Source organism: Caretta caretta, chromosome 9 (assembly GCF_965140235.1).
Source record: "Caretta caretta isolate rCarCar2 chromosome 9, rCarCar1.hap1, whole genome shotgun sequence".
NCBI lineage: Eukaryota > Metazoa > Chordata > Testudines > Cheloniidae > Caretta > Caretta caretta.
In genome coordinates this window covers 68,315,412-68,387,500 of record NC_134214.1, presented here as the reverse complement: position 1 = coordinate 68,387,500, position 72,089 = coordinate 68,315,412, and positions in this window count along the sequence as shown.

Sequence of the window (72,089 nt, the reverse complement as noted above, 5' to 3'; positions counted from 1 at the left end):
CACTCCCAGTGTTTATTTAGGCCTAATTTGGTGGTGTCCAGTTTGCAAATTAATTCCAATTCTGCAGTTTCTCATTGGAGTCTGTTTTTGAAGGGTGTTTTTTTTTTTTTTGGAAAAAGTGGCACTTTTAAGTCTGTTATTGAGTGTCCAGGGAGATTGAAGTGTTCTTCATAAAAACTGGTTTTTGAATGTTATATTTCTTGATGTCTGATTTGTGTCCATTTATTCTTTTGCATAGAGTCTGTCTGGTTTGGCCAATGTACATGGCAGAGGGACATTGCTGGCACATGATGGCATATATCACATGGTAGATGTGCAGGTGAACGAGCCCCTGATGGTGAGGCTGATGTGGTTAGGTCCTATGATGGTGTCCCTTGAATAGATACGCAGACAGAGTTGGCAACAGGTTTTGTTGCCGGGATTGGTTCCTGGATTAGTGTTTTTGTTTTGTGGTGAGTAGTTGCTGGTGAATATTTGCTTCCGGTTCAGGGCCTGTCTGTAAGTGAGGACTGGCCTGTCGCCCAAGGCCTGTGAGAGTGAGGGATCGTTTTTCAGGATAGGTTATAGATCCTTGATGATGCGCTGGAGAGGTTTTAGTTGGGGGCTGTAGGTGATCGCTAGTGGCATTCTGTTACTTTCTTTGTTGGTCCTGTCCTGTAGTAGGTGACTTCTGGGTACTCTTCTGGCTCGGTCAAGCTGACTCGTCACTTCACCAGGTGGGTACTGTAGTTTTAAGAATGCTTGATAGAGATCCTGTAGATATTTGTCTCTGTCTGAGGGATTGGAGCAAATGCGGTTGTATCTTAGAGCTTGGCTGCAGACAATGGATCGTGTGATGTGGTCTGGATGAAAGTTGGAGGCATGTAGGTAAGTATTGCAGTCAGTAGGTTTCTGGTATAGGGTGCTGTTTATGTGACCATCGCTTATTTTCACTGTAGTGTCCAGGAAGTGGATCTCTTGTGTGGACTGGTCCAGGCTGAGGTTGATGGTGGAGTGGAAATTGTTGAAATCCTGGTGGAATTCCTCAAGGGCCTCCTTCCCATAGGTCCAGACGATGAAGATGTCATCAATGTAGTGCAAGTGGAGTAGGGATGTTACAGGACGAGAGCTGAGGAAGCGTTGTTCTAAGTCAGCCATAAAAATGTTGGCATGCTGTGGGGCCATGTGGATACCCATAGCAGTCCCACTGACTTGAAGGTATAAATTGTCTCCAAATCTGAAATAGTTGTGGGTGAGGACAAAGTCTTCATTATCTGGACCCATGGGAAGGAGGCCCTTGAGGAATTCCACCAGGATTTCAACAATTTCCACCCCACCATCAACCTCAGCCTGGACCTTCTGACTGCTATACTTACCTACATGCCTCCAGTCCACATCACACAATCCATTGTCTATGGCCAAGCTCATTAGCACTGACACCCTCCCCCCCCACTTGGTAAGGCAACTTCCATCTTTTCATGTGCTCTGTATTTATACCTGCCTACTGTATTTTCTACTCCATGCATCTGATGAAGTGGGTTTTAGCCCACGAAAGCTTATTCCCAAATAAATTTCTCTAAGGTGCCACAAGGACTCCTCACTGTTATCATTGTAGTGTAAGCTCTCAGCGCCTTTCTCAGAGACAGTATAAAACTCATTAAGGATTCATTGCTTGACTAGATTGAGTTTGTGCTTCAAACATTAAATTGGCCTCAAAGTAATCTGGATAAGTTTACAGAAAGCACGTATGAGATCTGACCTGCAGAAAACAGAACTTACATCATTAGGCAGATCACCTATATAAATTCATCTTAGCGTACATCTACACTGCAAATGAAGGTCTGATTGTACTGTGGGTAGATATACCAAGGCTAGTTTTAGTCTAGCTACCCTGGGTAACAATAGTAGTAGACTTGGCAGTATGATTTCAACACAGGCTAGTTGACCCAGTACAAGGCTGCCAGGGACCCTGGGTACATTTTCAGGTTGCTAGCCTGTGTTCAAGTCTGTGCCATGAAGTCTTTATTACTTTTGTTACCACTGCTAATTAGATTAAAGCTAGCACAGGTATTTCTATCCATGCTACAATCACACCTTCATTTGTGGTTTAGGCATACCTTTGGGTTTGGTGCACTTTGAAGCAAGCATTTCCACCTCAATCAATCAATCCCAGTATATGGACATGAAAGTAGGAAACAACAAGATCACATGGACTCTCTTACGTTCAAGTGTGGTTATTCGGAACACTATACCAATGTTGACATAGTTCATCCTTAGTCATATGTGCAGGATCAAAGAAATTTCTCAGCTCAAAGTTAGGTTTAACTTCGGAAATATTTATAAAGTCATTCCTCCCCCTCCTCTTCCCCCAGGTTGGCGTATGTTCAATTCTAGTGAAGTAGTAACTGTTTTCCATGGGTCCTATAAAGACTGTTGTTGTAATTAAGTTATTACTGCCTTTATGGACATGTTTGTGGTAGGTATCACAAGACTGTTGTTCTGATTAAGTCACAATGGTGCAGAACTCGTCTTGAAAAACATGCACAGGATTCCTTGTCATTATATCCACAATTCCCTGTAAATCTGTCCAATTGCCTTCAGCTTAACAACTTTAAAGAATAATAAAAAACTTTGTCCACTTACTGGGTGCTATACTTATTTTCCTTACAAAGCACCAAAACATATTTGCTTGGTGGGGGAGGGCGGGGGAAGAAAACTAAGATGTTGGCATACAGATTCTGAGCTTTTATATCTCTGGAGTTCTGATTAGCTGTTTAGCAATTATCCTCCTGTCCTCCAGGCTTGTCTTTACAAATCGGAACTGGAATTTATGCTCTCAGCAAATAACTGAGTGTCATTTTGAAAGTCTCATGATGCGTAAGAGAAAACATGTTGAGTACAGACATTTGTTGTGATCTGCCTTTCTAGAAAGATAATACCAGGATAAAACTGTTTGTGACTAATAAATAATAACCATAATAAACCATTTTTCTTGGTTAGAGGATTCTGCCTTCAGAACCACATCCTATGGCTAAGGAAATAGAGGCCATTTCAATTAGTTGAATGTAAATATAACTGTAATGTTATTTTAACTTTGTCGTCTTTAGTCTACAAAGTTTGAAGAGACAGGAAAGATACTCAAGGAAATGAGACTCCTCCTCAGGCTGTTTCTCATCTCTATATATGGCCACACTGCATATTACTTGCTTAGCAAGAATCCTGTGCCTGGCTAAGCATAAAATCCAAAATAACCTTATTCTGCCATTCAGTAGTATGGTTCCAATAAGCAAGTAGGCAAAGCACATTTAGCAGTCAATGCAAGTTTGGATTGACCTCCTATTCAATGCTCTGATTTCAAAATCCATCAACATCCTCACATATTGGAAGCTGTAATATAACTTAAAAAAACCCCACCCACCCAAAGCAATAATTAACAAGAGGGAGGTGGCTTCCAGTCTGCTTCAGATACTTTTCTATGCAATTCTGACTTTATTTTTTCTTAGTCTGGAGCATTTCTAATGTTCCCTGTGGAAACCATTTATCAGTTTAATGAACAAATTCAAGGAAGACTAACCATAGGGGTGGAGGAGGGATGATATGATTCCTTTGTTGCTCACATAGTATAACTATCCAGCTTTCAGTAAATCTGACACCAAACATTACATTCACTGAAATGAAAATCTCATTTTGAACTGTGCTTTCCCATACATACCAAACAGCCTGTGAAATGCCTTAGATTTTTATGTCCAAATCCATTAAACATACTGCAGAATAAAGGAAAGCAAACGCATGGTTGAATATATGCTCACAGAAAGCTTCCATACTTTGTTAACTTCATAGCTGAATTGATCTGCGGGGTGCAAAGCACTGAGCATACTAAATGGCATGGCGTTGCATAAGTAGAAATGGAATTGCATACCAAATGAAACAGAAATGTTTGGAAGTACTTTAGCATGCAAGTTATTTTGTGTGACTCCTGTACATCTAAGCACACGGATGTTAAGCTAGTTAGTCATTACTGCTCATAGGAAGTCATTCTGTATTTAAAGGAACAGTGTTTCAGTATTGACAGTAGATTAGCAGTTCTCTCACTAGGCTGTGTTTTGTAATTACATGATTGTCTACACATGTATAGCCAGGCACATGTGCACTGTATCATGAAACAACTTCATTTAAATATTGCACTCATATAACAATTTGTAATATGCTAACATGCCTCAACTGCAAGCCCTGAATAAGCTTAATATGCTCTCTTCTGATAAAGCACTAAGCACAACTATCTAAAGTCAGCAGGAGGAGGTTAATGGCAGTGAACTAGAATAAAACTAAATGTCACTACATTTTACTTTTCTATAAAACCTTCTAAATAGATAAGACATGTTCAGAAAGCTGTAAAATGTGCCCTTTGCTTACAAGAAAAAGGTCAGTTCTGTGCTAACAAATTGTAATAGGTTAGTCATAGATAATCATAGCATCAACTGAGATATAGTACCTTACACATACTTTAAATATAGTTACAACTACTTGTGACAGACCCAGATCAGTGGGGTACAGGAGTCTGGTAGAAGGCAGTTATACTGGCCACTGGATGAATACTTTTCTGTTTCCTGAGTGACCAGAGCAAGGGCTGCACTAGAGCTATCAGGAACCTGCTAGAACCAATTAAGACAGGCAAGCTAATTAAGACACCTGAAGCCAATTAAGAACATACTAGAATCAGGTTTCAGAGTAGCAGCTGTGTTAGTCTGTATTCACAAAAAGAAAAGGAGTACTTGTGGCACCTTAGAGACTAACCAATTTGTTTGAGCATAAGCTTTCATGAGCTACAGCTTCACTTCACATGCATTCGATGAAGTGAGCTATAGCTCACGAAAGCTTATGCTCAAATAAATTTGTTAGTCTCTAAGGCACCACAGATACTAGAATCAGTTATGGCAGGCAGACTAATCAGGACACCTGGTTTAAAAAAGACCTCCCATCAGTTAGTGGAGGGTGTGCAAGAAGCAGGGAGTGAGAAGGCGTGATGCTGGAGGACTGAGGAGTACAAGCGTAATCAGGCTTCAGGAGGAAGATCCTGCAGTGAGGATAAAGAAGGTGCTGGAGGGAAGCAGCCCAGGGAGTTATAGTTGTCACACAGCTGATACAGGAGATGTAGACAGCTGCTATCCACAGGGCCCTGGGCTGGAACCTGGTGTAGAGGGTGGGCCCCCTTAACTCCTGATTGGGCACAGGAGGAGTTGACCTGGTCTGTGAGCAACACCAAAGGGAAGGTGTAATTGGGAAAGGGATCTGGCCTGTCCCCAACCACTAGGTGGAACAACAGAGACTGTTGTCCATTTCCCCCATGCTGGCCAGTGATGAGGTTAGCTGAGTGAACGGCAAGCTTGAGCCTCTAGCAGAAGAGGCCAAACTAAGGGCTGCATTGAACCTCCGAGGTGAGCAAATCTGCCAAAAAGCACAGGACCCATCAAGGCAGAGGAGGAACTTTGTCACATACTTTAGTCATAGAGAGATCCTGTTTTGCATGACACTGAGTACTTTGCATATTAAAACCATATGAATCAAGAAAATGAAAATTTGAAAAATTTCATCTATGTAGTACAAAGGAACCTGTCCAATTAATCACCCGTAAGGCTGCCTCTGGCATAAGAGGCAGACTCAACAAGTGTCCAGACACACACACTACAATCCTACTCAAAGCACATAAGAACACCACATCTACTCAGCAACCTGTTTTTGTCAGTCTTTTGCATGGTCAATTAAAAGAGGTTTCAATACCTGTTTGGGTACTACCTGGATATAAAAGATCAAGTTAACAAATATACTTCATTCTGGATAATCTCCAGAGTATAAATTTGTCTAGACACATACAGTGTGGATGGAAATAGGATAACACTCCACTTGATCAAAAATAAGTAACATACCTAAAATATGTTGCAAAAATACAGCAACACAAACTCATGTCCCCGGGATGTTCTATCACACTCGAGAGAAATCAACATCTCAAGCAGGCAAGAGACACTGCATTGACATAATTCTTATACTAATGTCATACAAGACTTTTGTTGTATATCCATTAGGGCTAGAATAATTTACATTAACAGTTTCCATCGTTGTGATCCTACCTGTTTTTATTCAAGTAGCTTCTATCAAATAAATAAAGCCAAGTATGCTTACTAGCAATACCTTTGGAGGACATGTTAATACACCTTCCACTTGCAATTACTTGCTTATACTTCTTTTGAGTGGGGGATTTTAATATGAGCTATCTGGTAGCTAATTGTTTAATTACAAACAATTAAGACAATATGCTGCAATTAAAAAAGCATGTGTGACAGGGTGCGGTCCTGCACCTGTCTACACAGACAATTCAGAGACCTTCAGTTGTTAAACACCACCATGTAGTTTATTTGCATTGCCCTTCCCACCACCTTACTGATCCATACACCACATCATTTGCGGCATCTGTTTCGCCTCAGCCCTCTACCAAGGCAAGAAAAGAGATTTCTCTTCCTAGAGATCCTTCTTGATTCTGGCTGTCCTAGACTGCCTTTCCCCCCAGCACTGCCTCTCTCTACCCTTTGCGTTAATGGGTAATTAGCTCTTTAATCTTCCCCAGCCCATTCTAATCTGCTAATTAGGCAGTCAGGTTCATGGGGAGGAGGGAGAAAGGGAGGAGTTAATTAGTGTTTAAGTGATCAGTGCTGTCTCAACTGTTGAATCCCAGCACTTTGTCACAGCCTGTGACAGCAAAGACCACAACAAAAAAAAATCTATTCCTCCATCTATTTTGGTCTTTGCTTTCAGGGGGGTGGCAAACCCTTTTGCCTAAATAAGAGCCAAAGAAGATAGCACTACCTGTGTTGTCCCTGCTCTGTGGTAAGAGGATTCCAGCCTCTTGGGATGAAATCCTGGCTCCCCTAAGGTCAATGGCAAAACTTCACCCCAAGACTGTAAATTTGGCACTTTCCACTAATGTTAATATTCATTTAAGCCTTTTAATATACTGATCATAGGGACTGCTAACGAGCATTTCATAACAGTTTATCACAATGAGGCACCACATAATACAGTCATCAGTGACAGGATAATCATGTTACCCACATTACAATACTCAATCACTGGCCCCAGCATTAATTGCGATGTTTACATGCTACTGAGTTTAAAAGTCACCAATTTGGAAACTACCACAAGGATGATGCATGTTAATGCAATATTAACACTGTTTTGTTGAGGGCCATATAGCTATACTGTACTATCTAACAGATAATCACACTAACACTTACAAGATAGGCTATAATCAGGGAGCAGAGATGTGATTACTATCAAAGAACTCCCCCTCTCCATTCAAATTGAAACACTTACCTTTGAACTGTCTTTTTGAAATGGCATTTCTTATTGTAGCTCTTATGTTGCAAGTCTGTTAGGGCAGCAGCTTGAGCTGCCTGGCAATCTGTGCTTAGCATACCTAGCACTCCTATGAGGTAACAGCCGTAGCTCTTTTCATTTATAGCATAATCATTTTAAAAAAAGATGATATGAACAAGCTAAAGTAGTTATTGGCTCTTGTGTTCCTTTTTTTAAACTCCACTTTTATGTCCTTTCAGTCAAAGCACATTTTGGGTATAAAGAATAGATTGTTTTTTTATCTGTACAATTTCATTTTACATAATATATTCAGCTGACATCTACACATCACCACGAGTAATGATAGAAAGATGTTCTGTAATGTTCAGTAGTTCTGTAATGAATTGTATATTTCATGAATCATAGAAAATACAGTTCCTATAAGCAGTTATAAAATGCAGGTGCTAAAGTAGTAAAATGCAATAACATGGAGGCTATCATTTTCTATTTCATTGTTGGATTAGTTAAGGAGCCAGAGAAAGGAAGAAATAATAATGTACATACAATACATTTTTTTCTGATTTTCAGGGCATCTTTATCTTATTGTAGCCGTTTGTAATTATGCATGGAAAATTACTCAACTGCAGCAACAAAATTGTTCACCTTCTGCAGAGTCATGACCAAAATCAAACCATAGCTTTTTTTAACAATGGCAATTTTAACAAAAAAAAATTTAATATTAATGGTTTAAGTTCACATTTTTTAAAAGTTAAGCACGTAGTCCTAATCTCTTAGGTTTCTCTATAGTTGATCTAACCTCAGAACGTTCAGAGCTTAGATACTTTTACAACATGTCTGAAAGCTTCCTTCTACCGAGAATCATCCTCTGCTTTTTCAAATTCCTAATTTCCCTGACCTCATAACTCCAGTTCTATATTATCCATAACATCAATCTTTCACATTGTAAAAAAAAACAAACACACACACACACACACAGTCTACCTTCTGATCCAAATTGTATTATTGCCCAGAGGCAAATTTGAATTTTTTATGAGAAATATTGTCATTCAGCCAACAAAGTTGTGGTAAAATGACATTTTTCCATTGTGAAAACTGCCTTTCGTTCTAACAAAAACAAAAAAATGTATAAAGAATAGGTGGCTATTCTATAATAATCTGAGGGTCATGGCACATAGCCCATTCATACCACGGAAATTTTCCTTCATAATCATTGCTGCAACTCTTTCAGGCCTTTCTGTGTTAAATATAGGCCTTGTCCACACCTGGTGGTGGCATGGAGGTTATGTGTAGACAAGCAGGCTGTGCTCACAGTCTCCTGTGTAGCTCCATGCAGCAGTGGAATGCTCAGGCAGGGAAGAGGAAGCTAGGAAAGGCTCTGGCAGCCTGTGCTGTTGGAGCCTTTCCCTGCCAGATGGAGCTGCTCGAGTCTTCCCCTCGCCAGAGTCTTTTCTCATGGTGGAAAGTCTTTCCTCCAGCACCTTTCCACATCAGGGAAAAGCTTTAGCTGCAGTGTGGTGCTGGGGCCTTTCCCTGTGGCCTCTCCCCTGCCAGAGCCTTTTCTCACAGCCAAGTTCTTTCCTTACAGTGGGGAAAGCCTCTGGCAGCAGGAAACAACACTGCTAAAAGTACCAGTGTGGATGGGGGATGCACTGCTTGGGCGAGTATAGAGCTCTACATACTCTAAGGTGTTGGTGTCTTTACCCTACTCACTTAAGCAATGTCTCACCCTCTACACTGCTCTTTATGCTCATGGTAAGGGGACATGCAGTTTATGTACTTCGCACACCATCATAATCAATCTGCAGTGGAGACCTGCCCTGAATCAGTATATAGTTATATTCATGATGTACAGAATTATATTTATCTGGCTAATCTGTACTAGCAAATGTAATCTTTGCAGACTCCTCCATCTTCAGTAGCGTTATTTGATAGCTGATAGCTTTGATTAGGAATCTTTGGAAAGGTACACCGGGGAAGATCATCAGTGGGGCAGCCATTAGATGGCAACAGGCAGCCTGTCTGATTTTTCTCCCCCAACTGCTGTTGGGGCTAGAGTGAAGGCCAGTCGAACCCACTGGTGGTGGGCTTGACGGGCGTTTTATTTACTCCCTCCCCCTTTTTACTGAAGTGTTTTAATACTTTTCCCCATCGGCTGCCTTCATTGTCTTTGTGTGTGCAATATTATATAGATTGTCCTGCTTCTGCTGGAAGGCATTCTGTTCTCTCCTCTCTTGCTCTCTACCCATCACTGGCTGGTTTGTATTCTCCAATGGCAAGAAGACTAGTATAATTTAGATGTAAGAATCTTTAAAGGTGCTATGCCTCCTGCATTTTGCTCTGGGCTGTAGTTGACTGCCTATCTATAGTTCAGAAGGAATTTTTCTGTAGCATGGACGGTGTTTTAGAGGGTTTTTGATTTCCCTTGAGCACCCCATACTGTGTCAGCTGGCCTGTCAATCAAAATGGTTAGGGGTTAACTTGTGGAAGACCCAGTAGAGTACGTATTAATCATTCCATTTTGTCAAACATGTCAAGAAAATGGTGGGAAAAAGGTTCAGTTTTGGAACTAAAATGTCTCACAATCATTTTTGCAAAACTATTTTCCTTTTTCCAAAAAGCTGTAATGAACAGGTTGTGATTTCAATGAATGTTAATTTGCTCTTGATAAAATAGCTTGTATGATTAAGTTTTAGCCAATGGCTTGGTTGCAAACTGATTCCTGTGGGTAATTACCTCTTATGACTTGGCACGTTAGCCACATGTTGTTTATATTGCTTGACTGTGTGATCTCACTTTAACAAAGATGCTGACTCTAAGCTCTTTGGGACAAGGAGCATCTTTTTGTTCTGTGTTTTTACAACACCTAGCACAACGGGGATCCTGGTCCATGTCTGGGGATCTTGGGCATTATAACAGTACAACAATACATGTCTGCTTAGGAGTTGTCCCATTGACTGTTTTCAAGTTACCTCCAAACCTTCATAATCTGACAAATTTAAGTTGCAAGAAAACTGCTTTTTTTTTTTTTTTTTTTTTTTTTTAACAATGGTTTTCTGGAGTGAACTCTCATCACTATTTGAGCTCGTATTCATGACATACTCTTTCAGATGCAATCCTATAGATAAAAATAAAACAATTTGTTTTCCCTGAGTGTTCAGAAGCAAATAAAAAGTTTTGAATACCAAAAGCTAATTTTAGGTTTCAGAGTAGCAGCCGTGTTAGTCTGTATCCGCAAAAAGAAAAGGAGTACTTGTGGCACCTTAGAGACTAACTATACCACAAGTATTTTTTGTCATATTCAGCTGGACTCATGCCTAAGTGGATATCAAAATCCGGGGCCTTCTAGCCAGAGAAGCATGATTTCATCCTTTCTAGAATAATGGATTTCTTACAATTCTAGTGTCTAACCATTTGTTCAATGTTAAGACAGTGCAAGTGAAAAAAGAAAAACACTTAAGTCTCACATGTGAGCTTAGATTTTTCAAAGGAGTATGCAGCTATGATACACTCATACCACTTAGCAAAATTCTGCAATTTGAAAAAGGGTGAGCACACAGCATTATTGAAAGATTAGAGATAAAACAAATATTCCTAACCTTTCCCTGAACAGGTGCATGATACGTGACCAAAGGACATAACTTGATGGAGCACATCCTCCCCTACACCCACCTCACCTCCAATAAAACCTACACATTTCCTCGAACAGGCACATTACCTACATGCAGTTTCTGGAACTGACTTGACAATACTGCAAGATGTTAAATTAGGTGTAAAAGAATGATCACTACACTTCTGTCCAGTGGAAATATTTCAAGGAGTAACAGAAGTGTGGCCTGCCACCACCTTGTATACTTGAGTCTGGCAAGGATCAATGTACTGAATACTGTGTGCTATTAACAGGCCTGTTAAAATGTACCTCATGTTTACTACAATGAGCAGTCTTAAATTCTGTATCCTCACCTCATAGCAACTCCAGGATGTACAAAATTAGCTCACTATCCAGCTCTGCTTGCCTTATTATGACACTAACAAAAATAATACATCATGCATGAAGGCAGTGGTTCCCAAACTTGTTCCGCCGCTTGTGCAGGGAAAGCCCCTGGCGGGCCGGGCCGGTTTGTTTACCTGCCGCGTCCACAGGTTCGGCCGATCGCGGCTCCCACTGGCTGTGGTTCGCTGCTTCAGGCCAATGGGAGCTGCTGGAAGCGGTGGCCAGTATGTCCCTCAGCAGCTTCTAGCAGCTTCTAGCAGCTCCCTTTGGCCTTAAGCAGCGAACCGCGGCCAGTGGGAGCTGCGATCAGCCGAACCTGTGGACGCGGCAGGTAAACAAACTGGCCCGGCCCGCCAGGGGCTTTCCCTGCACAAGCGGTGGAACAAGTTTGGGAACCGCTGCATTAAGGTATCAAATTGTTAAATACCTTCTTAGCAAATCTGTCCAAATATTAGCATTTTCATTTTACAAGGTCCTTTTGACAAAGTCTGCTTTGGCCTGAAGCACCAGGGCCTGAAGCACCAGGGCCATTGCACTTTCATTGCAATACAATCACTTAAATTGAAATATGTTGCAGTCTTTCTAATTAAAAAACTTGAGAACTTGAAGCCATAAAGGTATTTAACTGATTTTTTCCAAACAAAATTTATTCTTTAGACTGTTGAATATGGACTTCTCACAATAACTGAAAGGGCAGTTTAGTCTGTGCAGGGTACAGTTTTAAATAGGTTGATCGCAGATAGTGAAAATAGAGGGTCTGCTAGTGTTGGGTTGTGGGGGTGTTGCTTCTCTTCTGCACCATTGTTTTGCTGTTGTCGAAAAGCAGTCATTATTGCTGCTTCGCTGAATAGACTACATAGACGAGAACACATGATCAGCTCTTGAGTTACATGTGTATTTTATGATTTTCAAGAGGAAACCATTTTTTTAAACTTATTGTTTATGCAGTTGTCACTAAGATTATTTACCAGGATGAATCATTAGGAAATCAGACCACACAAAAAGAAAGGGGCACAAAATTTGGAGGTCTGAATTTATAGGATTTAATGAACCTGCATGTGCATATATTTTTGGTTGATGTAGATTTGCACCATGACTTTTTAATCTAATTATATCTTGAACCTCATCACAAATCATTGTTTTACCCAGATTCCAGCCAAAACTATTCCATGTGTTTGCATTTTGCTACGCAAGTTTCAAGGGCTTCCAATAAGTATATTCTAAAGAAGTATATTAGTCCCACTTTAGTAGGGTGACCAGATGTCCCAATTTTATAGGGACAGTCCCAATTTTTAAATCTTTTTCTTCTATAGTCTCCTATAACCCTCCAGCCCCATCCTGATTTTTCACATTTGCTGTCTGGTCACCCTACACTTCAGTTAAAATAGAGTCTTGTCTGCAGTGTACATAATAATATTGTTGTTAATATGTGCTAGTAAGGAAAGTCAGTGAAGCTTCACTGATGCTTGAATATCTATAGAGCATTTGGTCTCAGAACAGTACCAGTACTAATGACAGTCAACATAGAGTTAAGAATTTACAGCTCAAGATTCTTCTGTGTATCATACTTCTTTTTTGAAGCAATTTGTTCAAGAGATAGAGGAGTGGAAGGAGTAGAGATGTGTCAAATTGTTCAGCAATAATTTGAAAACTGGTGGAACCAACAAGTTCATTGTTCTACTTACAAGGGTAGTTGGATGTGTACCTCACATTAACAAACAACAATTTGGACAGCAACTATTTGCCAGTCAAAGTTTCGAATCAAGAGGTAGCATCAACACCCACCAAAAAATAAGCAAATTAAACATAGCAGATAAAGCAGTTTTCAAAGTGGAGCTCAACAGGGGTTTCTGCAAATATTCAGGTACCCATTTGCACCTACACATGGATAGTTAAGTTATTACCACCTGATATGCCTTTCGAACCTAGGGATTTGCAGACTCTTATTGCATCTATCCTGGTTGAGACTTTGGCCTAAAATCTCTGCCCCTAAGTGTTCAATATGATTATTGATCGCTGCCATTAAAAATTTAGAATCTGCCAAAACTTACCACACACTGGTAACTAATGCAACAGAAAAAATATTAACACACACTACAATTTAGTAACTGCTGGCCAATGTTGATTTTTCAAAGGAATGCCCAAAATGTTACATTTCAGCTTTACAAATATGTGCTTTTTCCAATACAATGACTGTTTGCTTCCAAATAAAGCAAAACAGTCAATTAAGAACTATGAGCACATTGAGCCCTTGTAGGATTTACCATGTTGCAGAATGTTTAGGAGCTTGTCAATAACATTATTACAAGAGCTCAGAAAGTGCTTTTTCAAGAGCAGCTATTTTTTAAATGAACACTAAATATTACCATAATTAGTGTAATCTTTTATGCTGTATTAGGTTCAAACTCCCTCCATTCATATGATAAGGCATGTTACAAGACATTTTAATGCTTGGAGATTAGTGGTTTTAATTGTATTGTTAAGTACTCAGACTTGTATTTAAAGTTTATCTCAAGATTTTTAAGCTTGATAAACTCAATTTTCCAAATATATTTTATTGAACTCCTTGCTGGAGCAGCCCCTAAGACCAAACAAGGAGCTGGGCTCTAGTGAATGTAATTTATGTCAATATTTGAGGGAAAATTAGTTCCAATGATTTGCAAGTTAAGAAAGACTGTTTGAACAGCCTTTTTCTTTGGAATGACAAACTATTTTTCTTTCTTCAAACCTAATGTATTGGGTGCTCTTATTTGGCCTCCTGAACATTCAATCTCCATGCTTCAGAAAGATTATTTTGTAAGTTTTAGTTGCACAATATGGATTAGTTCAAAACTAAGCTGATTTTATTTGAAAAACAAAATCATTTAAAATCACTGAAAAACAACAAATGTTGAGTAAAATGAACAGGACTACAAACAGTAAAGCTTCCCCCATTCCAACTTTAACCCCATTTTAAGTATACCCTAGAGTGAATGATGTATATATAACTCAATGCAATGGAAATAATCTTGCAAATAAGGGCATGAAACGGAGGGAAGCGTTAAGATAGATGCTTAAATATCTTTGTAAATGGGGATCGTCCACCCCATTTCCCTGGAATCACTGTATAAAGGCTTCAGTGCCAATGAAATAGGAAACGCTTTAACTGAAATCATTGACTGTCATTACGATAAGGGTTTCTCATTGGAATAAAATAGGATTCTGTCTGTGCCCATATGATTGCAGCAATGCTATTACACAGTTGTCTCAGGAAAATTGCTGAACATTTATACAGTTGTCATGATCTCCATATAAATGTATGAAGTACTGCTGACACCACTATGCAACTCCTATCTTAATCTGAGATGTCTGAATCTGTATATCTGACTCTGGATATATTTGAATTTAGTGCATTAACCATTTCCTTTGAAGACATTAATGTCTGATGATCAAAACATATTTACTTCTAACCAATAATCCCTGGATCACTGACCTGAGACACTGATACAGCTTTTCCAGAGCCATCATCGTGCATCATGTAGTTGTGAATTTCAGCAATAAGAAGCGATGGTAGGAATAGCCCAAAAGGAGAAGTAGAATCAGTTTCATTTGTCTCTACCTTGCTCTCTCTACCCAAACACTCAAATGCTTTCACCATTTCATTTTACTTTTGTACACAGTTAATCAAAATGGAGTAGCTAGAAATGTGAAATTCTGCTACCCAAAAGGTAGTGGGTATGTGGCATACAACTGGACTCATTTATTCTCAGAAATACTGGGATGTTAAATTGCTGTGATGTAAGACATATTAAACCTATAAGTTAATGCCACTCCTGCTTCATTAATGAGACACTGAGGTTAAATATTACCTAGAAAAGTTACTCTCCACCTTGACTTGAGGGAAGAATTCCACTGTACTTACTGGAGAAATGAAATCAATATTTTTTCCTATCCACAGCTCTCTCCTTTACCCTTGCCTGTCCACATAGAACTCTGTAATTTGTTGCAAATATCTGAGATCTTCCTTGATGGTAAACTAGAGTTGGTCTTTCACAGAGCAAAAGCCATTGCCCACACTCCAATGCCATCACTTAAATACCACATGAGAATGATGGAGAACTGTTTATAACTCCTCATATGCAGCGAAAGTGTTGCACAGCATACAGAGTAAAGGAGGCTTCTGTTATATTGTAGTAGATATTTGCTGTGCTGCACATTACTCCTATTTTAAAACAAAGTTTAAAAGTCTATTCAATAATTAAATTAATATACAATAATTGTTTCTTCAGTCATCACCCATTTCATTTAAACATTCAGTCTCTCTATAGCGGTTTAATACTTAGAATACAAACAAAATTTAATAACTTTCCCTTAAACAGTTTCAGATATTTAACATAAACAGTCATCAATATGATGATTGGCAAACCGTATGTTCCTTTATTCTTTTAAAACATTTAAAAAGCAGCAGAATAGGAAAGTCAAATGACATGCAAATGTACCAAAGCTAATGGCATTCTGATACCTTAATTATTTACATGTTATGTTAATGTTACTTTAAAGTTTTCATCTCTTAATTTCCTAAAAAGAAAAGGAGTACTTGTGGCACCTTAGAGACTAACCAATTTATTTGAGCATGAGCTTTCGTGAGCTACAGCTCACTTCATCAGATGTTTACCGTGGAAACTGCAGCAGACTTTATATACACACAGAGAATATGAAACAATACCTCCTCCCACCCCACTGTCCTGCTGGTAATAGCTTATCTAAAATGATCAACAGGTGGGCCATTTCCAGCACAAATCCAGGTTTTCTCACCCTCCACGCCCCCACACAAATTCACTCTCCTACTGGTGCTAGCCCATCCAAAGTGACAACTCTTTACATAATCAAGTTGGGCTATTTCCTGCATAGATCAAGGTTTTCTCACATCCCCCCCACCCCCATACACACACAAACTCACTCTCCTGCTGGTAATAGCTCATCTAAACTGACCACTCTCCAAGTTTAAATCCAAGTTAAACCAGAACATCTGGGGGGGGGGTAGGAAAAAACAAGAGGAAACAGGCTACCTTGCATAATGACTTAGCCACTCCCAGTCTCTATTTAAGCCTAAATTAATAGTATCCAATTTGCAAATGAATTCCAATTCAGCAGTTTCTCGCTGGAGTCTGGATTTGAAGTTTTTTTGTTTTAAGATAGCGACCTTCATGTCTGTGATTGCGTGACCAGAGAGATTGAAGTGTTCTCCGACTGGTTTATGAATGTTATAATTCTTGACATCTGATTTGTGTCCATTTATTCTTTTATGTAGAGACTGTCCAGTTTGACCAATGTACATGGCAGAAGGGCATTGCTGGCACATGATGGCATATATCACATTGGTGGATGTGCAGGTGAACGAGCCTCTGATAGTGTGGCTGATGTTATTAGGCCCTGTGATGGTGTCCCCTGAATAGATATGTGGGCACAATTGGCAACGGGCTTTGTTGCAAGGATAAGTTCCTGGGTTAGTGGTTCTGTTGTGTGGTATGTGGTTGTTGGTGAGTATTTGCTTCAGGTTGCGGGGCTGTCTGTAGGCAAGGACTGGCCTGTCTCCCAAGACTTGTGAGAGTGTTGGGTCATCCTTTAGGATAGGTTGTAGATCCTTAATAATGCGTTGGAGGGGTTTTAGTTGGGGGCTGAAGGTGACCGCTAGTGGCGTTCTGTTATTGGTTAGTCTCTAAGGTGCCACAAGTACTCCTTTTCTTTTTGCGAATACAGACTAACACGGCTGTTCCTCTGAAACCTCTTAATTTCCTGTTACTATTCAAGAGTAGAAAAAATTTAAAAAAGCAAACAAACAAACAAAAAACCCAGAGCTGTGAAAGTACAGAAGCTTGCAGGTTTTGCCAGTAGAGCTGAGAAATAACAATCCAGGAGAATTAAAATACAGGGGTCTCCACTGAATTAAACAGGAGTTTTGACACTGACTTCAAACAGGGCTGAGATTTCACTTGTAAGTTCCAACAGCTTCATCAATTGACTCTGGAAGCTCAACTTATTCATTCTTGAAGAGGTTATGAAGACTTCTGGAGAAAAGCTTCGGGAACTATGAGATGCGCTGATACTGTAGTTATATTTGAAATATGGATTGAAAAAATGGACAGCAATACAGCAGTTAAAGCAGTCTGTGAAAATAGGACTCACGCCTACATTGTAACCATGCATTTGTGCGCATGGCTGTCCTTTTTCTCCACCATATTTTTAGTTCAGAGGCTAAGTTTTGTCTGCACAAAGGTGTACCAATCACCTACAGTAATTCACTTTAAGTACTGCCTTATTTTAATTACTTTTAATACATGAATGCTGCGGTCATAATGTACAACGGAGAACCATTTAAAAAAATAATAAAGTCGCTATTTCTATATTTCAACCCAGATTTTGGTTCACTAAAGAGCCTTAGGATAGGTTTACACTGCAACTGGGAGTGTGCTTCCTAGCTTGGGTAGACAGACTTATGCTAGCTCTGCTTAAGTTAGCATGTTAAAAATAGCAGGATAGCCAGGGGTAGCATGGCAGCAACTCAGGTTAGCCTCCTGAGTACAAACCCACCTAGACTCGCTGGATATGTATTTGGGCAGATAACCCCAGCAGCTCCCTAGTTCAAGCAGATCTAATTCATATCTGTCTACCTGAGCTTGGAAGCACGGTCTCAGTTGCAGTGTAGATGTACCCTCAATAGTATGTATGATCAATAGTATGTTGTTCATACAATTAGGTACTCAGATATCATAATTAATGGGTATATTAAAACCTAGATAGATAGTCCCTCCATATCAATATTTATTCACTAGAGATTAAATGAAGAAAAAAAAACCCTGTATGAATTGAATGAATCCCCTAGCCTGTATTTTGCCAAATGGCTGTGAAACCTGTGTAATAATCCATTATAGCAGCACATGCTCTGGGCCTCCCTAATGCATTTTCTTGACAAAATAGATTTAATCCTCTTTATAAATTTATTTTCTATGGACAAAATATAAATTGTAGTAGACAAGATTAAAATGTCACACAAAATATTACCGTCCTTTAAAGTAATTTCAATATGATATGGGGTTTGGTTTAATTATTTTAGGATTTACTGTGTCTGTATAACTTCTCCGAGATGTGCCTGCTTAACATAGTAAACATCACTGATCAACTGAAAACATGTATCATCGTCGTACAATATTGCTGGACTGCAACCAGCTAAAAGTTTATACCGCTAGATCACTAAAAATGATGTATGTTCAACACTCTCATAAGGTTGGTCTAAAAATCACAAAAAGCAGGAAGAACTTGGCAGTGTATACTCCAGATTGTGTTCCCAGTGGACCTGAACACTTCTGGTGGAAGACAAGAATGAGAGGAAAACACATCAAATATTTTTGCTTTGTGAAAAATTGTTTTTACACACAAGTTTGAGCTATGCATTGTTTGCCACCTGTTCATAGTGAGTAATCACGTTTACTGAGTACATGGAATCTGCAATCAGAGTTTTAGGACGTGTCAGGTGCACATATAGTATTGATTTTTACACTGATTTTACAACATAAGGCCCAATTTACAGACATGTTGAATCAATGAGAGTTTTGGCCAACTCCCAGTGTCCCAAAGTCAGGCCCGTATCTTTAATTAACTACTTTTGCTACCAGTCTAAATTAATTGTTTGGTCACAAACTCAATCACTGGTCTGATTTTCAGAAGTGCTGAACATCCACATTTGAGACAATGGGAGAGACAGGTGCTCAGCACCTCTGAAAATAAGGCCATTAGTTTCTTCAAAGACTGCATCTCAGTTATGGACTCAACATTTGCCATGTAAATATTTGAGAAGAGGAGTAGAGGAGTATAAAGAACCTGTGAAATGGTTCATGAGTAGGTTCAACCAGTTCTAATCCTGAGGTATTTACACAGTGTTAAAAGATAAATTTGCATAGTTAGTTCTCATTCCCCCTCTTTCCCGTTTCTACTGTTTCTAATAGTGTACGTGAGATTTTTGGTATTTTCTTTTATAAATTTAAGGTATGCAACAAACTGTAGCATTCTTCTCTTGGGGCCTCTTACATTTAGACTGTGGCCATTTTCATGGAGCTGGCATGGACGTACTTGCAATACCACTTTCAGTGGGAACACACCCAATGTAGGAAAAGGGAGGGGAGGGAGGTTGGAGCCTTCAACCCTTTTCTTAACAGGATATACAAAGAATTGCAGCCCCCACGCCAGACATTTAAATAAAGTTATATCGAAATATTAAATTTTTTCAAGAGTGGGTCATTAATTTATTGGTAATGTCAGTGATCAGTAATGAATACATGTATTACAGTAGAGGATAAAATGCATGTGCTAAACACACCTACAATACGAGTCAGACAAAAGAGGTTCTGAATACAATCGTAACACAATTTAATTCTAAATAATCAAAGTTAAGTGCAGGCAACGACACAAGTACAAAGTCTCATTCGTCTCTTGATCTACTGTAAATAGCTTAACATTTTTGAACATGAATATTTGTTGGCGGTAGAAGAAAATAAAAATAATTCCCCTAATGTAACAAGCCAACTATCTCTTCTCAGTTAGGGTTCTGCACAACTGATACTCTTCTAGCTCCACAGGCATCCTTGGCTGTGTAAGAATGGAGCATCTGTGCAGTTCTGGTAGCCAAATATAATACTTTTAGTGATCAAAGAAGGTCACATTACAACTTCTTTTCGGACATGAATAAAAACAAGTCAGTTTGACATATTGCAGATAGTCAAACTAGTGAAAATGAAATAAAAGCCCTACTCAACACCCTCCCCCCCATCAAAACTTAATCAAACATCAAAGTTTCAGGTTTTTTTAATATTTGTATTTCTCAATATAACTTAAAATCAATTAGGAGTATAAGTACCACATATTGTGAGAACAATTATGAGTAATCTATTCTTGCATTGTATCCAACCTAACTAGTTAACCAAACAAATTCTGATAAGACTTGTATCCTTCAAGGGTTACACAGGACTATATTCACAACAATTATATGTGGAAGACAAAACAACCATAAAGTCTTGGGATTTTTTCTGTTTTGTTAATTTTATTGGGTTTTAGTTTGGTTCTGTTTACATGCAAATAAAAATGACTACTTAGCATACAACATATGAAAATTGTACATATTTGATCATCTCTTGCCACCCCCTCTGCATGTTACATGTCTTTTTATATGGTCTGATTCCTACATGTTTGTCCAGAGCCCTTCACCATGGAATCCTGATAGAGATTACTAATTGCCCCCATAATAGAAATAAAAAATAGTAAGGTGTGCAATACAAACTAAGTTTCAGTGCTCAGGGTGATCCTGATTTATGACTTAATCTCTAGAGATGCTAACTGTGAGATTTGTAGGTATTCAGCACTTTTGAAAATCAGGCCTCTGTTGATCCATGTTTTCTATGTCAAATTCACTCTCCCTTTGTTTATGTATTCAAGCTGCAGTCCTCTGTAAAGTAAGACATATGAGGGTATTCTAGTTTCACCCTGCCATGATAACGATACAAATGTATTTTCATGTAGCTAGTTTGCTGTGGAGTGGCTAAAACACCACTAAAACCATAGCTTGCCAAAAATGGCCACTACTTTCTTCAATGGTTTAGAATTGTACTTAACACTTATTTTCCATAAAAAACTTCAGCTTTGCCTTGCCCTTTAGGTCACAGCAGGCTCTTCTCAACCTAAGACAACATTCTAAACCACTGACGTTATGTTTAATTAGTATTACTGGAGAGGAGTTAATATTCTAAATGCAAAGGTGCCTATGATGCTGCTCTGAAGTTCTGGGTTCAAGTCTAGAATTGCTCTCAAAGTGTTAATTGTATTAGATTTTTAAACTTTAAGCAGACTGAATTAGAGATGACACAAAATGAGATAGCAAGAAAGAGACTAGTGCTGTTTGTAATAGAAAAATAGTGTGGGTGTGGCATGTGACTAAGTTGCGGGGGGAGGGGTCAATAAATTCCTGCTAATTAGCAAAACAAGTGTGGCGGGACACAAAAAATAAAAATATACCTGAAGTTTGCAGAACTACTTCAACCACTAATCCAGATAAATAAAGTTTGACTCCTTATTCAAAGGACCACCCAGTCCAAAACCACCATCCAATATAACTCCATTGCTGATGAAGAGTTAGACATGCAGCCTGGCTAGTCACCGTACAGATTTTTATGTGTTTATCACCTAAGATTGGGAGGAAGGATAGCTCAGTGGTTTGAGCATTAGTCTGCTAAACCCAGGGTTGTGATTTCAATCCTTGAGGGGGCCCCTTGAGGGGGCCATTTAGGGATCTGGGGCAAAAATTGGGGATTGGTCCTGCTTTGAGAAGGGGGTTGGACTAGATGACCTCCATTGGTCCCTTCCATCCCTAATATCCTATGAAATCCTAAGATAAAAATTTACGTGATACCGTCTTGTCATTCATAATTGTCAGGAGCATGAACAGAATGAAGGAAGGTATGTAACATGCAGTAATGAGTCTAGAAAGACTTTATTGAAGAGCAAATGAAAAAGCAGTAGACATGTATGTTAGCATAGGCTGGCAACTGCTCTCCATGGAAAGACCGAGCCATCCTTACTGAGATATCACTTAACAGAAACAGTTGTCCAAGGGAAGAATGTACTGCGCAAAGTTGTTTGCAAAGCGTTTGACTATTCTCAACAGTTATATATAGCAAGGACTAGGATTAGGCTGCTGACTGTATGCCAGGCTAGCCTGGTATGGCTACTCCCATGGCAGACCCTCAGCCAAACCTGCGCTGACCAAGCTGAACAAGTCATTGGTATTCAACTCATCCTGCCTGGTTTAGTGAGTTGACTGGAGCTGCCTGAACACAAACTCAGTTTTTACTTGCATCATTATTGAGCTAAAACCCCTCCACCACAGATGTCTTTTCCTTTGATTCCCGGAGGGAGAATAATTTGATATCACTACCAGCCACATTCCTCCACTCCCCCTCAAAACAAACAAACAAACAAACAAAAAAACACAAAGGCCAAAAATAAGTCTGGCTTCTTTGCTGGAGGAGAAACTCACACTGTGCAATGTCCCTGCTCCTGAGTATGCTCAGGGTGACTAAATTCCTGAGTATACTCCCCTCTCAACACCCTAAACGCCTGGCCCTTTCCAGGGCATGGAGGATGAAAGGTCTGTGTGCAAGAGGGGATCTGCTGTAAGTAAAATGAAAGGATTTTGTAATATGTTCAAGACATATTATTTAAAATCTGTCACAAACTGAGATTTTTTTAGTATGGGAAATATGGAGCATGAAATAAGAAAGGGGAAATTAGTGTCCTCTCTTACCTCCCCATTTATCTAATTGAAAATGTGCACCTACTTACACACAATATCTGACGTTAGATATAAATAAGAATATTTCTCACCAATAATTCCTGTTGTCAGAGTTCCTTCTCCTCTCATGATCAGAAGCTTTTCTTTGCCTCCTTTCTTTCTGGTCAGTGTAGTAATAAGTTGCTAGAATTTAATTGCTAGTCAAATGAGAAGGGAGGGGCTTATGACAAAGCTTTCTTTTAAGCAGCCCATAAAATGTTACCCTAATTTTTCTTCATTTACCAGGACTGTTTATACACATGAAAAGGTTCTGAGAAATTAACAAGCATTATGGTTAAAATGTTGTTGGCTGCTTCAAACGAGAGCTATGCAAAGAATTGATTTCAGCGCAGTGGACAAACTAAAATGTTGGGGGCTGGGGGAATAACTTTGGGTCAACCTGAAACAATTTTTTTGGCAAACTGAAAGTCTGAAAAAAATCATTTTGGGTCAAACACATGAAACAGAATGTTTTGTTTCATTTTGGGTTTCTCTAATAAATGACTTAACATGAAGTCGAAGGAAATTCTGAAATTAAATGTTTTTTCTGGATGAAAAGTCATGACATTTTGTTTCAGAAATGCCAAAACAAATCACTTGGACATGTCTCATTTTTTTAACCTAGAGAATTTGCCAAAATCAGCCTAAATTTGTAACTTGTTTTGGTCCACTCAAATATACTTTTTTTTGGTGGCCAAAAACAGGTTTTCCATGAAAAATTTTGCCCAGCTCTACCTCAAGCACATTGGGTTGAGACACTTATCTTCCAGAACAACTCTGAAAACACAGGTACACAGTTTTTAAAACAAAACTCTCTAAAAGGCAACAAATGTTATCATCTTTCAAAGTAGTAAACTCAGATATTCCTCCAGCAGGAAGGAAGTGACTGAAGAAGATGTTGACTCCTTCAGCAGCCTTCCAAATGTTATACCCTGCGACCAATGTCATTTCAGCACTTGGCATCTTTATTGTCACTGACCATTCTTCCAGTAATATTTCTCTCATTCTTAAACATTAACAGATTCTTTTACCAAGATAATGAAGTTAGAACATTGTGCAAAGATTTCTGTCACCATCAAATACACAAATGGTTGGATCATCAGTAGAAACAGCATGAGTGCTTTCCTAGAGTAGACACATTTCTGCTTTTGGACTCTGATAAATGTCAAGCTATGTACATTTCAGGCAACAGCTCTTTCCTGCTGTCTTTCACAATTTTGCCAGCTACGTTAACGTATTTAGAACTAGTATTTCTGGGGAAAACAGCTTGAATATTTAAATGTTATTTGGAGTCGGTCCGTCAGGATTTTCTTTATTATCTTTAGTATTCCAACAGGCACATTAACAGCAGTAAGCATTTCTTTGGATGTTTGTCTATGAACACTGATGATCACATTCAAAAATAATCTGAGCATATAACGCTACAGTAGCCTGTAAGATTTAGCTTGCTACCACTGGGGAAAGAGGTGACAGATTTTGATTTGTACCTTATATCACTGCTGGAAATGATTCATCTTAGCCTTGCAAGGGAGAAAAAAGGTACTTCCATGAAGCTAATGGAAGATTTAACTTAATCCTTTGCGACATATGACCTGGCTAATATATATTTCTGCCTTCTAACTCTTACAAGGAATCAAATGTTCAGCTGTGATCTTAGGCCTTATACTGCTAGCAATTGATGGAGACTCTCCATTAGCTCAAGCATTAGGGGACTGTGCTTTTTGGAGATAGAGGCTCCAAGTTCTATTTGTACTATCATACCAACATTCTAAGTGGCCATAATGTGCAGCACATTGACAACTATGAATTTCCTAGGGTACCACAGAATTCCTACAGCTCGGCAGTCCAAACTTGCAAGGAGGAGGGACATAAAAGAAAAAGACCAAGATGGGATATAGTAGTTTACACACTACTAGTTTTGCTTTAGTTGGGCTGTTTTAAATAATGTCAGAGGGCAAGATTAGCAGAGGGACACCTTTCCTAAGACTAAATACGTCAAAAAAGTTAATAAAATATTTAAATTAATTCTCTAAACTGCAAACAGCTCTGCAACTCCTAGCTGTGCATTTGGTGAGGCTTTTCCAGCTCTTTCCCCTGAGAAATGGTCTAACTTTACATACAATAGGCCTGCTACCAAATTGCACAACACAAAAAACCATATATCTTGTGCATTGGATATGGTCATTTGATCTGATCTTTAAATGGGAAAATGACCCATGATACCTTTAGTCACCAAAATGAAAGCTCTGATGTTGGCTTTCCATAGTCAAGAGTCTATTAAGCAATTAAATACAGGCAACATGCTCCCAAATAGACAAAAAGGAAAGCCACATCTTCCACAGCTTTCAGGATGATAACCACATCAGTGCAATAGTTAAAAAGCAGTGAATTATTATATATTACAGCAGTCACTCAGTATATCTATGTACCAAACCAAAATAAATTCACATGATAACATAAGCCCCTTACTTTAGGGCTTATTAAAATGAAAGAGAAACCTAGTAAAACAAGTTGTATATAATTTTGAAATGTTTTCTGTGCTACTGACTTTGCTGCAATTCAGGTTTTAAAGTGGAATGGAAACAGGTCAGCACAAAGTGTACTTGAATCCTTTTCAAACCAGTTATGACAATTATAGAGTATTTTCAGGGGAAACTATAGCATCATTAGAGTGGAGCCATTACGAAAAACATTAATTATTTCCCATATTGGCATGAATTGCAACAAGATGTGTGGAACAAAATATTTATTTTAATTACACAACTCTACTTTTTCATTCAGCTTTGGCTTCTAAAAGTGGAGGCTTTACCATGGCTTTGTCTACACTACCAAGTTTTGTCGCCAAAAACTGCCTTTTGGCGACAAAACAGTGGGTGTGTACACACTGTGATGCGACTTTTGTCGGGAAAAATGCCTGGTTTCAGTGACAAAATACTTCCACCCCTACAAGAGATTTTTTTCTTTTCCCTTCCCTTTATCATTGACAAAGAGCCAGTGTAGACACCACACATGCTTTAATAGCTTTATTTGGCCTCCAGGAAGTGTCCCACAATGCCCACCCTGACCACTCTGGTCAGCAGTTTGTTGTTTATCTGGCTGTAGGCCAGTGGACTTCAATCTGCCCCTCCACCTTTCAAGCCCCAGGAATTTAAATTCCATTTCCTGCTTTCTGGCTCAGCATGGGGAGATCTCATCACATCTTCCCAGGTGACCATGGCTGGCCATCGCACCAAACGCTCTCCTGCCTGGACCACAGCGGAGCTGCTGGATCTGATCAGTATATGGGGAGAGGAGTCTGTGCAGTCCCAGCTGCACTTGACCCATAGGAATTGGGATACCTATGGGCACATTTCTCTAGGCTTGTGTGGAAAGGCCTATGATCGGTACACACTACAATGCAGATCGAAGATAAAGGAGCTGAGGCAGGTGTACCATAAGGTGAGGGAGACAAACCATCACTCCAGAGCTGCACCTAAGACCTGCCATTTCTATAAGGAACTGGACTGTGTCCTTGATGGTAACCCCACCTCCGCTGCCAACAGCCCTGTGGATACTTTGAAGGAAACGGAGGCGGCGGAAAGAGGACCTAACCTAAAGGATGAAGTCATTGATGAAGAGGTGGAGCTAGATGAGGATGTGGAGCTCTCAGTGGGGCATGCAGCCAGGAACTTTTCTCCACTCCTGAGGTGCCTAGCCAGTCTCAGCAGTTGCTCTCCGGTGAGCAAGAAGCAGGAAATGAGATGCCTGGTAAGTGGCTGTGGCTTGTGTAGTGCGGAGGTGGGTTCAGGGCATAGAAATGTGGGAGGCTGGCTTTGTTTCTGTGAGCTGGACATTTCCCCATGTACCTAATTGGTACAGTGGAACAGGGTGTTAATGGATGCTGATATCCCATGGGAATCCTTCAGAGAGATTTCCAGGTATCTGGCTGCTCAAACTCAGCAATCAAGCACTCTGCCTCAGCGCTCCACCTCTCCGCAAACATTTCACCCTTAGATTCACGAAGGTTATGCAAAGTGCAGCATGTGGCTATTCTCCTCATTAAGGTCTAACCTGCCATAAAGGCAACACCAGGACGTTTTTAATCTGCCAAAGGCAAATTCAACTGTCATCTGGCACCTACTCAGCCTGTTGTTGAAATGCTCCTTACTGCTGTTCAGGTGTCCCATGTAAGGTTTCATGAGCCAGGGTTGTAAGGGGTAAGCCGGGTCTCCCAGGATCACTGTGGGCATTTCCATATCCCCCACTGTAATCTTGTGGTCTGGAAGGAAAGTCCCCACTTGCAGCTTTCTCTACAGGCCGGTGTTCCTGAAGATGCATGCTTCATACACCTCTCCAGACCACCCCGCATGGTGATCCACAAGTGCCTGCAACAACATGGAGAAGTACCCCGTCCTATTGTTGTACTCTGTTGCAAGATGATCTGGTGCTAAAATTGGAATAGGTGTGCCATCTATCACCTCTCCATAGTTAGGGAAACCCATCTCTGCAAAGCCACCCACCATTTCATGCTCATTTCCCAAAGTCATGGTCCTTTGTAGCAGGATACGATTTATTGTCCTGCACACTTGCATTCATGCAGGCCCAGTGGTAGACTTCCCCACTACAAATCTGAGACTGATTGGTAGCAGTCTGGATTCACCAGCTTCCAGACAGGGATTGCCACATGCTTCTCTACTGAGAGGGTGGCTCTCATTCTGGTGTCTTGTGCTGCAGGTCTGGGGCCAGCTCAGCACACAGTTCCAGGAAAGTGGCTTTACGCATCCAAAAATTCTGTAGCTACTGCTCTTCATCCCACACCTGCATGACGATGTGATCCCACCATTTCAGTGCTGGTTTCCCTAGCCCAAAAGCGATGGTCTAGCCTATGTAGCTGCTCTGTGAATGCCAAAAGCAATGTAAAGTTGCTTCTATCCATATCACACAGAATATCGGGCACCTGCGAGTCTTCCTCTGTCAGTAATTTCACAATTAACTGCACTGCCATGTGCAATGTCCTCATGACACTTAACAGAGAATAGGAGAGAAGTGTGGGATCCATCCCTTTTTGGGGTGCATAGCAAAGAATGACCATTGAAAAAATGGTGCAAAAGAAAGCCAGAAACTAGTGGAAGGCTGGGACACAAAACAATGCATGACGGGACATTTAGCATGGTCCCAAAATGGACCGCAATCCACTCCTCCTTCCCGCAACACCTAGCGACAGAAGGTGTCACTCTGCACTGTGGGATACATACCCACAGTGCATTGCTCACACTGTCGATGACAATGCCCCAAATGTGGACATGATCTGTTGCCAGAGGGGGCTAGTGTGAACAAGCTTTTCCAATTTTTATTAGGTCAAATTGTGGGTGTCTATATAAATGTAGTCAACAAAATTTGGTAATGTAGACAAAGCCCTCCCATATCTCAGGTACTTGAGTGTCTGTTGTTGCACTGGAATACCATTTAGCTTTGCTGTGCACCTACACTTTCCCTCTATTTAAAAAGAAAAGTAAAGCAAAGAAAAGCAAAGAGAAAAGAAAAGCACTATTGCTTTCCATTATAGTCTATCTTCCTAGACTGACAGTCTACCAGGAGCTTGGGTAAAGGTTTTGATTAGAGTGGACACAGCCTCAGCTGATGCAAATTGCCACAACCTCAGATCAGATCTATGACAATTTACATTAGCTAAGGATATGGCCTTGATTATTTTTGCAGTTCACTTACAGGATGTTTGAGGTATTTACTTTTAGCGAGATAATACCTACAGACCTATGTCAGGGATCAGGAACCCGGTTTCCTGGACATTGTATAAATATGTAACTCTCACAATTCCTGTCCCAGAGAGTTCACCATCTAGGAGTCTGACAACATGCAATGGAGAACAGACAGACAGACAGACAATGGTGGTTTGGGGAGAACAAAGTCACAAGAAAAAGATACACAGCAGAGTAGGTGGTCACCAGCCTAACCAGTACTAAGTGTTCAATGTTCAGAGGGACTTGAGTCATTCCTGTACTGTAAATCTCTAATATTCTCAAACTGCTCCTATGAAAACTGAGACAAGGTGGGTGAGGTAATATCTTTTATTGGACCAACTTCTATTGGTAAGAGACAAGCTTTCAAGCCAAACAGAGGTCTTCTTCAGATCTGGGAAAGGTACTCTGAGCATCACAGCTAAATGTGAGGTCGAACAGATTGTTTTGCATAAGTAGTTAGCACATATTGTAAGGGACCATTCAAGATAGAGTGGCCTGTTAATACCTCTGAAGTCACCGGACAAAAAGAGGGGGTGAGTTGTAATAAGTTTGTTGTAATAAGCCACAAATCCAGAGTCTCTGTTCAGTCCATTATTTTTACTGTCTAGCGGAGTTATGAATTTAAGCTCCCAGGCTCATCTTTTGAAAGTGTTGTGCAGGTTTCCTTTGAGGATGAGGACTGATAGGTCAAATATAGAGTGATCCTTTTGTGAAAACTGTAGCGGTATTAACAGGCCACTCTACCTTGAATGGTCACTTACAATATGTGCTAACTACTTATGCTAAACAATCTGTTCCACCTTGCATTTAGCTGTGACACTCAGAGCTTGTCTACACTACAGGTTATGTTGGATAATTTATGTCGTTTGGGGTGTGACTAAGCCACCACCACAACATAGCTACCACCTCTCAGAGTGGTTTTCTAATTCTGACAGGAGAGTTCTCTCCTGTCAGCCTACAGCATCTTCACCAGAAGCACTGCAGTGGTGTATCACTTCTAGTGTAGACTAGCCCTCAGAGTACCTTTCCCAAATCCGAAGAAGAGGTCTGTGTGGCTCAAAAGCTTGTCTCTCTCTCCAACAGAAGTTGATTCAATAAAAGATAATACCTCAGCTCTCTTGTCTCTGTAATATCCTGGGACTGTCACAGCTACAGCTACACTGCATACAACGTATGGAAACTGATTATTAAAAAAAAAAACAAAAAACTGATTTAACATGATTCTACAATTTCAGGCAAAACACCAGTTCAGAGTCAATCAGAAATGACCTATGTCATTGATAAGCAAACTTGCTTCCTTGTCATATTAAAATCTCGTGAAAGAATAATGAAGTCATTAGTCTGTGAAATATATTCTTCTTTCTGCAGCGTTGTATTTTAAGTTTCTTTTTGACTGCATAGCAGATGCCTTATTGCTGGTTGTTCATTACCTACTACTATACCATGTGGTGTTTGTTGCAGTACATGCTGAGCAACCAGTCAGTCAGAGAGGACTGGCAGAGAAATGGGTACTTCATGAATAAACATTTGCTTAAAGATCACATTATGTGACCATTTTCTATTACTTCTGTGGTTACTCCATGGTTGTAAATTGAAATAAAACCATGTGAAACCTACTGCAGAGCTTTAGTTTCCAAAGTAGCTGAAATTTATATAGGCATATGATGTACATTTGTGTAACTGTGATGTCTCTGTGCTCCCAAGCTTCCTATTAAGATCAAGGCCATTATCTTGTCCCTTTGGGTGCTCCAACTTTCCTTCAGCTGTGACCCCAACTAGGCCAGAATGAGCCAAAACATACCACAGAGCAAGCAAGTAAAAAGAAAAAAGGAGAGTAGTAATGCTGTGCAAGAAAAATTGTTCCCTTTTGGACATTAATGGATTTGCTATTCACAGTGTAGATTCTTCACGATTGTTAGTGACAGACTGATTTTGGAGAGAGGTAAGATTTGAGAAGCAGTATTAAAATGTTTATTTGTTCAGTACAGCCTGATTTAATGCTTAACTAGGGGGTTAAAGAAGATTTTCTTAAAAAACACTTCACTGATCAAGATTTTCAGGGCTGATCACTGATTTTGGGCATCCCAGCTTGAGACAGCCTAACATGGCCTGATTTTCACCAACTGCATAGCAACCACCCTATGAATTAGGCCCCTTTCATGTGTCTCAAGTTGAACACCCTAAGTTTGAGGCACTCAAAATCACTAGCCACTTTTCAAAAATGTGGCCTTTGACTTTAGCACTCATCCTGTTCTTATTTTATCATCTCTTTGTTCCACTAGTATTTTGTTTGCTCCTTCTTAGGTCATCTCTTCCTATCCTTCTTCTCTCATCATCCCTGCAGGATTCTGGTACTACGGAAGTGTCACTAATGGAGAATACTTTAGCAAAGGGACAGAAAGTTTGACAAGGGGAATCTTAGCATACTGTTATAAAAAAATAGATAGAGGGTCACCATTCAAATCTTCCCTAGTTGAGAAATACCTAGCAGCCAGTAAACATAATTGCTTAGTATACGGAACAACTATAGAATATTGATGTACTGTAAAGGCATTCAATTATTTCAAGAGTGACAATAATGTGATTTTATATATAAAATATATATCAGGAACATCACTGCACATGGTATTCTGTTTTCTCTGTATAAATACAAGATGTCAGTGTCCCTTCCTGTAAAATCTATTTCTTTCACAACTCTCACATTCAGATTCAAAATAAACTACATTAAAACAAAGAAAATCTTTACATCAAATATGTTCATAATGATAAGCTGGGAATTCTGAGAGGAGGATAGTATAAGAAAAATGTTTAGACATTTGGCTAGGAATATTCCTGGTTAACCTCCTCTGGGGTAGATTTATCTAATTCTCAGTAGCTGTAAATAGTGCCCATACATTATTAGAAACACCCCAACAGCAATATTTTGGGATGGCCAAGTTATAAAAAGCTAGATTTTATTTCCTGTTCCACTGATGAACATGTAATTAAATCCATCTCACTCTGATTCATCAGTGATTAAAAAGAGATTAAAGCTACACAGATCATGAAGCAAGATGTGAAGTAAAAGGAAATTACTGGAAATGACCAGATGCAAATAATATTCCTTCAAGAGGTGATTAAATGACGAAAGAAATTTAAGAGAGGGGAAGAAATTCAAACTCAGTATAAATTACACCAAAGTGCAGAAAAAATGCCACCAGATGCTCTAAGTATGGTTTGACAGCTTTCTTCCAATTAATGAATGGCAAAGAAATTCAAGGAGTATTAGCTTGGTCCTGAATATTAACTTTCTCCACTACAAAAACAAAATTATATACTTGCCTGTAACCCCTCTGAAAGCTTGTCAGTGACCTAAAGTTTGATAACACTATAATTGGGAGTGAGAGGCCAAAGTGTGGAAGTTATGGAGAGGGCAGGCCGATTAGTTGTTATTTACACTTCCAAAAAGCTAAGTGATCACAGACAGCAAGTTATTCTTTGGGAGACATATATGTAGCTAAAGTCTCATGGGAGATGCTATGTTCAGGTATTTTACTTCTGGAACTTGGAAGAACTGTGAAGACTAAATTAATGTTAAGTGGTATCTATAAATGGCTCAGTTTTGGCATTAATAAAGCTCATAAACAACAAAAATACTGTAAAATTCAATATTCTAGTGAGCTAATGTCTTTTTTTGTTGTTGTTTTATCCAGATTCATGAAGGAGCCAAATACACAGTCTTGGCAGTTCATGGCAGGAGGTGAGTCTTAAACCTATTTTATTTTTGTGTGTGTCTGCAAAATTAAATGCGCAAAGTCCAGAACAATCTCACACAAGCATCAAAATAAATATTCAATACTGAATCCTTTCAGAGAGACTGTGCTGTTACATTAACATGAGGTTCAATATTTATATTAAAATATCTAATTTAAGAACATGTAATTTATGCTCCAGTATGCTTAGTTTTAAAACAATGTGTCACTACTCTGCCTCTGTAGCATGTGTACGTAATCATTGAGACTTCTGTTTTGGTTTGGTTTTTGGCTGTGTATTTTAACATACAATATTCCTGAAATAATACAAACACGTTTCATAGATTCATAGATACTAAGGTCAGAAGGGACCATTATGATCATCCAGTCTGACCTCCTGCACAACGCAGGCCACAGAATCTCACCCACCCTCTCCTGAAAAACCTCACCTATGTCTGAGCTATTGAAGTCCTCAAATCGTGGTTTAAAGACTTCAAGGAGCAGAGAATCATCCAGCAAGTGACCTGTGCCCCATGCTACAGAGGAAGGCGAAAAACCTCCAGGGCCTCTTCCAATCTGCCCTGGAGGAAAATTCCTTCCCGACCCCAAATATGGTGATCAGCTAAACCCTGAGCATATTAGCAAGATTTACCAGCCAGATACTACAGAAAATTCTTTCCTGGGTAACTCAGATCCCACCCCATCTAACGAGAATGCTGAGGTTATCTGCAACCAACCTTTGGATTAAATGACTAAGTAGTTTTGAAACAAAAAATACCTTTTTCTTGATGCTTCTTTTTCCTGCCTATGCCACCATGCACATTCATTTTGCTTTCAATAGATCATTGTAATGAAAGCCCAGATCTTGCAAAGGCTTGCCCATTCTTTAGGCATTGTGAATAGTCCCATTGAAATAAATAGGGCTATATGTTGTGTCACATTAAGCCTTTGTAGGATCAGGACTTTAGAAAGGGATTTTAATTTCATGAGTATGAAATTAGTTTGGTTTTCAACCCCCTTCTCCAAAGTTTTGGAGGTGTTTGGAACTGGGGCCCTACCTCAGGAATCCTTCTATTCAATATAAACTAAAAAGCTGTTGGAATCGTACATGTTGCTTTGTACAGAAAAATATAGCAGGATGCATAAAAAAATCTTGTGAACTGCCCATATGAATCATTATATGGAAACTAATTAATTCAGGAGGAATCCATGTGAACAGAATGCTTAGAATTTCTATTAGCTCAGGCAAAAAATCCAAGTTTAAATGTCCTCCTAGGAGATACTAATGAACCATTTCACTGAAACTGATCAGCAAGAAGACCAGAAAATGGTATTTTATTTTCAGGATAAGAAAGACAGTGTTTGGTGACAATTTGATAATCATCCAAATCTAAGGTAAAAGAACATAGTGACACCTAAATGTATCTCCTCCTCTCTGCTAATGAGCCAGCATTTTCTCCCCATGTAATAAGATGAAAGCCTATGGAAGGTATATTTAAAGTAAATGAGGAACACTAACTTTAAATTAAATGGAAAATATTGGGGAAGGGGAAATAATTCATAACATGCTCTAATCATTTTGGTAAAATGAGAAATATTAACATATTGGCCATTTTTGTAGCACATTACATCCCAAAGAATCCCAAAGTACTTTACAAGTGGGAATGACCTCATCCAGCCAAGTGTGACCTGGGACTATTTCCTCTAACCAAAAATAGCTGGGTAGTGCTCCCTGAAGAGGTTATTATTTTACTTTCAGCATTGGCTGAAGAAGGGTTGATTGACCTGTGTGGCATTCCCTTCACCTTCTATAAGTGTTCTAACCACTGCTAGCCTTGTAAGCAAGAAATCCAAGGTATCCCACAAACAGGACTAACACCAAACCGCCAGTCTGCTCCAAAACAAAGCCATTTTGTTGCATTACATGAGTGCAAAGTACATAAACTTTCCCAAATGGGCATGTAAAAATGACTAAAATAGACCCTCCTTCCAACCCCCAATTTTGGGAGAGTCTTTTCACTAGGGCCAAATGCTATGGAGTAGCTAATGAAACACTGAAAGGCTCCAAACTGTTGCAGCATGATTTGTTCAAGTACTGTATAATAAACATGGACAGCCTACAATTGTGCTTTTCATTCAGAGTCCAACAGGTGATCTGCAGAGTGAGTGAGTGAGTGTCTGTGTGTGCGCTTTCCCAAATGAGCCTAAAGGGGCCGTTTGACTTTATGGTGAACAGATATAAGAAAATATAAGAACAGATAGGCAGACAGATATAAGAAAATATCTGAAAAACGACAAGTTAATCTAATCGCCTTTTATGATGAGATTACTGGTTCTGTGGATGAAGGGAAAGCAGTGGATGTATTGTTTCTTGACTTTAGCAAAGCTTTTGACACGGTCTCCCACAGTATTCTTGTCAGCAAGTTAAGGAAGTATGGGCTGGATGAATGCACTACAAGGTGGGTAGAAAGCTGGCTAGATTGTCGGGCTCAACGGGTAGTGATCAATGGCTCCATGTCTAGTTGGCAGCCGGTATCAAGTGGAGTGCCCCAAGGGTCGGTCCTGGGGCCGGTTTTGTTCAATATCTTCATAAATGATCTGGAGGATGGTGTGGATTGCACTCTCAGCAAATTTGCGGATGATACTAAACTGGGAGGAGTGGTAGATACGCTGGAGGGGAGGGATAGGATACAGAAGGACCTAGACAAATTGGAGGATTGGGCCAAAAGAAATCTGATGAGGTTCAATAAGGATAAGTGCAGGGTCCTGCACTTAGGATGGAAGAATCCAATGCACCGCTACAGACTAGGGACCGAATGGCTAGGCAGCAGTTCTGCGGAAAAGGACCTAGGGGTGACAGTGGACGAGAAGCTGGATATGAGTCAGCAGTGTGCCCTTGTTATTTCTGTCAGACCCCCTCTCTGTTGGGCTTCCCTCCTTTTAAGTCCTACCTAGCACAAGTGTTGCAGAGCAAAACAAATTTAAAAGAGCTTTAAGTTTAATAAAGTTGTAACAGTTATATTGCAAAACGCTTCCTAGCTGCTGCATGTAACCTTCCTATTCCTCAAATGACATTGAGGCAAACTTAAAAATCGGGATACCCTGGACAGTCAAATCAGTGTGATGTATTATTTCAGTTTCATTCAAAAATACCTTAACAGGTGCTGTCAGTAACCCTATAAAAAGTAACAAGGAGCCATTGTGATTTTAAAAAACAGATTATTTGTAGTACAAGAGTTCAGCTGCAGCACTTTAGGTTTCATTTTTATACAGAAATATATTGTGAATATGTAGTAATATTTATTTTCCTTCAGTTCATGCCGAGTGATGCTTGTTATGGTTTATTTTCTGATTATTCAAAAGTTCTTTACTTATGTTCTATATGTTCACCAAAACCAATGAGCCAAATCATGAGGGCCTTACAGTGACTTCTTAATGACTTCAGTGAGAGTTTTTCCTGGGTAAAGACTTCATGATTTAACTCAATTAAAAAGCAAAGTGAGAATTTACCCCTCTGATATAAAAAAAATGATGGGATTGTTCAGGCACATTCCTGTCAATTCCAAAAGTACAACTTTTTGCTATAAAGTCTAAAAATATCTAGAAGCACTGTATAAGTTTCTTGCTGTTTGTAAATAGCACAGAAAATGAAACAGAGGATGGGTCACTCAATATATTGCCCTGTTCTATTCATTCCCTGTGAAGCTTCTGGCACTGGCCACTGTCAGAAGAGGGATGGATAATGGTCTTTTTGCTCCATTATATTACCCAATGCCTATTGCCTTTACTTCCAGAGGCAGAAAGACTTCATAGGGGTGCAGACTCTGTCCCCTGGTATGCCTACTAAGCTGTTTCCTTCCTTGCTTGTTAGCTTGATTGCTTCATATATAAATGTATTTTTATTGTCCTCTGCATTCAATCAAGCCAGTCAGATCGGGAATCTATATTCCTTTGTCTGGGGCAGCCTTGATTTATGCACTGCCTCCAAAATACATTTTAAGAACACAGTTCCTGCACAAATATATAACTATTTAAACCCAACCCATACAGATATCACACATTGACATTCATGATCAGTATTTCACCCATTTACATATGATGCCTTGCAAGATAACTTTTGGATATATATTATGACAGCAGTGTGTAGCAGGTAATGAGTGTGTCAGGTCTGAAAGTAGTTACAGTACAGTGGGCCCTATGACAGCGGCCATCGGGGGGCCCTTAGTGTCACAGTCATGTTTACATTCTGTTTATGAGAGCATTTTACTCGCTTATTGTTGCTACTGAATTAAAGATGGGGCATTATGCTTGTCAGAAATTTTTAAAAAAAAACCCTATTTGACATGGCAACTGATGCTCTCTTACTGTGCCACACACTCTAAGAAAGTTAGAACTATGTTACAGACAAGTTGGACTAAATTCAATATGATTTGTGCCTCGTTATGCCAGAGCTGAATTTGGCTGGTTTTTTGCTTTTAGCTCCAAACTGTTCTTTGGCATATCTCCATTATTAAGACTATAATAGACAGAACTGTAGTGCAAATTCCTCAATCCTCTCCTTCTGTCTTGAATCAGGTATACTACAATAGGATCTTTACCAAGTGCTGTATTTGGCTTGAAGCACCCGTTTATTTTCCAGTTGGACTACTTCCTTTTAGACATCAACAGCCTCCAGTGTACAGAAACAGTGACAGTGCCAACTTTAAAAAAACCAAAACTAATAATGGTATTCAAGTCATTGCTGTCTTATAATTAATAATGCAGTGTCTGGTTCAATGAGGATATAATTAAAATTTTAAATACAAACATTATAAATAACTGACACCCTGGGATTATAAATCTCTGTATTGTGTTTCTAATGAAAATAAATCGTCTTGACATTGTTGCTAAAGGGGTGGGTTTGTTTCACCTTCACTCTTAATACCTGATTACGTTTTCTAATTCTGTCTTTTTGAAACACATTTGATAATACCTTCTTCTTCCACCAGAAAACATTAAATTAGTAATGGCCAATGCTGTAAAACAAGCAAGCAAAAATGCATAAATATTGGATGCACACACATTCTGACTATTCATGGAGGTTTAGTAACTTTCATTAAAAGCTGAAATAATTACTTTAGGCTTCATGGATATATCAATATTTCTATTATGCTTCCTGATCATGCATAAAATTGTGACTTCATTGTTAAAATGTCTCCAATCGAATAATCTGGTCCAGTTTGATTACAACAGTCACATTTACAGCTTCGGTCATAAAATACAGATAAAAGGGAGGCACGCACAATGAAATAGTCTTAAAATTAAATTGCTGTTAAACAGACAACCAAGTAATGGAAGATTAAAGCAATGATAAAATGCAGTGGCATCCATTTGTCAAAATGGATCTTCCAAGCAAAACCATTTTACACACACAAAACATGTTATTAATATAGAAAATACTTAAATGCACATTTGAAACAGAATTCAGCCAGGCTTAGCTGACACAGTTAAATGCTGTAACTGAAATTTGTTGGCTTTCTATTCTGACAACATATTTGATAGAAAGGGATACTATATACCTGCTGTGTCTCCCAAATGATTGTTCCAAAAGCAAATTTAATTTCCCCAAACTCAGATGTGATTTTTTTGTTTGACCAAAATATCCCTGGTGTCAAGAATAACCCAAAACAACTATATTATTAACCAGCCCCATATGTTCATGCGCACACAAAGACAAGGAAAGCATGGTGGTGTGACATGTGTGTCCCAAACCATTCCTACTTCTGATCAAATAGCCTTCCTGTACTGGCACAACACTGCATCCTCCAAGTCTGTCTAGTCTGATGGGTGAGTGGAGCCTAGAAAGTCAGTGGCTATTTCTGATTTAGCAGTGCTTTCCCCTCAATGATTATAAAGGCATCACCAATCAATAGGGAAGAGCATCTGAAGTATAGCTGAGAAAAAATTTTCAGAAAAAGATTTTTGCCAAAAAATTCAGGCAGGTTGACTGGAACCCTTTGAAAATTCATGTCAAATCCTTGGTATTGTTTGAGTTGAAAGAGAAATAATTCAAAAACAATTTGAAAAGGTTTCATTTCAGCCTTTTTTCTAAACAAAAATATTTCAATTCAGAACGACCTCTTTAGTAATTTACTTAAATTTTATTTATAAAATTAAAAAGTGTTTTAAGGAGTTCAAAAACAAAACAAAAGGTTTTGCTTTGGGCCAAATGAAACATTTTTTGTTCTACCCAATTTTTTTTCCAAATTTTCAGTTTGCTAAAAAAATTTTTTGAAGATTTTTATTTCAAGTTGACCCAAAACTAATTTCCCCCCAATTTTTCAAAAAGCCCGCAAACAACAAATGAAACAAACAAAAACCTGTTATTTGCACAACTCTAGTCTTGAGCTCTTATCCTTTCTCCTGCTGCCACTAGAACTGAAGTGCCATATAGCTGTCATGGAGAAAGGACCACAAAACCCATTTTGCCTGCTGCTAGTTGAAAATGGAAGATGAGTTTCACAGGCATTATCCCTGGGGAGGCGAGCAGGAGGGCTAGGAAATGCTGAAGAGGAAAAGGTGGGTGTTGATACAATCCCAGGGGGCAAAGGTTTTTTTTTTTTTCCCTAATTTGCAAAGGCATAGAGGAGCTGGGGTGGGGGGTAAGGGGACTGGAAGTTAGAATTGGAGGAAGGAGGGAATTGGACCTTGGATTGCAATAGAAAGGGAAATCACAGGTGACTGAAAAATAAGGATTAAGCCAGCGTGGGTGGATTGAGACATAGTGCAAGGAAATGGGAAGTTATTCCAGGTGTAAGAATCTATGGTAGCTGAGAGGTTTTGGACAAGCTTCCTCTCCACTTAATGTTTGCTCATCATTATACAAAATTCCAGTAAGTAGTACTTCTGTAATGATAATTTAGTGAGGCAAAATCAAATTCCTTCCCTACCCACAGGCTGGTAGGTATCCAGGCTAATAATTTCAAGAGAGACTAAACTCTTAACTAAATGAACACCTAGTTTGCGGTAAGATGAGGTATAAATCTACCTCATACTAGCCTGCTGCAGTGCCCATGTGGACTCTGCTACCCTGCATTAAAAGTTCCTTAGTGCACTTTGATCTACCCCACTTTGAAACTGGAGTGAACTCCAGAGACTGGTCCATGAGAGATGATAGAGATCTGGGCTACCAGGTAGTGGCAACATCAAATTGTGACAACATCCGACTCAGTGGTTTATGAAAAGTGGCTTAACAGAGGTATGAAAAAACGTCCCGGGACTTGAAGAAGACACTGGGCACTTCCAGATGATCAGTACTCAAGTTAAATCATATATTTTAACTGTAAATAATAAGTTACAAGTTCATTAATTCAGTCTGCTGAATGGGGATTTCTGCAGTGGCATTCAAAGAACACCTAGCGTGACCCTTGTTCCTGCGAATAGAGTCCTTGTAAGAAGGCAGAAAAGGAGTGCCCCGAGGTAACATTTCAAAGCAAGAAGCTTGGTGGTGATAGATAACAGACTGGGTTGTAGCAAACCTGGGGTCATGATAGCCTCACTGGTAAGGCTGCTCCAGTCTCCAGGGTTGCTCTAATTTATGCAGGGACCACATAAGCTTCCACTTGACCCAGAACTTAGCTGGTAAAAGTGGCTTTATCATCACCAGCTTCTCTACGGGATGTGCCTGCTGTTCTATGAGATGCAGCATAGAATCTGTCCCAAAATGTTTACAGAACATTCTGTAATAGCTACAACATCAGTGCAGAAGGGATACCGCTCCGAGATGAAAATAAAAAAGCCATAGGAAGAAATGTGATGGTGCATTTATGAAGATAAGTTCCTTATGATGCAAATGCAGGGATCAATTATTGAGAAGACTAGTGAATACTTTGATTTTATACACCGCTCAACTTTTTTAGGATGATCAAGAAAAAAGGGAAGGGGAAGAACAATGTTAGGAAAAGGAGCTTAATATTGTATTAGAACTACTGAGATCTTCAGGCTCACACAAACAAGCACTTGGAAGCTTGAAAATATTATTCAGAGAACTAGTGCCATGTGACCATTGGGGTCTTTCTGAGTAATAAGTCTGAAATCAGTCCATTATGCATGTGCTGAAGAGCTAGTTTGGAATTGAACCATTGAGCATTCAAGAGACCAGAATTTTTTTTTTCAAAGGACTTTGAAGTACAGGATTCAATAGAACTTGAAATCCTAAAGAATTATTTTAAAATCCTTCCTCTCCCCCCCTCTCAGAAATGTATTTTGTTGTTCAATAGCTATATCACCTGTCACAGAGACTGAGACTTGTAAGAGTCAAAGACCTTTGAAATATCATATGTAGTTGAGGTTATTTAAGTTATTTATTCTTGGAGATTATTTTGTTGACATAAAACATTAAAATTGTGTATATTCAAATTTTAAAAGCACCTTAGTAAGAAACTCCATAAAGTATTTTAAAAAAATGGAAGTTTTCATCTCTGCAGAAGTAGTATAGGAGGAAACATTAATTACTCTTTACTAAGAAAGCATAGGCAGCTGGCTCTGCATACAACCTCTGTTACTCCTAAGAAATAAAGCAGCATGGAGGAAATGACAAAGGGAGATGTGTAGAAGAAATAAACAATGAAGATGATCGAGACGAAAGTCAAATGGTATTGCTAGGTCCCCCTATGCAAACAAGCAAGTAAATTGTTGCTCTGAAGACTGAAACTAAAGCTCATAAAATGTGTATTCCTGTAAATATTCCGGCATCTGGTGGCAGCAACACGTCTATAGTGAAAAACTAGCCCCTAAATATCTGGAATATATATCAAACTTTCTCTAAGACCAGAGAATGACTAAAGAATTATAGATGATGCTGGATCAGGAATAGTATGGGCTTTCAGTTGCCATGAAAAACAAAACAGGAGTCAGAATGACAATGTGAAAGGTACATTACAGAACTAGAGAAGTCCCATTGAAACAAAAAGAATAAGCTTCCTGTCATAAAACAAAGCATGACTGGGATATACCTAAGACACATTAGATGATATTAAAATCATACTCAAGGTTATACTGATTACAAAAAAATGTCCAGTATATAATCTGGGGTATAACAAGGGGAGGATTAATGGAAGAAAGTTTTTTCCCCCTTTCTCCATATCCTTTTCTATGGCTGGTCCCTCTCTCTATCAAAAGTTGCTCCCTCAATAAAGCATTAGTTCAATTCTCAGATGAGAAGTAGACAAGGAGAAGAAAAGTGGCCACTATCTACATGAAATATAACAAAGCTAGAAGACATGGGATTATAAAGCAATATTTGTTACCCGTTCCAAAGGAAGATTAGTTTAGCCAAGCGTTTGCTCCAAGGGTGGGTTTCAGCATGAAAAGAAGGGTGCACAAGGATTTAGAAGAAGGCTCTACAACTAAGCATCACCTCTGGTCTGTCAAATATTCATGTGCATCTTTCTAGGAGAAAGGGGAATGACTGAGGACTATGAAGAGGTGCCAATCTGATTGTGTGTCCCAGGAAAGGAGAAGTTTCTCCCTGGACAGGTTCCATCCTTTGTCTTAAACCTGTGCTGATAAATGTTGCCTGATTCTATGGCCTGTTTTCCTTTTTGTTCAAGTTTTGTTTTTATTTAAAACTGTATTCTTATTCAATAAGTTGATCCTGCAAGCAATTTTTACCCAAAACGACAAGGTCAAAATCTTTCAGTAATGTACCTGAAAGAGATTAAGGCACTGATGATATCAGTTCATAGAAAAAAAAAAAAAAAAGATGTGCCAAGGAATTAACATCCAAGATATGGACCTCTGTTTGGCACAGAAGATGCAAACAAAACCATTCACTTAAGTTACAAAAAAGAGTGGGCTATGGCAAGTACGAAACCATTTTGATATCTCTATTGGGGAATGCCATCTACAAGCTAAACTTCTAGGCTAAAATGCAACTAGTTGACAGCTAAGAAGAAACTTTGAGCCTGATAAACAACCCGAGCTCCCTACACCACTTCCTTTACTGAACCTATACCTGACAAAGATAACAAGAGCTATAGGTGATCACATATGGAGACAATATCATTAGTTCTTGCATTTCATTGCTGAAACAGTCTCCTCTGCAGCTGTTGAAAAATCAAGAATTTAATAAGAATTCAAAGTAAAGAGGTAAGGTAAATGGACAACAGTTCTCCTTATAATGAAATATCACTCAATCTGTTCTGACTAAAAACAATAAATAGTGTTGTAATATACTCAGCCAGGAACCTCTTCCCCTGCCCCCTGTTCATTGATTAAGGGGGAATCTATTAAATGCAATTTAGAAAACTAGAAAATGAGACACGTATATAGCTATGTGTGTTAACCTGAACTATGCAGTGTGCCCACATAGGTACAACCACTAGGGGACATAAAAAAAGATATGTTCCCTCAACCTTTTGTTGCCGAGTTGATGTACCCCTTCAAGGTGGACATAGCATTCACACACACTAATTCTGATTTCTCCTCTGACCCAACTGTTTTTCTTTTTTGTTAATGTGGCTGCAGCTTTGCAGTGTTCCAATAGTTAGTTGCTCAGCCGGTCTACTCAGTCAGCCAGCAATCATATGATTTATAAGGCTATCTAGCTGCCTGTTTAGATCTGTAGCAGAAACTTAAGCAGGAGTGGGCTGAAGACGTTTTTATGCAGAAGTTCAACAGAGAAGCAGAGAGTCAGACAGCAGATAGGTTTAAGGATTAATACTGTTTTTCTTTATTTTGATTAAGTTTCTTTTTCAGCATGAGAAGCAAGTGACTTTGGGATGTTCATGGGCAAACCCTTGATCAAGTCACCACCATTTATCACAGTACCCTCTGATTCAACACTCTGAGTTAGTCTGCTTCTCCAAAACAAACCGTTCTAGAAATCTCATTGCCATCATTCCTTTTGTAGTGCCTGAAGTTAGCTTAAACCTTAAGCATGAAAGCCTCTGTATGGACTGAAAAGTTCATAATTTTTCAATTAGTTATCATAAAAAGTCAAAAACTGTGAGGATGCAGTAAAACCTCCCAGTGATTCAGCCATTGCTTACCTAAGCAGAGATTTCAAGTGTGGAAGAAAGGCACACCGGCTTCATTTGACTTTGCAAGGTGACAAGTTATTCTGCATTCAGTACCCTGCCCTGTAATTATCAGACTACAAACTGCTTAGAACTCCATGGGGTAGTCAAGAGCACTCTGTCGTCATGGCATCCCACAGGAAAAAATTTCAAGAACAGACTCTTCCCCTGCTGATTTTCCAATGGCTGCCATATCAGCCTCTGCTGTGAATACCACTGTACTTTACTAGGTGGGGCAGAGGGCCAAAGAACTCCCTCAGGTTCTTAACAAGCCTTACTATGAGTACAGACACACAAACAAACATAGAATCCCCTACACAACGCGGTTCCAAAAATTTAACATCCCATCAAATGCACATATCTAGCTAACTAGATTGCTCCCTCCCTGTGTTCCTATATGGCACTGAACACATGCCCTAGAGAGAATTTGCTGCACAGTCTTTTACATCCTTTATTACTAAGCATTCTGGCAAAGCATGTTACCTTCCCAGTTTGATTTCTGAAAAATAGTATCCCCTCTTCCAAATCTAGTGCAGAATTTCATCACATAGCAGGGTCACTGCCTGTTTCATGCTTCACAAAAAATAAGCAACTTCAGCAACGAGCAAACAACAAGAGAATTTGGAGAAATAACCTTTTGTTCACTTATCCATTTACCTATAACTCAACTCTGAAAAATTGTGCTGGAAAGGTAGCAAGAAACATGAGCCAACATTTTCACATGAGTCTTCCCATATACAAGCAGGAAAAAAAACACCAGCCTAACAGATGTCAAACTAGCATCCTGCAATTTTAAAAAATAGAGATGCAGATGAAGAGAGCATCTTCCAGAGAAACAGAATAATTCAAAAGTACTATAACCTCTTTCTGACTCTTGATTCCCTCCTAACTGCTCTCTCATACATAGCTGGGTTGTTTAAGCTTAGTTACATTTGATTTACAATTATGACACAATGAGACAAATTATTAACATTGACAGTCTCCAGAAATTAAGTGTTTTGCTTTCAGCCTGTCTAAAGTTTTACAGCAAAACAGCTACAGATGCTGAAAGATGAAAGAACACCTGCTGTGTTTGAAATCATAAGTGACAGGCTTAAAAAATTAATTCTTCCAGGAAACAAACTATTAGATAAGAAAGGTTAATTGACATCACTCTACCGTTACCACCACAACAGCCTTTCAGCTGAATCATGAGCTGCTTTCCCTGAAAGGAACCTGAGTTTTTCCACAAAGGCATTCAAACAAACCAAACAACAACAATTTATAAAATCTAACTAAAGATTTTTGTTTTGGTTTAACTACAACAACTTTCCTCTCCCCCCAATAGTAAACATTATAGGGCTGTGGTTCTCAACCTGCAGCCTGTGGACCACCTGCAGCCCAATGAGCACTAGCTGTAGGCCATGTGACATCCTCAGGGCCTTATAGGTAGTATGTATATTCTGTGGGTGCGGCGTACATAATCCACAGAGAACTGCATATCATAAATAGAATGAGAACCACTGTTATAAGGCATTAACAATGTTGCCCAGACATAGATCTTGGCCTGGACTCTGTTTAGTGGAGAGGTAGTGTAGTGAATGGGTCACGGTGGTGACATGTTCATTTTAACTTGTGTTGCTAAGCAGATGGGCTGCTACATTTTGCATGGGGCTCCATTTCTAAATATTAGTAGAAGTAATCAATCCCAGATGTCATGAATGTATGGAGTATGCATCCACTGCTAGGATGGGTGCACTATCTTCTGGTCAACTGCAGCTTGGAGTAGGATTTACTGCCACCCATTGGGCATATAATAGCACTGTGGGGTTGAAAAGAAATTTAGCCCAGTGGACCCTGACCCTGGTGTTATAAAAGTTCTGTAGAGCACTTCCAACTTCTTACCAAAGCACCTCAGTCTTGCCTGGGTTCAGTCTTAGCCAGCAGCTCTCCAATTCGGTGCTGATTTTAGGTAAGAATTAAGAGAACTGGGAGAAGATACTATTTACATGTGATGTAAAGGAGATTAGTGCCAGGTGTCATTTGTGCACTGCTAGCACTTCAGTACATGTTCTCACTAGTTCTCCCACTGGTCTCATATAAATGTTGACTATTATGCAAGAGAAAACAAAGTCCTATAGACTCAAAATAAAAGGGCTGTGAGATAGAGGAAAAGTTGTTCATATAATCCTCTGGTTCAGTCTAAAGGAACGACCTGAACTATTTCAAGGAGTTTGTTAAACCCTATTGCATCTTCAAACCAAAATAGGAACATTCAGTGATGAACAGTATCAAAAACTGCAGAGTCGTCCAACAGGAGGGGAATGGACTTAATTTCCTGGAGCTTGGACAGGAGAAGGGCATATAGTAGAGCAGCAAGTGCTCTCTTCGTACCACACCATGAGGCCTGGAGCCTGACAGAGGTATCCACCATACAACCAGATGACAGGCAGTGTTGGAGACTTTATTTCTCTAAACGAGCTTAGAAGACAGAGATGAGTCACTGAGTAGTTGTTTGCAAGGTCTTTAGCATCAAGTGATGGTTTCTTTATGATTGGTTGGATTGCATGTTCCTCTTAAAGGAAGTGTTGACAATCTGTCTCAGTAGGGGCCCTTCTCTCATTCACTATTCAAGAAGTGGTCAGTCACAAACAATGGACCAGAGTGTCCTCATGACTGCTTAGTGTGTGAATGTGCAGAAACCATGGAACGAAAGCAGTTTCTAATCCTGCTCTTGATATGTTGTTCTTAGTAGCCCCTAAGGCCATCCCAGATGGTAGCAAATTGCTGGCACTGCTATGATGGGTCCCGCACTTTCTCTTCATGTGTGTGTGTGGGGGGGGATTCAGGGCGCCATTTCTCACCCCTGATCTGGGGTATCAACTGTCCCACTAGTATCCCAAAAAGAGGGGGAGTGGAGAGGGAGGGACCTGGGCCTGCCCTCTACTCAGGATCCCAGCTCAGGGGCCCTAGGGATAGCAGCAAACCACTTGAACTAGCAATTCCTTCCCCTGGACTACTTCCCACTCCGGCCCTTCAGCTTGTGGGGTTTCCTGCCCGCTCTCTGCTTTGGCCAGGTTTCTCCCAACCTCTTGTGTCTGTGGAGTCCCTCTGCTCTGCACAAGCCGGGTTTCCCTTTACCTAGGGTCTTGGTCTTCTGGCCCACCACAGCACTTCTCCAAATTCTCCTCTGCTTCCCTCCAAACTGCTCTCTGCTCCAACACCAAACCACTCTGCTTCAACTCCTCCAAACTGGTCTCCTTCAAATTGCTCTCTGCTCCAACACCAAACTACTCTGCCTCAACTCTTTCAACTCTCTGATTGAAGCAGGGGGGGTTTATCAGGTGATTGGCTTCAGGTGCTCTAATTAATCTATAGCAACCTCTCTTCTCTCTACAGGGAATAAGACTCTCATCATCCTGGGGCTTACGCATCTCCCCTCTATCACCCTCCAGCTGCCCTCTGGCCCTGCTGTATCACAAGTTGTAGGTGATAAACTATGAAATAAGAGGATAATTCCCTCCCAATGTTAGATGCCACATCCTGGGATTCAGTGAACATAGTCTGGATTTATAAAATGATTTATGGTGCAGGTCATGACTTTGCTTCCTGCATGGAAGAGGAGAAGTATGAAGTAGTGACAGAGGCCTGTAGAAATAGTTTTTATGAGTCTGTCTGCATCAGGCCATATTTTCCGCCACTAATTCTTGAGTTTTCTTCCTTCCCACTTTTTCTGTTGTAGGTCATCCAGAGAACCATGATAATCCATGTAGGCAGAATGTGCTTTCAGGATGGTTACAACTGTCTGAAAGCAACTGTAGTGCCTCACTAATATTTCTATTCCTTCACCTATTAGTTGACTAGCATTTCCTGTAAATAAGTTTAGGGACTTTGTCAGGGGTCAGGAGTTTTCAGAGGTGGACCATGTGAGTAGTTTTCTTAGTGCTGGAATGCATGGTTATGGAAAGACTTGATTCCACCTAGAGATGGAGTAGTCTGACCAGATTCTTGGGTTTCTCATGCTATATTCAGTCAAGTGATCTAGTCACATACATGGGTCCAGAGGTTACCTCTGAGAAATTGAAAGATAAAGCGCTCGCTGATACAGTATCCCAAAACCTCCTCTGCAAAGTCATCTGGATGAATGTTGAAGTCTCCTTAGGTAGTGAATCTAGTGAAGTTCAATAATATGTCAGATTGCATTTTTAATCAGTTCTTCCAGAAAGTCTTTGTTGTATGGAAATGTATAGTTTAGCAGTGTCGGTACTCGAGGAATATATTTTATACCAAGAGAGTGGCAAGGTGAGTTGTTGGTGTGAAGATCTAAGGATGTTGGGTATCATAAGTGAGTTTCACAGTCTAGGGTACTATGCAGTAGCTCTTCCAGATGAAGCAATAAAACTGGTCAGACTCTGCCTGTGTTGTACAATACTAAGAACAAAATCATTCTTGCCTGAAGTCGGCTAGGACCTGTCAATTTTGACAACATTAGATATCCTGGTTTTCTTCAGGACCAGAGAAGACAAATATTTCACAAGAGGCAAATGACTCAGAGCAATGACAGGGTGTAAAAATGTGAATTATAAATTAATCTATGAAAGACTTAAAAACACAGTTGTGATTAAGCATCTCAGTATTCCCAGCAGAGGGCATGAGCCACAACCTTGAGGGGTCTCAGACAATAATATGACAGTTTTACAACATGTCTAAAAGAGACTGCAAGGGAACTCTGGATCCCTAATGGCTTCAGTGTACAATGAACATGGTAAATGTGTAGACAGCCATACAGGGAGCCAGTACCAGTAATTCACTCCTATCCAGCTATAATTACAATCCAGACCTAACCGCTATTTGTTTCATATTGGTTCAATAACTAAAGTAACTGGTCACTGTACAATATAATTAAAACCTCAAAAATGGACAAGAATGGGTGCCTTAAGTTTAGCAGGTGGGATATGGGCAATATAGGTCAGCAAAACATGAGTGACATCACAAGTGGGGTAAACAGGAAGAAGCCTCAGCACAGGTCCCTGATTGCAGGAAGGAGGAAGAAAGAATGGAAACTCACAGAGGAAAGAAAAGAGCAGTGACGGTTAGAATCAGCTAAGTGAGAGCAGGAAGAGGAGTGGTTTGACAAAGGGAAAGATTTAAAGTGAGACTGCGGTTAAAAGGAAAGGTGATTATGGGAAAAGAGAAGCAGATATGTAATATGTTCTAGTCCCCGGATGGATATCAACATTTTAAACACAGGACAAGGAGTTTAGGTTTGTGTTTTCCAAAGACTTCGGATGTAGACAGGATTGGACCCTTCTTGCTAATCTTAGACCCATTAGTACTTCTTATTTCACACCACTAAGCCATTTAAATGTTGTGGTACATTTCCCATAGCACAGGAGGCTGAAATGTCCATTACAATGCCTTGGCTTTGCTGTAGCTACTTCAGCTATGGCAATTTCAGCCTCAATGGAAATTATTTTTTCTCTAAATCCATGTTTAAAAATAAGCTTTTATGAGACACTAATTTACAGTATACAAATATAATTAAAAGGGTATTTGAATTATCAGGTTGTTAGAATCAATGTGCAGATAAACCCATCATTGATAATGTTTGTATGAAAGAGTCCATTAATGCATATTCAAAAGTTGTGTGAAAAATTAGTGCATGCACAGTAGCTAGTAAAAAAAAAGTGCAATATCCGTCTTTTGGATTTAAAACAAAACCAAAAACCCACCAATCAGTGTTTGACCCTAACCCTGCAAGTTGTTGCAGTTGCACAAGGGTGAACCTTCGCGCCTACACTAGAGCTCCTTTTGATTGTCACAGGGTTCTGCATGAGTGCAGAGGGTTACACTGACAGTTTTTTACATGTAATTGTAGGTAAGTCATTTCTCATTCTCAGGCTTTTGTTTAGTCAATTGGTTATCAATATCATTGCAACAAGATATTTGGAGACAGAATGTTTGACGGGCAGCTTCTTTTCATGCCAAGTTGAAATGTGAGGATTTATTTTCCCTGGACTATTTTTATCTATGGATTAATAATGGTTATCTGAAAATTCATATATTGGAAATGACAAGCATCTCCATCTCAAACTGCAAATGCTTAAAAATCAGCAACATACTCACCCCAATACTGAACTCCAAAGAGCAAAAGCTATTATTGGAAAATCATATGCAGGCAAGCATATCTTCAGTTTACAGTGAGTCACACGTCAGCTTGTATGAGGTGGAGTGGGGAACAGGAGGGATTATCAGACAAGACTGAATTTGAAGACTGAGTACAGCCACAGATGGTTTACAGTGAGGCAGGTATTGGACTGTACAGAGAACACATTGCAAGATGACAGGACTAATGAATAGGGAACTGATGGAAAAATTCTTTGGACAGTGGAGCTCCACAAAGAAATGAGAGATAATTTAAACTGAATATTGGAAGTTTTCCAGGAAGCATGCATCCATACTGTACATATTGCCTATTCAGAAGTAGACGGTTATTAAAATGTACAAGAACAGTAAAATATTAACTCATTGCTTACATTTTGCATAAATTGCCCAGCTGGCATCTCCAGTAAGGAGATTTATTTCTAGCAAGCTTTTATCCTGAAAGATGGTAGAAAAAGCGCTGTGTGGGAACTATTCTTACATCTCATTCAAATGCATCAGAAAGCAGAAATGATTGCATAAGAAAGTATTTCACGGACTTGAGATAAGACAGTTTACTAGAAAACTCGATGGACAATGATATTATAATAGGGATGTTCCTTGGTTGTGATGATTCTTAGAAAATCTACATAAAGGTAGATTTCTTTTAATTCTTGTACCAAGCTTTCACATAGCTGTTATATTTTACTAAATATCCCAGTGAACTCAGACAGCACCACATACTACTAGCACCTCGTTCTCAGGGAGGCCTTGTTCTTACCCCCACGTATGAGTTGCTACAGGTTTCTGGAAGTTCTTAATAAGATTGGGTGACTACAATTAACCAGAGGGGAAATAACTGGATCAAAAGTACCCTGGAAATCTCTGCACATTCCTATTTTAAATTAAAAAAAAAATCAGAAAAAAATTCTTAATTTTTAGATTCTATTCCCAGGTACTGTGCAGGACTTGAAGCAGAAGTACCATATGAAGTCTGTGTAAAGACATCTTCAGCTCCATCTGCTGGTCCAAGAGTCTATTGGATCGTTCCCATGAATTTTGAATGTGAATCAAAAACTATTTGTGCTTATCCCATTTTCAAACTGCTTGTAGTTTGCCCATCATTCCTTGGGCATGTTTTTATCCTAATTCTCAGCAGGAACATATCACTTGCATTGCAAGTCATGGGAGATATTCTCAGACTCAGACTTTAAGGTCAGAATGATCATCATGATCATCTAGTCTGACCTCCTAATTAACAAACGTCATACATAATACATGGACTAATATCCAGATTTTTTGTCCTCAAAGCCACAGAGTGTGCTGAGCATATATACAGTGAAATATCTTTACCTCATTGTGCTTTGCAGCAGTAGAGAACATACTGTCCTTCAGAATTACCGATGAGATGTAGTGTTATGGTTCAATGTTTCTGCCATATTTAGATAATCTGCTTCTTGACAAAATGGTTTAGTAAAGATAATGCAAAAGGATTTTCACTCTCTCAGCCATGCCCAAAATAAATGAACTTCTGACTTCAGAAGACATTAATTTCATCGCAGAAATTCAGTCAGTGCAAGACTGAAAGGGGCTAGTTAAGCATTGCTGCCATCCCAATACGGCTCAGGGGAAGTTGCACTTCAACTGTTGGATGAAGGAATTGTTGTGCTGTTTAGGAATTCATGTCTCCATTATTCCAGATATTACTTGCACAGTTGAGTGAGGTTTTTGTAATCACAGCAATGAAGAAAAGACTCTGGAGTCACATACGGAAAGCCAGCTCTATCGGCTCCCTGTGTTGCATTCATACCTTCACCAGCTAAAATTCTTTCCAACTTTTCAAAACCTTTTTAAAAGGTTACACATTATGGAAATATAATGAAAAGAAGAGAATCATCCAGAGTCACCAGCAGTTGGTCTCAGAATAAAGGTAGGAGCTTTCTGGCCTGTGTCATGAACTGAGATCCAAATCCGTAGCAATCTGGTCAATGTGAAAACAACGAGGAGTCTGTTGTTCTGGTCAATGTGGTATCTTCAAAGCAGCAGAATGGCAAATAATTGTTGCTTACTGCTTTTGTGCTTAGGGGAAATTTTGATTTTAAACCCCACAGAGCGGTTTAACAGGGGTGAGTTCATACAGCTTACATGTTTTAGGATTTCCTCTGGTACATAAGGTAGTTTACAAACTTTTCACATGTTGCATTTTCTCCATCTATGACCAGATTCTGTGAAGGTAGCAAACTTCAACACAATTCCATTGGTATTTTGTTAAAATTAAATAATAATACTTGTACACAGCTAGGAAATTTTATATGCTTATTTTTACCAACTATTTCATAATTATGTTTTGCTTCTCTGCACTTAGCACCAAATATCCAGACACATCCTGAAATCAGTTCACAGCCTTACAAACTCAAAAATTTTGGACCATGTATTGTAATGTTATAAGAGGATCCTTAGATTTCCCTGTGTAGTGAGTTCTAATACCAAGTGTGGATGCTGCAGTCTTCTGAAAATCTGGACTCTGCCGTTTTATATTTTAAATAGTGTTTATAATTAGCTTTGTAAGGGCATTGGATCAGGCCTTAGGAGCAAAGATCAGGCCTTCCTTTCCCCAAACCAGTTCCCACTGATGCTCATGTTTCTACTGCTGGCTCACACTTATCAAGCTCAGAATGAAAGTTTCAAAGGAGGGACATTTTCAAAGGAGACAATTCTCACACCACTGAGCATCACTGTTACAACTTGTGCCAATTAGAGCTAATGCTACTGTAATGGACCTATCTTGGCACTGGATACTTTTTACATTTACTACACCCTTCTAAGTTAAATATTTTTATCCTGGTTAACAGAAGTACTAAATATCTACCACAGTGGTGGAAGTCAATGGGAGCAGGAGCTGCTTAACAACTCAAAAATTAGTCCCTTTAATTCTAAAATATATAAACACATTACACATACAGTTAGTCAAACTACGGCCCAGATTTCTGAAGGTAATTAGGCACCTAACTCCCATTGAAGTCAATGGGAGTTAGACATTTAAATGCCTTAAAAAACCTAGGCCTTCCTGTCTACAATAAGCAGTGATGTGCCCTTACTGCTGTAATCCTTTGATCTTTCCTTACCACTCCCTTAGTATATTTTACTTTGCCTCATCACATCTTGCATAAAATTAAACCCTGATCCTGCAAGATGTTGCACAAGGCTGGAACGCTACACAGGCTAAAAGCCTGACTAAAGTCTTGTTCTCTGTAAAGGTGTGCCAATGTGAAGTTGATTGCAAGATCAGGGCCTTAGACTGTGAGGTTTTGATTCTCTCATGTGCATGTGTAGAGCTCAAGTGCAGGACAGAAGAGGTGCTAATCAAGACTTCTTGATTCTTAGCCAACAGCCCTTGTGTAAATTGGAGCTGAAGGGGTCCTCGTTGCTGCTGAGGTCAGAATAGTCAGGGAACTAATTCCACTGGAGAAACAGTTACAGGACAGATTCATTTTACTCCACCCTTCTGTCTCCACCAACAAGCTTTGCCTTCCCCGACTGGGTTGCACATAAGCAGCTGGAGCAGCGCATAAACAGGCTGTGTGTCTTCATTTCTTCTGTAAAGCCCTTTGGGTATTCTTTATTTTACTTTATTACTTTCCAGCATGGCTCATTGGGGTAGGATTTGCAAAAACACGCAGCATTGGCTTAATATTCTTCCTATTGAAGCATTGACTTTGCTGGGACCACAGATAGGACAGCATGGAGTGATCCCCCAGAAAGTATACTTGATGCTGTACAACGGTACAGGAGAGTGATGGGCATCTCTATTAGGTGTGTAAAAGAGACAGATGGAAAAGATATGATCAGGGAGGGGACAGAGTGCAGAAGCATGGGAAGAACAGAGATTCAGAAATTGCTAGAGAGGAAGTGAATTGCCAAACATTCCATTTTTGGAACATTAATCCAGCCAGCAAGGATAATCCAAGATTTTATTTATTTTCCTGTAAAATGTAAATTAACCTATTAAAAATAGTACTGTTTTTTTACTAATTTGGAGTAATCTGCTTTGCAAATACATTGGTTGTTAAGAGGGAGAGACACAGATCACTCTTTTATAAAAATATACAAAAAGACCACTTTTAAATACATATATATGAAGGAAAAAGTGGTTCTTGATTCATTGTTCACCACGATACCACGTTACTTTTCTTTGTTCAGATTACTTAAGGAAGTAAAGCAAAACACACACACACAGTTTAATACACACAAACCTAAGAAATTTTATTTTGGTTTGCATCTCTGTTGTACTGGCAACATATCATGTTTAATTCCATGAAGAATTTTAAGTTGTTCAGTGAGGTGGGGGGGGGGAGAGGGGCAGAGGGGGAGGCATACAAGATAAATAAACCCCCAAAATTTGAAATGAACAGTAGAATTTAGCTGTTCAAGTTTAGAAAATAGTTTATAATGTGAATTTTGTAGTTTTTCCCTGTGTATTTATGTTACAATTCTTTTACACAGGGACAATACAGTCCATTCAGTGCTGTAAAAGACAATAGTCATCCCCCACCCTGCCATGTTGGCATCAGTTCACAGAATACAATAGTTGCCTTTTAAAGTAACCTGAGACTAAAGAACAGTGAATGGACAGTGTATTACGATCAGTGACTGAGACTTTTATTTTCATTAACGGAAATGAGTGAGTCAATGTCTGACTGTTCTGAATCACAGGAGAAGTCAAACTGTGTTGTAGATGCAAAACAAAATGAAATAAAGAGATTTACATAATAGTGTGCATCTATGTGAGCAAAAGCTAAGGCAAATAGGCATAAAGCACAATTCCCAGAAGATGATTAAATACAAAACTTTTTCACTTTATCAGCTGAATGGAAACATAAGCCACAAGGGAGATTGTGCACTATCCTATTCAGTACTAATGAAAAAAAGCCTGAACATTTTGATCTACATTCTTGGGCTGCATACCAAGTGACAGAATGATGATGCATATGATGGGCACTGGGCATCAAGCTGTTTTCTGAAATAAAACTAGCTGATCCCTGGATGGTACATACAGCAGGTTTGAGTGACATTCAACAGAACTGGTTTGCTAATGAAAGACATTCCAAAAATCTTAACAGTGAAATCACTTATGCTGACTGCCAATCAATCACTTTTTGCAAATAGAAGCGTACATCCTTCCTGAAATGGGTTCAATCTACCTCGGTACTTAAAATATAGCAAAATAGTTATCCTTGATTGCAGAAAGTGAAATGCCAAATTGAAGTAGTGGAATGCAGAGTATGAGCAGCATAGTAATACAATACAAGGAAGGATAAGAGAAAGTGGATGTCAGGCACAGAAGGGAATATACACACATTAAGTAACACCAAGACGACATTCTAGGACATGGAATACAGAACAAAACAAGACAACCGCAGAAATGAGCTAAAAAAACCAGAGGGGGAGGGATTTCCTTCCAACATGTTACCTTGAACATAAAGAACAGGTTTTATCTCCCCCATCTCCTGAATCAATATCAGAAAGCTTGTATTAATCCTTTAGATATGTAGTTATTCACTCAGACATGTGCGATATTAATTTTAAAAAAATGGGTATGAAAGAGTAAATATAAGACAGCATGGTCCAGTTGTTAGAAGGAAGGATTTTGCCTGTTATTCATGGTGTCAAGGTTCCTTCCCCACTCTGAACTCTAGAGTACAGATGTGGGGACCTGCATGAAAGACCCCCTAAGCTTATTCCTACCATCTTAGGTTAAAAACTTCCCCAAGGCACAAATTCCGCCTTGTCCTTGAACAGTATGCTGCCACCATCAAGCATTTTAAATAAAGAATAGGGAAAGAGACCACTTGGAGACATCTTCCCCCAAAATATCCTCCCCAAGCCCAACACCCCCTTTTCTGGGGAAGGCTTGATAATAATCCTCACCGATTGGTACAGGTGAACACAGACCCAAACCCTTGGATCTTAAGAACAACGAAAAATCAATCAGGTTCTTAAAAGAAGAATTTTAATAGAAGAAAAGGTAAAAGAATCACCTCTGTAAAATCAGGAGGGTAACTACTTTACAGAGTAATCAGATTCAAAACATAGAGAATCCCTCTAGGCAAAACCTTAAGTTACAAAAAGACACAAAAACAGGAATATACATTCCCTCCAGCACAGCTTATTTTACAAGCCATTAAACAAAAGAAAATCGAACACATTTTCTAGCTAGATTACTTACTAACTTTACAGGAGTTGTGAGGCTGCTTTCCTGATCTGTTCCTGGCCAAAGCCTCACAGACCGACCAAACCCTTTGTTCCCCCCTCTCGATTTTAAAGTATCTTGTCCCCTCATTGGTCATTTTGGGTCAGGTGCCAGCAAGGTTACCTTAGCTTCTTAACCCTTTACAGGTGAAAGGGTTTTGCCTCTGGCCAGGAGGGATTTTATAGCACTGCATACAGAAAGGTGGTTACCCTTCCCTTTATATTTATGATACATGGCCTGGAGGATGTCAGACACTAAAGACCAGCACTATTTCCTGCAATAGCCCATTCTAAAACTTTATGGGAAGGAGCCTAGGATATTTGCAGATGATAGGCATTTTTGGAGACAGCTTCTCAATAACTTTGTTCATGAAAGATAAGGGGAAGCAGAGGCTGGGTTTATGTGTTTCAAGATGGTCTAGAAATAAACAGAGTCTAATAAGGCCCTTAGTCAGCAGAGATTTATTCACTTCTTTCACAAGCGCGTGCAGAGCGTCCAACTGAGAAACAGGAGGATGTGATGCAAGATTTATACAGCAGTGACAAGAGGATTTGCTAATTGAATTCTGATTATTCTATAATGAAAGTCAAATGAAACTAGTAAAGCTTTATTGCAACCTGCAGAGATCTTACCAGGAGCAAGGCAGTTAAATGTTTGAATCAGGTATGGAAGGCCTACAGAAACCTGAGAAAGGAGCAGATACTAAAGAAATGCAGGTTACACACAGCCAGGATGTGCAATGCTAGCCCATATACATAATTAAGGAGGCAGTAATGCTGATGACTTCTTTGCCAGTCTCGTGAGGCAGAGTTCTCTCAAGAGACCAGATAAAGTTGTTTAAGAGCTGCTAGATATGTTGTACCTCTGCATATAACTGAGTTTTCAAAGCTAATAAAGTGCATCCAAAAGCTTTGCAAGCAACTGGATATTTGTTGTGTGATATGTCCAATATGAACACCGTTTTGATAGGACTTGCAACATTGTTTTGTCTACATGATCAGTCTTAGGCTGGAAGAAACAAGGTACTCTGGAAACACTTTTGGGAAATCATGATTTTTGGGTAAATGGTGCCATCAGAAGGAAAGTGTGGCAGTGTCTGAATTGCAGGATCCCCATTCCCAGACCTACTTTACTGTAAAGTTGCTTCAGTTAATATGGTCCTATTAAGAGTTGGCATTTCTACAAAGCTGCACTATGGGGTGCTGGACATGGACTAAAAAGTAGATCGTAATACCAGAAATTAAACTTCTTGTAAGATGAGGTTAGGACCAGTTTTTGGAATGTCCATGCAGCTAAATGTGCTTCTGTGCTGTAAAATATACTTAGTGTATTGGGCAAAATAAGTCTCCAGGCAGCCCAATGTGTAAAGTATTTCCCTGTTGAAGAATGCTGCCAGACCTGTGCGTGCTCCAAGGCTATAGAAACATTTCACAAATCCAGGGTCACTTGGTACAGGCGTTTTTGTTTTTTTTAATTGAAGACACATTGGCTAAGACACCAGACTTCATCCGTACTTTTTGAGAAGTTCAATGGGATCTTCGGATTCCCCATACACAGTCACTAACACTGAAAGTTATTCAGTTCTGTACATTGAACTCCCATATTTCATCCAGGCCAGTAAGAGTCCTTGTTTATTTTGTGACCCCCTGCAAGTAAGTGACTCCACCAAGTGTTAAATGCCCATTTTGGAGCACTACACTGCACTTGCCTCTGGGGTTTCTGGTGTGGTTGTCATGGCTACAGAAACCAATTTCTGCTCATGTGGGCTGAGGCCAATCAGAAACAAGTGGAAATTAAGGTTGGCTGGAAAATTAAATCTCCAGTTGGCAAAGTTTTGAGGGTTGTTTTATAAATTCAGTTTTGTCCCAGTGTGTAACAAATTTAGACCCTTTGAATTTTTTTTCCATGAAAAAGTCAGAGAAAGGGACCCACAGTCCCACTCCAGAATAATCAGTTGTCCTTTGGTTAGGAATCAAGCAAAGCACTGAATGAACCCAGGTCTTCTACATCTCTGGGCCAGAAAAACTGACTCTATAGCCCAACGCGTAATTCACACAAAGTGGAAAAGCTCCAACAAGAGTGATTGAGACAGACAGTTGATAGGTGCCTTAGGAAAATAAAAGCGGTACATGCCTGAATACACAGAATGAATTCTACAAGACACCGACATGCCAAACACAGTTCTGCAGCATCAGTACCAGATAAGGCCCATGTCCTGGAAAGTAAGAGGTGTTTGTTCATCAGTCCACATATCTCGCCTTGCTGCCTATTTGCAATTAAGTGCAAGGTACTGATCAGAGAATTGTTAAAATGCAGTCTTTACCCCAAAGAATTCATAATATACTTTTGAATATGAAAAACAATTTAAAAAGCAATAACCTACTCACAATTCCTCTATACTGGCCTTTATCAGAGGTCTCCATCCCATCTCCATCATCCAATCCTATGTTATGAATGAGTCAGTTTTTTTTAGAGCTCTTTGTAGAAGTTCCAAGAATGGAAATAAACTTAGAAGTTGCATTTCTCCACAGGTCTGTATCCTTTTCTAGTTCAAAGCCTGCTACCTCTTTCCACTTCATGTTCTCTTTTTCAAATGCTGCCTGTCTCAAGCTAGGTCAGAAATTAAAATGGCTGTCCTGCACATTAAAGAACTGTGTTCCCCATCAAAGACATTTGAAATGTTGAGGACCCTTCTCACGTTGATACATTGAAGATCAGTGGATATTAGTCGTAGATAGCACCATCTCCTCACTCTAGCTCAAAGAGGTTTACATGAGAAATTATGGTCACACCATGAAAAAAGTACTGTAGGCAGTAATTATTTCTGAACCATTTGGCACATCACTATGCAAGAGATCTTACGGATTCTAACAGTGACCAACTATGAAAACAAAGGCAGAATAAAAAGGACAAGAATATAGTTGGTAAGGCTTATCTCGACATGTAATACACAGTCAGAATCCTGTTTCCATGTCACATTGACAGATCAGCTGGAGGGGAGCAAAGGGGGAAGAGCAAGAGAAATATTCTTGATTTTGCAATACTTCATTTCTACCCTGTGACACCTCAGGGTGACTTATTTAGAACCCCAAATTTATTAAGTGAGGCTAGATTCTAGCTGCTTGTCTGTTTTGGGGAAGGAACATCTTCCTAATTCTGTTGCAGAAGGGGCAGTCAGAATCCTCATGTTTGCACTCCAAGTGTTGGCACAGGGAGTTTTAAAAGCGCACTTGGCAGTGGTATCAACATAACCCACCCCCATGCATTAGTAGGAGGGTACAGAGGAGACTAGCCCCGAGGGAAGCACATGCTGAGTTCTTTAAAAGGGCATATTTTCTAGTTGCCAGCTAAGAAAAAAGTTCCTTCAATTTGCCAGGAAGCACTGTGCCTGCTCTGCCTTCCTCAGATGGAACAACCACTAGTAGAGCTGGTCAAAATTTTTCCAGTGGATAATTTGTTGGAAAAGGCAAATTTGAAGATGACCATCTATTTTGTCGGAATTTGACTGGAAGTTATCATAATATTTGATGTATCAGAGTCAAATATGAACTGAAATAAACTGAAGTGCTTTGCTATGGTCAAGACAAAGTATCTGAGAATATTTAATGAAAAATGATTTTATATATGTATTTTTTCTTGGTGCTGATTTGGGACAAAGCCAGGTTATAAAACCATGGAATTTTCCAACACAATGAAATTTTTCAACCACCAGTCATTGCTGTTACTATGATTCACCTTTCAGCTAGGCTCCAAGCAATCTTTCTTTGAGAACATTTTCTCCAAGCTGGCTGGCACATGTGGTTATAGTTTCCTATCTTCTCTTCTAGCAACCTGATTAACTTTTTTTAAAATATGGGTGATTTTATGCTAGTCTTTCAGTGTCCATCTTGCAAAATATGTATATGATCTTTAGCCTTTGGCCAAGAGAGAAATGTCATAGCAAAGGTGTATCATGCTAGGTTGAATGATTGAGTTGAATTGGCAGAGATGAGGGAAGCTTGTATAATGCTTGTTCATACTATGCCTGGCATCAGCCAATGCTTCTAATCCATCACTTTTCTGAGCACACAAGTCACCAATATAATTTTCTTCTTTAAAAAAAAAATCCGCACTGTAGCATTCATACAAGGTTCATGCATTTGGCAACATTCAGGGCACACCCGGAGTGTTGTGTAGGAGCAGTGCACACATGGCTCCTCTCAAGGGCATGAACCTTGGAATCTCGCCCAGATGACATGAACCATGGGAAGCCTCCCAGGACTGGGCTCAAGGCCCGAGAGCAAGGAATGCGGTAGATAGAAATAGGTAAATAAGAATGTTAAACAAAGCCAGTGTATTCCTTTTATCTGTTGGAGAATGTAATGCGCGGGGGGAGAGAAAGAATAAAGGAGAGGGTGGAAAGCTGACAGGAGCAGCCTGTTGGCAGACCAGCCTGCTTGCTTGCTTAAAGCTTTGGGCTGTCTTGTATTTGAACCGCAACACCGCACCTACAGTGATGCATTTGCAAAACCCCCCATAAAGGGGAACTACACTTGTACCTGTACCCACCATTACATATGCTTGTTAAAATTGCATAGCACAGGCTTGTTTTGTTTATTTTTTAAACTCACAAATTTCTCACTTTTAGGAGGGAATTTTTGGCCAGAGCTAGGCAAGAACATAGACAACTGCAACTCCGGCAAGGGAAATAAATGGAAAGCCACAGCCTGAGCATTCTTGAAATGAGGTTGTTCTGTGTGAATGTCTTAAGTCAGATTTACAGTATTTTGCTTCAAAATAAGTTTGTAGCATGCTAAGGACCATGCAATACAATCAAACCAGGTAGACACCACTAAGCCCCATTCAGGTAAGCCCCGTTTCATGTAGAATTCAGGGATATGCTCATATTGCAGGATATGAGCATGAAGGAGAATTCCCTTCAAATCTTAAAAATGCAGCTGTAGAAGCCACTAGGTAAAATACCTCAACTAATCTTGCATTTAGCACTGGCTTTTATTTAACCTGAGACTCCCACCTGACCTTTGCAGATCCGGATATTGTATTAACCTTCCTGGACAACTTCTGCATTGTTACCTCTCTGCCAATGTTCCTACTGGCAGCCCCACCCACATCACACAAGGAATGGGCGATCTGTACACTGAAGCACTTGCTGGCATACATCCATTTAGTGATGAGCTGGCCCTGAATATGTTTCAGTGGTAGCATTTTCTGGGAGCACTTTTATTGGTACATTGTTACTTGAAAAAAATATTTCATCAATTTTGGTACATTTGCCAACATAATAGACCCATTTATTAGCATAGCCCATCTATACTTAGCATATGCAGGAGCTAGAAGAAGCAAATAAAGTAACTGGTTTGGTTCTGAGTGTCTGTGACCTATTTTAGGAATTGGCCACAATTATTTGTTATGCTGTGTCGGAGGGGCACATGCTGGAAAAATAAACTTGCAATGTACATTCGAAGGAGATATAGACTATTGTGATCAGAGTTTGACTCAGTAGCATTCCTGGAAATGTGTTAGACTATTTGCCTATCTACATCCAGGAATCTAAAGAACACAAGGAGAAATGACTACTGGTAATTTTAAATGTATCCCTCCACCTCACGTAACTGACTTATTTCACATTGAAAATGTGTGCATGGGAAGATTCTGTGGCCCCCCCATCCCTCCCCAAAATTTAAAAAAAAAAAAATCAGCTGCAGCAGAGGCAGAGTCCAGCTGCTTGTTCCTTACAACCCTCGTGACTGTTTTACAAAGTTAACATCTTTATTTTAAGAAAATAAAAGGCAAGTTTCTCCTTTACATTTCTAGTGGCTCCAAATCAGGGAGTCTGCCCAAACATCAGACCTGCGTAAGAAGCCAGTCTATTTATTAAATACCAGCAGGGAGAATGAGACATTCTTTGCTGGTATGTGTCAACAGCAAATCACCACCACTCACTGTGTTATAGCCAGTCTATACTGTAAGCTATTAGGGCAAAGCCTATACTTCTGTTTCTGTAAAAACTTTCTCCTTAACTATGATACTGTGTATGATTACTACACCCGGAACTTCCAGTTATTCTACATCACTATGTCTATGTGGTTCATATAACTGCATGAAATGTGGCTGTACCACATGTTGGAATTTTTTTAAAAATATATTTCTGTGCTCCCAACCTGTTTCCTCCCTGTCTCTCCCCCCCGCCCCCACGCCAATTTGGAATTGCACAACCACTCTCTCAAATGTATTGCTGCTCACTGGTGCATCAGTTGTTAGCTGCATCCACTGGACCAACCTTAGATGTATAAAAGCCAAAATCCATCCACTTACATTAGCTGCCATTTTGACAACAACTGCTATTGTACACAATTCATACCATTTATATTTAAAGATCCATAAACCAATAACATACACCTTAATAGATGAATTGCTTAAAAGCCTATCACCCCAGAAAGCTACTCACAATGCAAGGGTTATTCGAGACATAACAATTAGCTCTGTTTATAATTTAGTACTGTTAAGAGTTACATGAGCAGGTTTGAACTGGGTACACTTACTCTTTTGGTTGTGGTAAGAATGTGTTTTTTTTTAAATTAATTATTGGGTCACAGTATTTATCAGTCCATTCCTATTCCTTTATTGGATACACAAAATATTTGCGTGCATAATATTATCCAAGGAGAAACAGCTCCATCTAAAGGTTAGTGGCCTCATTTTTTCCTTGTAACTCTCTTTTCATACCACAGGCAGAGGCGAACAGTAACACCAAAATCCTTTTAAGATTTAATGATCTATAACATTTAAATATTCAAATATTTTATTTTTAAATCAGGATGGTTTGGTTTATTTTTGGGATCATGCTTAACCAGTCAGGAACTTGACTAATTTTAAAATGTATCCCTCCACCTCACGTAATTGACTTATTTCACACTGAAAGTGAACCAGAAAGGAACTTGACTCAACAAAAGCCATTAAGGTTTGAAGCTTCCTTTGAATAGCTTTATACATGTTTGGATTTTGGTTTAAGGAACATTCCTGTTGGTCTGGGAGACTTCCAAGTCCCCTGCTATATTAAATGACTTTTGGATTACCTCACACCACTTGATTGTACCCAAGTAGCATTCTTTGATAAGAACTAAATGATATTTTAATATTATTATTATTATTATGGGAATGTCATGTTTAATATATAGGTGATGTAAAGATGAACTGTTTAAGGCCACACTGAACACACACACTGGAACATTGTTGCACTTCCATCTGTTGTTTTAAAGACTGACCCACAAGTCCCGCTCAGGGAGAATATCCTGTATAGTTTGAGTAGCAGAGATAAGCCATATACTCTTACTTTTCCAGTCAATAAGCACAATAGGAGATTATCAGAGTGTACCTACAATAGTTCACTCATAACTCTTTCACAAGAAAGCCTAGGAGAAAAGTCTTGTACCCTTCCGGATATTCTTTGAAAGACTCTGTCATAAATATAAAGGGAAGGGTAAACACCTTTAAATTCCTCCTGGCCAGAGGCAAAACCCTTTCACCTGTAAACGGTTAAGAAGCTAGGATAACCTTGCTGGCACCTGACCAAAATGACCAATGAGGAGACAAGATACTTTCAAAGCTGGATGGGGGGAGAAACAAAGGTTCTCTCTGTCTGTGTGTTGCCTTTGCTGGGATCAGAGCAGGAATGCAGGTTAGAACTCCTGTAAAGAGTTAATAAGCAACCTAGCTAGATATGCATTAGATTCTGTTTTGTTTAAATGGCTGAAAAAATAAGTTGTGTTGAATGGAATGGATATTCCTGTTTTTGTGTCTTTTTGTAACTTAAGGTTTTGCCTAGAGGGATTCTCTATGTTTTGAATCTGATTACCCTGTAAGGTATTTACCATCCTGATTTTACAGAGGTGATTCTTTTACTTTTTCTTCTATTAAAATTCTTCTTTTAAGAACCTGATTGCTTTTTCATTGTTCTTAGGATCCAAGGGTTTGGGTCTGTGTTCACCTATGGGAATTGGTGAGGATTTTTATCAAGCCTTCCCCAGGAAAGGGTTTGGGGAGGATTTTGGGGAGAAAGATATTTCCAAGCGGGCTCTTTCCCTGTTATATATTTATTTGTTAGATGCTTGGTGGTGGCAGCAATAAAGTCCAGGGGCAAAAGGTAAAATAGTTTGTACCTTGGGGAAGTTTTAACCTAAGCTGGTAAAAATAAGTTTAGAGGGTTTTTCATGCAGGTCCCCACATCTGTACCCTAGAGTTCAGAGTGGGGAAGGAATCTTGACAGCCTCTCATTCCAGAGATGCATTTCTAGAAAAGAAAACAGGTCTCATGTGTTCCTTAGAGTTTCTAGGATGTTCTTTCTGTAGCCACATTTTTTGACATCCGTAAACCTATTATACTATCTACTCCATTGTATAATTCTGATTTTCTTAAAGTTCACTTATATTCTGAGAAATGGTACTGTATTCATTGCCTCCATGTTCATTGCCTCTAGTGACACTCAGAACAAAATTGCTCAAGATTTTTTTTCCTAGCCTCCAGTCCTATAAACTCAACCTAGGCTCTTAAAGCATAGATGGCAAAGTACTTTGCCGTGAAAATACAGTGGGTGAAGTTAAAAACAGAGGGCTTAGCTACAAAATTCAGATCCTGCTCTATGTTTTGAACAAAGGAATGGTCAGGGGTATCCAAGTCCAGGGCTATGGTCTGGGCCCACCTCTAGTTTAAAATATAAGCATTGCCATAGTAAAGTACAAGTGCTTCACTGCATTAGAAATGCTGTGGTAAAGTCAATGCTGAGCAGCAATATAACAGTGCTGGCTGTATATTACATTTCCTCAACTGCATAGAAAGAAGATCATCATCTGAATCTTTTACATCCTTTTCATATTGACTGAAGACATTTCTGTGGTTTTTATTTCTTCAGTTAGGGCCTGATCTCCCAGCTCATCAGGAGGAACTCAGCACCTCATTGGATCAGTGGTTTAAGGAGCATTATCAAACATAGTTATAGCCCTTGGCAACTACAGCTGTAACAGAGTCTTACCTCAGCCAGCATTGGATGTCCCTGCCACCTCAGTTTTCCTCCTTCCCCAGGGATGCAAAACACTCTAATTGGTGCACTGAATAACTATCCCATTCTGGGGATTGGATTACTAACATAAAACAGCTTAACTCAAAGCTAGACATTCCCAGCCATCTTCATACTTAGCAGTCCACTTAACTCCTTTGGAGTTCCTAGCTCCCCCTAAAAGGATTTTGCTTCAGACCTTCACTACAGGTAGTTCCAGCCAGCCCTTGCCCACTAGCTTGCAGGGAGAGTTTATTCCATGGTTCTCCATGATCCCACAACCTCTCTCTCTTCCTCCTTTTCCCTTTCTTCAGGGCATCAGACTCCAGCACTCTCTCCACTCCCCAGCACTCTGGGCAGAAGAACTCTACCAAGCTCAGGGCATATATTCTGAGCATTTTTGAAAAGATCACCCACTCAGTCTTCCATTGTTTCCCTCTCACTACACACAGTGGCTTCCTCCTCTTATACAAAACCCCACACAGGGCTACCATCACATGATACATGGACACCTGACCCAACCATGGGCCCAAACCCATTACCTGGGAGGCAGATAACTAGGCACAGGTGGGACTGAGTGGAACTCCCCTGAGAAGGCCAGTCCACCTTGTGACATACACATATCTACTGAACTCCATTTACACTATAAATTCCACAATAATTCATGTATTACAATAGCTCCCAGAAACCTCTGCTGAGATTGTGGTTCCATTATGTTATAAAGATGCAGTCAGTCCCTTACCTCAAAGTGCTTACAACCAAAACAGACAAGACAAAGGGTAAGTGGGGGGAAAGCAGGATTACCCCCAACATGCTTGGCCCACATCTCTATATGAGTGTATTCACATGAAATTCACCAGGGGCTTCCTGTACACCATTTTGATCTATTCCATAGAGGCAAAATGGAGATGGGTACTTTATTATAACCACCCCTCCATTACCACATTCGCCTTCCATGCTGTGCTTGTTTAAAACAGGATTTTAACTCTGACTTCTCCATACCTCTCAGTTTTTCAGAAAATAAATGAGAGTAGCATATACTCTCATAAAGAATGTCACTCCCTCACCTGGCCAATTTATTATTAATTATTGTTATTATTATTATTATATTATTTTATTTTTGTAGGTAACATTATTCCAAGATGTATATTGGGAAAAATGAAAACACATGTAATGTAATAAAAAATTACCGAGCTCAGCAATTACTTCACAATGAATAACTTTTCTAAAGAATACAGCTCCTTGTTTGCTTGTAGAGCTATATATTTTTCTTCTTCTAACATTTGATCATTCATACTTCCTACATACATGACTAAATTTAAGTTTTTGCAAGTTTCACAAGGGTTAGGGTTGCCAACCCTCCTGGTTTTGCTGGGAGTCTCCCAGAATCAGGCTCTATGAACCAGGAGATCTTAGACTGCTAAAAGTTCAGCAGGGCTAAGGCAGGCTCCTTACCTGCCCTGGCTCCATGCTACTCCTGGAAGCAGCCAGCACATCCCTGCGGCCCGGGAGGGAGGGGAGGGGGGAAGAATGTCTCTGTGTGCTGCCCACGCCCCAAGTGCTGACTCCACAGCTCCCATTGGCTGGAAACTGCCGCCAATGGGAGCTGCCTGCAGGCAGGGGCAGCATGCGGAGCCCCCCAACCCCGCAGGGACATGCCAGCTGCTTCCAGGAGCTGCACAGGGCCAGGGCAGGCTGGGAGAATGCCTTAGCCCTGCTGCGCTGCTGACCAACCAAGGTAAGTGCTGCCCAGCTGGAGCCTGCACCCCAAACCATCTCCCCCACCCCAACCCGCTGCCCCAGCCCTGAGCTCCCTCCCAGAGCCCATACCTCTCACCCCCTCTTGTACTCCAAACCTTGCCCCAGCCCAGAGCCCCCTCCTGCACCAAACTCCCTCCCAGAGCCCGCACTCCTTCGTGCACCCCAATACCCTGCCCCAGGCTCAGCCCGGAACCCACTCCCACACTCTGAACCCCTCGGCCCCAGCTCAGAGCCTGCACCCCCTCCCACACCCCAGTGAAAGTGAGTGAGGGTGAGAGTGAGCAATGGAGGGAGGGGGGGATGGAGTAAATGGGGTGCGGCCTCAGGAAAGGGGCAAGGCAAGGGTGGGGCAAGGGTGTTTGTGTTTGTGTGATTAGACCGTTGGCAACCCTAGTCTGGACATATGCTGGTCTTCATCCTGCTCCCATTGATTTCAATGTGTGTTGTTGCTGTTGGTTTTTGTTTTCCCCTTCCTGTCTTTAATGAGAGCAGGAGGACAAAACTAGAGAGAAAACTATTTGGTGTCTGAAGTGTTGCCTTGCCCATTTAGCACCTAGCTCCGGTAGTGCAAGTAAGTTTCCATTTATATGAAGGGTAGTAGGCTGCTGGTTTGATTCTTATGGGAATACATATTTGAATGTGCCTTTTACATTTTCTTTTCAGTGAATATGGTTACAGTGGGTGGGTAGGAAGGAAAGCTGTATTTCAATAGCCATACTAATGACTTTGAGCAAGTGCCAGCTCCTCTATGCGCCCAAGAATCATGATGGGAAATAACAGGGTATTCCTGATTACTCAGGCAGAAAAGAACAGATGGTCAGCTCTGTCCCATGCTAGACTCTCCTTTGCTTTTAACTTGCCTAGAGCCATTGGCCATTATCTTTGAAAACTCGTGGCGAACGGAGGAAGTCCCGGATGACTGGAAAAAGGCTAATGTAGTGCCAATCTTTAAAAAAGGGAAGAAGGAGGATCCAGGGAACTACAGGCCAGTCAGCCTCACCTCAGTCCCTGGAAAAATCATGGAGCAGGTCCTCAAAGAATCAATCCTGAAGCACTTGCATGAGAGGAAAGTGATCAGGAACAGCCAGCATGGATTCACCAAGGGAAGGTCATGCCTGACTAATCTAATTGCCTTCTATGATGATATTACTGGTTCTGTGGATGAAGGGAAAGCAGTGGATGTATTGTTTCTTGACTTTAGCAAAGCTTTTGACACGGTCTCCCACAGTATTCTTGTCAGCAAGTTAAGGAAGTATGGGCTGGATGAATGCACTATAAGGTGGGTAGAAAGCTGGCTAGATTGTCGGGCTCAACGGGTAGTGATCAATGGCTCCATGTCTAGCTGGCAGCCGGTATCAAGTGGAGTGCCCCAAGGGTCAGTCCTGGGGCCGGTTTTGTTCAATATCTTCATAAATGATCTGGAGGATGGTGTGGATTGCACTCTCAGCAAATTTGCGGATGATACTAAACTGGGAGGAGTGGTAGATACGCTGGAGGGGAGGGATAGGATACAGAAGGACCTAGACAAATTGGAGGATTGGGCCAAAAGAAATCTGATGAGGTTCAATAAGGATAAGTGCAGGGTCCTGCACTTAGGATGGAAGAATCCAATGCACCGCTACAGACTAGGGACCGAATGGCTAGGCAGCAGTTCTGCGGAAAAGGACCTAGGGGTGACAGTGGACGAGAAGCTGGATATGAGTCAGCAGTGTGCCCTTGTTGCCAAGAAGGCCAATGGCATTTTGGGATGTATAAGTAGGGGCATAGCGAGCAGATCGAGGGACGTGATCGTTCCCCTCTATTCGACATTGGTGAGGCCTCATCTGGAGTACTGTGTCCAGTTTTGGGCCCCACACTACAAGAAGGATGTGTATAAATTGGAAAGAGTCCAGCGAAGGGCAACAAAAATGATTAGGGGTCTAGAACACATGACTTATGAGGAGAGGCTGAGGGAGCGGGGATTGTTTAGTCTGCAGAAGAGAAGAATGAGGGGGGATTTGATAGCTGCTTTCAACTACCTGAAAGGGGGTTCCAAAGAGGATGGCTCTAGACTGTTCTAGCAGATGACAGAACGAGGAGTAATGGTCTCAAGTTGCAGTGGGGGGGGGGGGTTTAGATTGGATATTAGGAAAAACTTTTTCACTAAGAGGGTGGTGAAACACTGGAATGCGTTACCTAGGGAGGTGGTAGAATCTCCTTCCTTAGAGGTTTTTAAGGTCAGGCTTGACAAAGCCCTGGCTGGGATGATTTAACTGGAAATTGGTCCTGCTTCGAGCAGGGGGTTGGACTAGATGACCTTCTGGGGTCCCTTCCAACCCTGATATTCTATGATTCTATGATATGCAGGGACTGCCCCAGAGATTTCAGAGAATGGTTTGAAACACACAGGACACAATCATACGAAAGAAATTTCCACCCTTGCATACATTATTTAGAGGATCACGCAAGAAAACAAGCTTCAGAGTTGAAAAATTACTTTAAACTCCATGAAAGAATAGTAAAATTATAGAATTTTTTTCAATTAAGTAGTTAATCCCAGTTAAGACACTTTATAAACTGAAAGTGATAAAGTAGAAAAACTTGTTTGGGAGTCCATAGAAAACAAAATAGATCACATGTGTTAAATCAGTACCACCTAAGATCAGTACCCGCCACTGACTGAGGTACAGTGCAAACGTGGTAAGACAGTTCCTGCACCTAAACAGGAGCAATCTAAGTAGCAAGACAATGGGAAAACAAAGGTACACCACCACGATGTATCACAGGTCAGACAACAGATCAGTGGCCGATCCAGGACCAGACCCCAGGTCACGGCCCAGTGCCCTAACCATTGGACCACACACACTTTCTCTCTATGGGTAGGTTTCCAAAAAGTTCAATTTGTAATTATTGTCAAACATCTTATTCTTTTCAACAGTGCAGTAGCCAACCAAATATGGTATTTATCACTGCCAGAGCTAAAAAAATGTCATTGCTTTTCCTTTCAGGATATAAAATGGACAGCATCCAGGTGAATTCAAATAATAAAGCTGTCTGATGCCAGCTGAAAATAACACAGCAAATTGTCTCTTCAATTCTTGTTAATGTTTTGCTCTGGACAGCAAGGCATTCAGCAGCTGCCCTGATGCCTGGGTTGTGACAGAATCCTATCTTATGTATGAGTGTCCCCAGCTGTTTCATTTCTGAATCGCACAGAGAATCCATGGCCCAACTTGCAGGGTATCTAAGAAACACAAATAAATAGAGTGGAACAATTTGCTTAACAAACAAAATCTTACCTTCCCCCACCATAACCTACACCTGAATTCTGGCCATGGCTAAGTTTAATTTCTGTCTCAGTTTAGATCAGTTTGTGTACATTGCTCAGTGCAATGTCTCTTCTATCTATGACAGTCCTATATGTCTAGACTTTTATACAATGCTTCTCTCTATTGTATTGTATGCCTGGGCTTGAATATAATAAAATCCACAGTGAAGCCTCAGTAGGTTTGTCAGCCTCTGCTGGACAGGCTATATCATTAAATATTGCAAAGGGAGTCTCCAGAAATCAGATGGTCATAATCCATCTTGAGGTTCTCCTTTGTGCAATACAGGTATTGGTCTGTGACCAGTATATGCAATACTTGGGCAGGGGGTGTGTGTGACTGGAAGGTGACATTTATCCCACAACGAACTTTGCCTTTTTGATTAACACTGAGGACTAGGTTGATTTATTGTTGATTAACAAGCAATGCTAGGTTTAATTAATTGCTCCCTCAATTGCTTTGAAAAGGTTGTCTCCATTTTTTTCTGCAAAATGAGACAGTATAACCCTCTACTGGTTGGTATGACTATGAATATAACTGCTGGTAGGTGTATGGGTGGAACAGACACTGTCTGCTTCTACCCTCCTCACTTCACTCTCCAAGTACGTGTGCCCAAATTGTGGCTGTGCCTTGGAGGAAGGGTGCTTCATGTCTGCTTTCCCCAACTAAGCACCCCTGTATTACAGATGGCTGTAACTGGGACATCAGTAGAGCTGGCCAGAAAACAAGAATTGTGACAACTTTCAAAGTATCAAAATTTGGTTTTGTTCCAATATGGAACAAAACTAAAACCTTTAAAAGCTTTTGGCAAAATGGAATTGTATTGAAATAATTTGCTTTTTCATCCCAATCTCTCTCCCTTGTGTCCATAAAAGCTACCCTGGACCTGAAAACCAACCTGACAAAAGTTTTGTTGAAATCAATACGTCTTTGTGAAACATTTCAGTTTCCATGAAATGGCATTATTGGATGAAATAATTATTATGAAAAATACATTTCATCAAAAAGTTCCTGACCAGCTTTAGTTATGAGCTTTAGCTTCCATACAAAGGTTTCAGAGTAACAGCCGTGTTAGTCTGTATTCACAAAAAGAAAAGGAGGACTTGTGGCACCTTAGAGACTAACCAAGTTATTTGAGTATAAGCTTTTGTGAGCTACAGCTCACTTCATCGGATGCATTGGTTAGTCTCTATGGTGCCACAAGTACTCCTTTTCTTCTTCCATACAAAGTGTATTTTAAAAACGATCATAATAGCGATAGCTTCGCCAGTCTCTCTTGTACGGATGTGGGAATGATGGATATTAGCTGCAGCAGAGCAACTGTGTTAAAACACTCTGGTGTATCTTTCACATTTCTCTTTTCAAAATAATCTTTTAAAAATATATCCTGTTGAGACTTCATGCATTGGAGAAAGCTTCAGATACTAATGTGGTTATTATTATCATATTGTACATCAACAGTATAAAGACAACACAGGCTGCAATGATTACACAAAGCACGAGTTGGAGAAGTTTTCTTCCTCTGTTAGTATACTCCTATACACATCTTAAAATCAGCATTATAGCAGGAGTGACACAACTAATATAGTGAAGAATAAATTACAATTTCCATTCAACTTCCAGGTAAAATTTCAGTCATTTGTTAATTTCAGGAACTTTCACTAAGATTTAATCTCTGCCAAAAAGTGCATTTTTATTCACTCACTTTTAGATTTCATAAAAAACTAAGTCAGTGAGAACATCATGGTTTAAAAACAACCACAATCCCACCCATCCACCACTCCTTGTTCTGAAGGAAAATAGGTATCAATTTTTTAGCTTCATTAGCCTGTGATTATGCAAAGTAGTTCTTTTGGCTAAATCCAAAATAGCCTGATCCAAAGCCCATTCATGTCTATAGAATGGTTCCCCTTGACTTCAGTGGGCTTTGCATCAGGCTCTAAATGTGCAATGAAGGAAAGATTCACTTCACATACATGGCTGGATAAATTACAGGAAGCTGTACAGAGAAAACAGTAGAGCTTGAAGCAAGGGCTTAGTGGAAGAGGGGAGTGAGGACTATTTAGGATCACGTCTGGTATGTCTACATGGCCCACAGAAGAGAGCTTCCCAGACTGGGTCAAGAGACTTGGGCTAGCGGGGCTCCCATTAGCACTATAAAAAACACCTGTATAGACAGCACTTTGAAGTTGTAGCTGTGGCTAGAGCTTGGAAGCCCCCCTCCCTAGACTTCAGAGCCTGAGCATCAGCTTGAGCAGCAACTTCAAAGCTTTGTCTAAACAACTATTTTTACAGTGCTAGCACAAGCCGTACTAAGCCAAGTGTGTCGATCCAGCTGGGAGGCTCACTTCCATGGGCTATGTAGACATACCCTTAGACTA